The following is a 69,539-nucleotide window of genomic DNA, read 5'->3' on the forward strand; positions in this document are numbered from 1 at the left end:
ACTTCACCTGTGCAAAAAATAAGAATGAACATCTAAGAATAAGAATGTTTACAAAACATCAAACAACTATAAGCAAGAATTGAAAGTAAATGAAATGTACATAAATAGTATGACTAACACTAACAGTATGTGTTGATGGAGTGACTAAAATGATCTCACTAGCTAGGATTTTTTTGGTGTACAGTATACTTCATTTGCGAATGGATTCACCAGACGACCTGTGAGAATGACATATGTTTTAAAAAACTTGATATACGTAAACAATATTCATATTTTTATTTTATTACCATCAACTGTGTTAAGTTTCATATATATATATATATATATATATTTGGGACACCTAGGTGCCTGGGCACCTTATTCGGATCCAACCCATTAAGGTTTTTGTCGCTTGCAAATACTTAGTAGTACTTTCCAAACAGTTTTCTTTCCATTTCTACGTGCATGCATTAGTACCCTCCACGCCCATTGATTGGAAATTAGTTTCCAAAAACAATGCATGCTACTGATTCCGTCATAACAAATTTTTCCATTATACAATTATACTATTGTCTCTTTAAAAGTAGTCTCAACATTTGTACTCGGATACTATCTTCCAAATAATTTATTCAAAAGTCTAAATACCTATGAAAACTGTCCAACGAGTCTTGTACACGCACCAGGATTATCATACCTAATGATAATATACGCAAACTCTGTTACTACCTTCCTATTTTAACACTTCTACTCACCATACATACCCATTTATCTAATGGAAATATGTACGTATTACAACTATATACTTAGCACATTCGTGTGATAATAGTTGGGGGTATTATACCTACTGATAGATGTTGGTAATATACCTAATAAAATTATACACATACTCGAGTTATTATATGTAACAGGAATATAAAACATTCCAAGTGTATTTTATACCTAATGGAATATACACAATTGCTATTTTGTACCGAAGAATAATATACATAAATCCGGTTACTAAATTCCTATTTTAACTTCTGCTCACCATACATACCCATTTATTAAATTTTAAAAATATACCTAATGTTGTAAAAAACCTTTGTATTTTAACTTCTCGTGAACATACATACTCGGCCGTCCATCTATAGACTCACACTTTACTATACGAACTGATATATACGGTCGTCCATCTATCCTCCATCTACCACGTACTAATAAAAATGTCAACACGAGTGTGAGGAAAAAATATACCTAAGTAGTACATTTACGCCTAAAAATCTTGACATTAAATCTTGATTCTCTCTCCAATTAACATGCATGCATGACCCTCCATCTGTTTAGGATACCAAATAAATGATAGTATCAATTATCTTTTCCAAATCAATGCTAATTGGTTAACCCATTAATTAGACTTTCCATAGCAGAACCTCCACGCAACAAAATTGTCAGGTAACTAGCATACGTCGGTACCCTACTTTCCAACGAAAGTATGCATGCATACTATATTTTTGGAATGTACCTCATTGACGTATGTGGGTATGAAGATGCAACGAAATTGTGGAATATTTCTTATGACCGATAAAGATATATATGGAAAATCTAAACTAGTTTCTTAACGGGTCAAACCCAATAATGAATCTGCCATCTAAAATCCAATAGTGACATGTGATCCGATGGCATCTAGGCAAGGTGTCTGGCACCTAGGTGCCCCAAACGGCTGTCCTACCAACTTCTTTAAATTAGATCAAGCAGAAGAGGGAAAAACTCCTACCAACTGATCGTATATGAGCAATTCAAGAGAAATTGGCGGGATTCTTTGTTGAGCATGTCATACCATCAGACGGAGAATATCATCAAGATTTCCTTACCAATTTTGGTGGATAGATATTAGCTAGTTAGGGATCGCAACATATGTTATATATTGTATATATGCATGATCGTGTACTATATGTAGTAACGTCGAGTTGTTCGATCAAGCACGAAGAAAGAGAGGTCACTTCTCTTTATATATGTTCATGATCACGATGTTGTGTCATTATTGGTTCCTTCATTTGCTTACTAGCTAGCGTCGAGTTCTCTCTATATGTAGTAGCTACCGTCGACCAAGCACGGAGAAAGAGATGCCACTTCTCTCTATATGTAATAGCTAGCTAACACAATATGAAACCCCTAAAACCCTCCAAACACCCCCTTTAAAAAAACAAAAACCCTAGTGCCTGCGAGCTGCTGACGCGCCTTTTAGTTCCGGTCGGTGTTATCAACCGGGACTAAAGGTCCTCCTGCCTGAACGCCCCACAGTGACCACGTGGAGCTCCTTTTGATCCCGCATCGTAAGCCAATAGGGACTAAAAGTGATCGGCATTAGTCCCGACCGTTTTGTCCCGGTTGCCGAACTGGAACTAAAGCCCCCCTAGAGCCGGGACTGATGTCCTGTTTTCTACTAGTGTATTTATGAAAGAAGGGAGTAAATTTTTTACGTATTTGCTAAAACTGATCATTGGATCAAAAAACAAGTAGTGATTCATGCGGTGTCCAAGCAAGGTTGCCCTCGGCCCGTTTTGCCTTCTTTTTTTTTTTTGTTTCCGTGGTGTTGGCCAGTTGCGGCTATCACGTCTTCCTGTCAAAGATCGAGGAAAGATAAGTAGCGATGTTGTCTAGTAGGTAGTTTTCTTCAGGGTACCGATGCTGCCGCGTCTATGTGTATCCGTCCATGTTGGTCATTTGTACTTTGTTTTTTTCTCAGCGTTTTTTTTACTATTGTCTTATTTTTTATATTTTTTGTTCTCTAGTTTCAGCTTTTAAATAAATTTATTTTATTTTTATTGTTCCTAGTTTTTATTTAATTTTATGCAGTGATTTTTTCCTTTTGTGTCGGTGAAACGAAAGCCTTTCCTTCGGTAGAAATGCTAGTGAGGGTCGCAATTGCATATTTTTATTTAATTTGTTGGTGTCTTTTTTTACCTTCTTATATCAATGTCATCAATATACAAAGTCGGGTCGCAACTGTATGTTTTTAAATGTGGCCGCAACGATAATTATTCAAAGTCGGGTCGCAACTGCAAGTATTCGAAGTCGAGTCGCAACTGCAAGTATTCAAAGTCGAGTCGCAACTGCAAGTATTCAAGGTCGAGTCGCAACTGCAAGTATTCAAGGTCAAGTCGCAATTGCAAGTATTTAAAGTCGGGTCGCAACTGCAAGTATTCAAAGTAAGGTCGCAACTGCAAGTATTTAAAGTTGGGTCGCAATTGCAAGCATTCAAAGTCGGGTCGCAACTATAGGTATTTCATAGTCGGGTCGCAATTGCAAGTATTCAAAGTAAGGTCGCAACTGCAAGTATTTAAAGTTGGACCGCAATTGCAAGTATTCAAAGTCGGGTCGCAACTATAGGTATTCCATAGTCGGGTCACAATTACAAGTATGCAAAGTCGGGTGGCAACTGCAAGTATTCACAGTAGGGTCGCAAATGCAAGTATTCAATACAAATTTTCAACTAGGGTCACAATAGAAAATTTTCAAAGTTTTGGGGTGCAACTGCAAGTTTTAAGTGGGTCACTAAATTTTTTCAAGTTGGGGTCACCAAGTTGTAAATGGGCTCGCAACTACAAATTTTGAAATGATGTCTCAATTGCATGTTTCACAACCGTTCTCATTTAAAAAAAAATATTGGCTAAATTTTGCTAAAGTATAGTTACTGCTCACTGTCCAGTAGGGTTGATTTTTCCTTTTCAGTGTGTTTTCTTTTTTCAGCCCAAAGTCACGTGATGAAAACCCCATCTAAACAGTTGTTTTATTTTATTTGTGCGTAGCACATAACTAATGAAAACATATTTTCTCTCTCAAAAAAAAAACTAATAAAAATCTGCCTCAACACAGGAACAAAAATAGACGCCACGGAAAGAAGTACCGACCAATCCAGCAATCATCCATATACATACAAACTACAAATATCCAATCAACAACCAGTTCATAGAAATAAAAAAGGCGCAAGCCCATAGACAAACTGAAAACAATCTACAACAACAATACATGATGTTGGCTGATGTCAGTGAATGAGATCATAGTTATGTCTCAGCTAGATGAGTTCTAGCTAATCTCAATTTTGATTTTTTAAGGAAAAGAGGATTCGTGCCTCCGATTTCATTACCGGACGAAACCAACAGGTGAGAAGAGAAGAAACTACCCTCCATATCTACGCGATGGACCAGGACAAGTGCTCTTATATTATGATGAGTAGTGTAGGACGGAGGAAGATTGTTGGTCAGCTTGTGTTGTCGGTGGTCAACTGGGAGGATGTGCGGCTTTTGTTACAGATGTATATGGCCACTATTGCGGCGTAGAGCGCAATGTAGGCTAGCACGGGGAGGAGGATGACTATGACGTTCCTGGACGACTCCCACTTCCTGGTACTCCCTGCCGCGTAGGCCACCAGGAGGCCGAGCATGTCCAGCAAGATGGCCGTGTGCACCGGCCACAGCGGCCACCTGCGGTTGCTCGTCTGGGACGGCAGGAAACGCCGCAGCCACTCCACGTTGCTCAGCGTGAACGGGAGCAGCATGACGATGGCGACCACGGACGCCATGAACGAGGTGGAGTTGCTGTAGAGGAAGATGTCGTGCCGCCGCTTGTTGATGTCGTGCATGATGGGGTTGCCGGCGGCGCCACCCTCTTCCCACAGCCCGCCCGGCGGTCTCAGGCCGCTCTGGTATGTCACGCTCGCCACCAGGACCCCTAGCAGCATCAGGTACTCCAGCTCCTCGTCCTTCTCCTGGTCGGCGCCGTCGAGCCCGCGTGTCCGCCGCCGTCTTATCCTGCCTGCTGCTTCGTCACGTTGGTGGCTTCTCCTGTAGTTGCGGATGTACCAGAAGATGGCTACCTGCAGGGGTATGGACGCCGAGACCACGATCGCCAGCGTCAGCACGTAGATGGAGGTCTTGAGATGGCGGGAGCTGCCGGCGGCGTAGGCGCCCATGAGCGCGAACATGCCCACCGCCATGCACACGTGCAGCGCGTAGCACCGTATCCCCGGCCTGTATAGCTTGCGGTTCACCAGCAGCAGGATGAGAGCCACCGACGCCATGAAGCTCGCCGCGTTGCAGTAGAAGAAGGCCTTGTAGCGGCGCGGGTAGTTGTCGAGGAGGACCGGGTAGCCCGCGCGGTGGCCGAGATCGCCGTCGTCCGCTTGCCAGAAGCCGCCCGGCGGCGTCAGCCCGGCTTGGTAGGTTAGCGCCGCGGCCAGGATGGCGATTAGCAGCAGCACCTGACGCTTGTCATCCAGCTGCTCCTTGCTTCGCCCTCCTCCTTCTCCTCCTAATACTACGACTACTACCGGAGAAGCAGCAGCGGTAGGAGTAGCAGGAGGAGGACTGGCAGACGTAGCCGCCGGAGTAGCAGCAGGATCAGGAGCTACCGTACCGTCCGTACCGGCAGCAGGAGGAGGAGCAGGTTCAGCAGCAGCGACGTTCTCCTTCTCTCCTCCTAAGGCGATGTGGACGACGACGTAGGAGAGGACAAGGCAAGCCACGGCGACGACATAGATGGACGTGCTCGCATCCCTGCTGCTGCCGGCGGCATAGGCGATGACGAGGCCGATCAAGTCCAGCACCATGGCGGCCACCAACGTGCGGCGCTTGAGCAGGAACTTGCTCTGGACCATCATCACCACCACCAGAGACGTCACGAATGCCGCCGAGTTGCTGTAGAAGAAGACCTGGTACCGAGCAGGATGTGTCGTCCGGAGCACCGGGTGGCCGATCTTATGCCCGTTCAGCTCATCTTTCCAGAGGCCGCCTGGTGGATCCAGTCCGGCTTGGTACGTGATGCTCACCGCGAAGCTCGCGAGTACCATCACGAAAAATCGAGTGTTTTTCAGGTCTGGATCCGCGAGTGCGCCGGCACCTGCATATGCATATATGATGAATGGGCCAATCATCCAATCATTCAATCAAGTAGTAGTACTATCATGTTAACCTACTATTCCGAATTATGCGTAGTTGATTAAGCAAAAGATGTGGTTAAACCAGCTGGGTGTACTAGACCCCCATATCTACGAAATTTCCTAAAAAGTATCTCCCAAGTAAGAAAACTTATGGACTTCAAACTTCTCTAGTCAACAATAACATTAGAGTTACAATGTGTGAAAAATAAACCAAAGTTTTCTGGTCTTACACAGGGTCGAATCAGACTGACCGGCACCTCTCATATCCATCTCAAATATAAGGACGATATGAGGGCTCGCGGACGCGTACCTTTTCTTTTCCTTTATTCATTTTTTTTTCTTTTTTTCTTCTCCACCGATCACATGCAAGTGACTGGACATATGAAAAAAAATATGAGAGATGCAGCTGCACGGGCGAAAAAGTAGGGATACAAAACGGACACGCCCGGTCGTGTCCTTGGGCTTTTGAGGAGCCGGATTTGCAAGTTCCGGCTATAGATGCTCTAAGCATATAACACAATAATTTTCGGTTAAGCTATATTATTTGAAGTATTTATGGTTCATAAGAAAACTTGGAATTTTTTTGACATGTTTTGGTTCTAAAGTTTTGTTGATCTGTGAAGTTTGAAGTCCATGTTTTTTTGGGGAGCAATACAGAGTTATAGTTCCTAGCATATGGATGTCAATGCATCTTGGATGCTCCGAATAATTCAGATAAATGTGCAGTACACACAAGTTTAGGAAATACACTTTAAGAATCGTGTTTTTTTCTATATAAATGTAAATGTGCAGTACACACAAGTTTACAAAATATATACACTTTGAGAATTGTTTTTTTTTCTCGGCACTAGCATATACTCCTATACAAATGTAAATGTGCAGTACACACAAGTTTAGAAAATACACTTTGAGAATTGCAAGCAATGATACTATGCATCGTCAAGATAGTATTATACACTAATATCATATGTATGATAGTAATAGTATACTATTTTTTCATCGCGACCAGCCTAAGTGAATAGAATAATGATTTTTTCTAATCTAATTAACATTGTCTCCATGCCCGCATGATCCTGACATCGCACCAACTGATACATAAGATAACCACAAGTGACTTAGATTTAACAAACTATATTTATCTAAAAGTCAGAGAGTGATTATGGTTTGCTATTTCTCACTAAACCATCCAATCAAGGTATCAACATCTTGTCTACACCTGTTGCACAAATCATAATGTTTGGATTAATGCTTTTCTATTGCTTGTGACTTGCAAATCCCTCCATCTAAAAGATGCTGCATATAGATATAGATTCCTCCAAGTCAAACTTTGTACCTTTTTATTTAATTTACAGAAAGGGGAAAAAATCAGTAACTACAACGTCAAATAAATACAGTGTGAAAATATTTTTCATGGAGCATGTATGGTGTTTATTTTATACTGTAAATGTTGATATTTTTCTCCATGAGATTTTCAAATTTCTACTATACCGTAATACAGTAGTTATTAGGATTTGCAGCAAAGAAATAGGAAAACTGGGAGTTGCAATTTCCAAGGGAGGATTCCATTTTGACACGAGAGATTAGGCGTTCAGCAAAAGAAGAGAAAGCAACAAGTTAAGATGTAGAGCAAGCATACCTCCGGGACTCAATCTCTGCAACCATTCGGAGAAACTATCACACATGTTCTTGATTGGCCAATAGAAGACATAGTTGAGAGCCAGCTGCAGGACTACGCAGAGAGGAACCGCAGCGGCCAGGGAGAGCACCTTGATGGTATTGTCAGTCTCCCTGCAGCTCCCAGCAGCATAGGCCCCCATGAGGCCCAGGAGCGCCACCGCGATGAAGCCGTAGACCGCCACGAACCGCGCCGAGATTGTCCTGCTCAAGTTCTTGTCCAGGAGCAGCAGGATGATGAGCAAGGAGGCGACGAACGCCGTCGTGTTGCAGACGAAGAATGCCCGGTACCTCCGGAGCGCACTATCTTCCATGATGGGGTCGCCGGCGAGGTGAAGAAGGCGGCCATCCTTCTGCTGCATGGTGCTGGTCCAGAAGCCGCCGGGCGGGTTCAGCCCGGCGGCGTAGGAGATGGTGACTGCGAAGGTCGCCAGCAGCATCAGCACCTCGATCTTCTCCTTCTCTTGGTACCCTCTGTTTGTGTTTCTCGGGGTGTGGTTGTCGCGGCGGAGGGGCAAACAGAGGTAGCAGACGAAAGCGTACGTGATGTAGGCCAAGACGGGGCAAGCGAGCGCCACGGCCCAGATGGTGGCGAAGGTGTCATGGCAGGTCCCGGCTGCGTAGGAACCCATGAGGCCAAGAAGGTCGAGCACCATGACCACCCGCAGCACCACCGACCAGGCCGGGCTGTCCCTGCGCAGCATGACGAGGATGAGGCAGACCACGACGGACGAGGCGAGCGCCGTGCCGTTGCAGTAGTAGAAGGCGAGGTATCGGCGGTAATGGATGTCCCGGAGGATCGGATCGCCGGCGAGAGGCCCATTCCCGTCCTTGTGCTGCGTCTGCCAGGCTCCACCGGGCAGGTTGAGCCCGGTGACGTACGTCACCGTCGCCACCAGGGTGGTCAGCAGCAGAAGCTGCTCCTTGAGCTCGTAAAGTTTTGAATCTGAAATCGAGTCTATGTTGGGCGTAGCCATTTGATTTGCTTGTGGCGGCCGGGGTGGATATGGGATGTCCATGATCTTGATAGATGTGAGCTCCTTGCATTGCATATCGACCATTGGGTTTTATACATGTATAAATGTCAACTTTGGTAGTACAAATTAGTTGCTGTTAGCTAGTTTGCTTGTGTGACCAGACCACAAGACTTGGCCATTTTATACTCCCAATGTCTTTTTCCTAGTTGGGACACATGATCCGACGACGACGACCTCACTGGTGTTGCAGTTTCTTCACAAATCACGTTCATCTTCCTAGCTATCTCGCGTGCTTCACTGTATTTACACAATGGATGTGTTTGGTTCGACAAATTTTACCCGTCATCCGATTACAACACGTAATCTGATTTCGTTACATGTGTTTGGTTAGCTCGGTCCGGTAACCCATACCATCGTAACTGTTTACAGCCCAATTCAAATAATATTCCGCCCAACCCCTCAGGTAAACAAGTCGTGTTACCGGACCAACCATGGCTTCAACACTGCGTCCATCATCGTTCATGTTTAGGCGGCAATGGCAAGGACCATGTGCCGCTTCTGGCCCTGGGCCGGCGGGGCAGAGAAGATGTAGGAGCATCCGATGTGCGCAGGCGGACCGAGAGAAGTGGCTGGCCGCGAGGCCGGTGCAGCAGTCGGCGATGTAACTGACGATGGCGGAGCGGCCGGAGGTGCCTCGCAGTCCCAGATTCGTGAGCGGCCGCCGGAGGAAGCTAGCCTTGTTGTAGGTCCGGTGGGGGCGTCCGTCGGCGTTCGATGGCGCCCACGAGAGACGACCCCACCACACCCCCAAGGTCTGCTCTCTTTCATTTACTGCCGCCGCCGGCCAAAGCAAACTAGGCACTCGATTTCTCTACGGCCATCAACCAAACAAAACATAGAATTATCTGTTACATCCATGATCACAGGGTGATTTGATTCCACTTACCATTTACGGTTGCCGCTCTCTAAAACAAACACCTCCAATGATGATTATACTTCTTTAAAATTGACTAGAAGATTGGCGGACGTGTACCTGTCCTTTAGAATTATTGCTCAAGGTTGGCTTGTTGGAGTAGGCAACTGATGAAATGGAAGTTGGCAGGTCGCATGCATTTGCTGGAAATGATAAATCTATGAGCTGGTCTGTAGTCTTTTAAAGTTATGATGACAAGAGCATCGCCAACAAACCTTTACTAAGTCTGTTCAATAGGATAAAAAGGGCAAAGTAATGACTTCTCAAACAAGAGTTGACGCTGACATTTTTGTTTTCCACACGAAGCATGATGTCTCTGGGTTATCAAAGATAACGGAACATGTTAGTCATAAACTAAGCTGCTGAAAGGGCAAGGTTTTGTCTTATGAAGGACGGTTAATACTGAATAATTCAGTTCTCATGAGTACGTATGTCGATGTTCCTTCTCGCCTTTTTTAAGATACCTGTAGGGGTACCTAAAAGGTTGGACTTTTATCGATCTCGTTTTTTCTGACAGAGCGATGAAGTAAAGAGGAAATACAGACTTACTAGATGGGATATTATCTGTAGGCCTAAAGGTCAGGGAGGTCTGGGGATAGAGAATTTAGAGGTGAAGAACAGATGTCTGCTCAGTAAATGGTTGTTCACACTATCTCTAGAGACCGAAGACATGTGGGTACAAATTTTGCGGAATAAGTTTTATTTAGAAAAGGAGGCATCGCCCCGGCCTCTGCATCGAGTGATGCATGCAACCTTTTATTAAACATGAAACCAGTCTGAAACAAGTACAATGTAGTCCCAAAAAAGGAAAAAAGAGTTACAAGGCGACCATAACACCAGCACCGATGCTATCAATAGGCCTAGATGACTATCCACCTATCCTATCAGTATGCCGCCATCCATATCGGTTGAAGATACCCTGAGCTACCATCTTCCATCGGACACACACAGTAACCAAAGGCTCCCTGGTTTCCACATGAGTGAGTAAGGACCACATGCGGATCAAGGCGGTAGCCCTGAAGATGACCTGCAAAAAGTTAATATAATGTTGTCTGTTAAAAACTAGATCATTTCTGCAGTTCCATGTAGCCCACAGAAGAGCACAGGTTCCAACTCGAATAAGTTTAGCGTAAATAACATTAACCCCGTCCAGCCACGTCCCAAATAACATGTTAATGCTAGTAGGCGGAGCAATGTTAAAAGTAATATGGATCGAGCGCCATAGGACAATCCAGAAAGAGGTGCTTAATATTTTCATAAGTCTGACAAAAGCTGCATCTTCGATTTCCTTTCCAATTTCGCTTGGCCAAGTTATCTTTAGTTAAAACAACTCCTTTGTGAACAAACCACATGAAGATTTTTATCTTAAGGGGAACTTTGACCCTCCATACATGCATGGATTTTGGAATAGGTGAAGAATCAATAAGGTGCTCATACATTGATTTCACTGAGAATGTACCATTGATGGTCAACCTCCAATGAATACTATCAGGGTAGTCGGAGAGGCTAATATCCACCAGCCTTCTGACTAGATGCAGCCATCTAACCCATCTATTACCAATCAAAGCTCTACGGAACTGAATATTTAGAGAAATCTCACGTAACACTGCCGCAACGGACATCTGTCTGCGTTGAGCAATATTGTAAAGTTGCGGATACTGAAGAGCCAAGGGCTTGTCTCCTAGCCAAGTATCCTTCCAGAATCTAGTTGATTCACCATTACCTATGATAAATCTAGTCATGTTAAAGAAAGCAGTCTTTGACCTCATGAGACCCTTCCAAAAAGGTGAATCACCCGGTCTCGCGGTGACCTGAGCTAAGCTCTTGCGGAATAAGTACCTAAAGTCTAAGACCTTGGCTCATGTCACTGTCAGACCCAATGATTCACCTTTTTGAAAAGGTCTGATGAAATTAAGTTAAAGCAGTTTTTTTTCATAGAGCCAGATTTATCATTGGAAATGATGGGTCGACGAGATTTTGGAAGGATATGTGGTTGGGGAGACGTCACTAGCAACACAATATCCTTCTCCTAATAATATTGTGCAACGTAAGGACGCATATGTTGTCACAGTATTACAGTCTAATCATGTAAATATACAGTTCCGACGAGCTTTGGTTGGTCATCGCTGGGAAGCATGGCTACACCTAGTTAGAAGGCTCATGGAAGCTCGCCTATCAGATGAGGCCGATAGATTTCATTGGAAGCTAACTATGAATGGCGTATTTTCAGTGAAATTGGTGTATTTAAACCTTATTGAAGCTGGACCATCAAATCAATTCATATTTGGAAAGTCAAAGTATCCTTAAGAATCAAAGTCTTCATGTGATTTATGCACAAGAAGGTGATTCTTACTAAGGTTAATTTGGCTAAGCGTATTTAGGAGGGTAGTAAACGATGTAGCTTATGTGACCATGATGAGACTATTACACCTCTTTCTCTAATGTCCATTAGCAAAACTTCTATGGGGATCCGTTCATATAGCCTTTAATATCATACCTCTAAATAGTATTGACACGTTGTTTGAGACGTGGCTAAATGTAGTTGAGCCAAATAACACGAGGCATATTCGTATAGGAGTATGTGCTTTACTGTGGGCTATATAGAATTGCGAGAATGACATGGTTTTTAACAGACAAACACGTGTTAACTTTTTGCAGGTCATTTACAGGGCAACTTCGTTGATCCATACATGATCATTACTCACTCTTGCGGAAACCAGGGAGCATTTGGTTACTTGATCTTTCCAATGGGAGATGGTAACTCGGGGTATCTAAAACCAGTTTGGATGACGGTTCAGTGATTAGATAGGTGGTTAGGCATCTAGTCCTATTTTCGCCAGTTGTGGCTCCTTTTGGATTTGATTTTCGATAATTTTGTGGCTTTCAGTGAGCCCCTTTGAAACAACAGACTGTTTTACTGTTTTTATTAATAAAGGGGTTGTATGCATCTTACTGATGCAAAGGCCGAAGGTATGCCTCCTTTTAAAAAAAAAGCCAACATGAAATCAATATCATGTTCGTCAAAAACCGAGATCATTGACAAACTCATGTACTTATGAAATAGTCGGCTTTCCGTGTTGCATTATTGGAGTAGGAAATTAATGAGATGCATGCTGGCAAGTCTCCTGGGCTGGGGAATTTTATCAAGTGACAGGTAACAACAAATCACACAATTAATTGAGAACCTACGAGGTCTTGTCTCTGCTTCCCCGACCGAGCTCTTCCGTGTCGCCCCAGCCCGCGACGGGAAGGGAACCCTAACCGCTGTCAGGCAGCATCTCCCTCCCACCCCTCACTTCCCCCGTCGTCGTCGCCGCCGCCGCCGCCACAAGGCGCTCCGAGCGAAGCTCGGCCGGCGCCGGCGCCGGCGGGACTTCTCGCCTCGCATGTGGAGGCTGGTGCGGACCAGCTTCGACGGGCCTGGGCGCCGCGTTTTGGTGGGTCGCGACGGTGCTCCTTTAGGAGGCGGCGTCTGGTGGTCTCAATGGTGCCGCGGGCTGCCTGGAGGTGAGGCATGCTGGCGGCGGTCGTGGCGGCGGCTTGAGCTCGGTTCATATCTGGCGAACGGCTGCGGCTAGCGACACGAGCCGTGGGCGACATGGGCTGGTGGTGGGACAGCAGGGGTATGATGGTGGAGCAAGCCGGGGGTCAGGGACAGCGGCCGCGGCGATCCAGCCAGACCTGACATCATGGTGGCGCGGGTGGGGCACCGGCCTAGCATGGCTGGTGCTCCGGTTGTGGGCGGCGGAGGCGCGTGAAGGTCCGGCTCGGACGCTGCCATCCCAGTGGCGTGGCGGCTACACGGTGGCTCGGTGACTTTGTCTGTGGCGACGGTTGGCTTACTCCGGCATCGGCTCGTCTGCACGCGGACCATATCGATGCTATCTTCACCCTCTCGTCATGTGTGTGCTACATGCACCGAAGTGCTGGACCTCTCCCAGCTACGGTCCATCCCTCGTCTCGCATCCGGAGTAGCAGGAATGAGCTCATCTCGCGCCCGGTGCTGTAGGACCGAGCTCCTCTTGCGCCCGATGCATTAGGACCGAGCTCATCTCTCACACGGTGCTTTAGGACCGAGCTCGTCTCGCGAGCGGTGCGGCAAGTTAGGTCAATGGAGGCCAGTTTTGGCCGACCTTTGGGTCTCAGCGCTAGGGGTCCAGGCTCCTTTCCCTCGTCTCTTTGGTTGGGGTAGCGGCGTGTCTCGGGTGTGGTGATGTCAGGGTCCTGGATGTCGAGGCGGCGCCCTGGGGGTGGTAGCGCGGTGCTCATGGGCCGAGCCCGTGGTCGGTGTTGCCCGGTGACCATGGTCGTGTGGACGGCGTGGTAGCCAGGACGTGGCGTTCAGTGGTAGTGAGTATTGACCGGGGTGAAAACATGTTCTATCTTCGGACGGACCAGCGGCGGCGAAGCTCATTCCCTTCTTGAAGGCGTCGTCGCAGCTCTAATTGCCCATTGTGGTGCTCGAGGGGAAACTTTGATCCTCGGATCGGGCGGTGGCGGCGCTCCGGTGTTGTAACCTTCCTGAAGGCGTCGCCTTAGAGCCCATAGTTCATCGTATGCGGCTTCATCTCTTCGCCGTGGCGTGTTCACGGTTGAGTTCCCCCGTTGCTCTTCTAGTGCTAAGTGTGGTGTTGGTGCGCTCAACACCTTTGTATCTTGTCTTGGGTGTGTGCATGTGTTGTGGTGGCGTGTGTTTGTACCGATACGTTGATGGTGGTTGCTTCATATATAAAACGGGATGAAAGACTTTTTCGGTAATTGAGAACCTACATATGATTGGATTGGATGTTTAGGAGGTGCTTGCTTTATATATGAAGCTTCAATTACCATATACTTACTTGAGTGAAGTTTAACTAATTATTATGTGACTACATGTGCGTGCGTGTGTGTCTACATAGTATTCCTTTGACATTATTATTTTAGGTATATTGTAGACCACTATCATTCCCATTCATATTATAAATGATTAGAGACCTTCTTCATTATTTGGTGTGTTGGGAAGTTTTATTCTGACTCGCAGGTAAATTCCGTGTTTTGGCTCTGGACAAGTTCCTATTTGTCGAAGAAGTGTACAATGCTCGGCAAAGTTTTTGCCGAGGGTTTTCCGCCATTTGTTGAGTGTTCCTCACATTCGCCATATATATGAATATATGAACACTGGTAGAAAACATGACTTTGATTTTTGCCACAACAGAGCAACAGTCTCGATCAACTTTTGAACTGGGACTAATGTTTGCATCAGTCCCGATTCGAGCGATCAGGACGCCGGTCGAGCCTCACCGGTCACTAGTCACGGTTTGTCTGGGACCTTTTGTCCCGGTTTCAGCCACGAACCGGGACTAAAGGACCTGGCTCCTGGCGCAACCCCTTTAGTCCCGGTTTGTGTCTGGAACCGGGACTAAAGGTCAGTCTTCAGTCATGGTTCTAGCCTCTAACCGAAACAAAAAGAATGCCTATATATATGCTCGTCCCTGCTCGCTCATTCCTTTGTTTTTTGGCCGACGAGCGTGTGGGAGGTGTGTGCTACTCCGTTCTCACCTTGTATGCACATGAGGTGTTCGATGAAATGTCCGAGCCACACTTAAGCTTTCTCTCCTCTCCAAGCTCGACCTCCAAACTCCATTTCCCCCAAAATTTGTCTAGGTTTGACGGTGCACCAATTATCCAAATGTTTTAAAAAAGTTAGCAACTTCATCCTCATCTCTCACTACTAGTTTAGCTCATTTCAAATGCTCTAGAAGTAGTGTGGTTTGTCGCTTTTAGTGGAGGAGTGTATGTGTGAGTTTATTTGATTTAGATGCACAATCTGAGCTCAAATTATTTTTTTTGTTTACACATGTATAGGGTGTCGTCCTGTCCCGTGCCCGTCGTCCTCATCCCCATCGATCGCCCATGCCGATCTCGTCGCCGGCACCACCGTGATGAGCGTCTTGTTCTTAATTATCTTCTTTTAAGAAAAAATCTGACTTGTATGATCTCGTCACGGCACCACCATGATTTTGATCGCATTTGTTGTTGAATTTAAATGTTTTACATAGTTGTATGTTAGGGCCTGTTTGGTTCATGACTAACTTTGCCACAACTAACCTTAGGCAAAGTGTGGCTGCCATAAAAAGTGTGGCTAACAAAATGGACACCACAAGTGTGGCAAGATTTGACAAAAAATTAAGTGTATGACATGTGGACCATATAACTAGAAAAGTGTGGCAAGCCATAAGTGTGGCAATGAACCAAACACATGTCTAAGGTATTGTGGCATGACTAAGGTTAGGCGTGGCAACCTTAGGCTGGGAACCAAACAACCCCTTAGTTTCAATGTATGTTTTAACTAGATGGTTAGAGAGTTGTATGTTGTTTTATGAGAACTATATGTATGAACTTTATATATTTATTTTTTCAGTAATAATATTTAATCACTACTGTACTTTGGTTTTAATATGATGATGAACTTGTATTCATTTGGTCACTTCTCTATCCATGATGTTCTGTAGCGGTTTTTTATGTACTTAATTATGTAATGCACGTACATGAACTGTCAATGGATATACCTTGACCGCCGCACCTTCGACTACATTGACGACCTTTCTCGAAGTGGCTGATCCAAACAAACAGAATGGTTTATGTATTCTCCATGTACTGTTTGTGGGAATATAAAGAATTACTCTTCCTCGAAACCCCTTCACTTGCCTCTGCTTGAGAAGGGTTTCATGTCACACTATAATGTTTGGACCAAGCATGGAGAAAGAGGGGTTATGATGGAAGACAGTGAAGAAGAAGAGGATGATGACAACTATCTGGATCCTATGTTCCCTGAATACGATGATACTGCAACGGGGGAAGCTGAAGATCAAGAGGCACCAGTTGTGCCCGTTGATGATGAGCTTTGTCGGATCATTGTTGATGCACAGAGAGAATGAGTAAGTTTTTTGTGACCCTTGAGGAAGTGTAGTGCTTGTGTTTCCATTGTATGCACCCCTCGATAATTTTAAGACCTCTCATTATATATAGTTGCGTCATCCTGACATCAGTTACAACCTCGTTTATTAAATAATTGTAAAATTTTATTAAATAATAAGAATTTAAATAGTTGTGGAATTTGTTTCAGTTACAACCCCGACGGCGACGTACGGCCCGCATCCTCGTCGTCGACTCGGTGGCAACAACCTGTTTGAGAGGCGCCATGTCCAGGACTGGGCTCGGCGGGCTAGCACTGGGGGATGTTACCTTCCGGGACGCGCATCTTGGTGAGGAACCGGGTTCGCGTCGTCGACCTAGTTAAATGTCTAAGAAAACTTATATTTAGGAACGGATGGAGTAGAATGATGAGATTTGATGACATGGCACGATATGAATGTGATAATGGTCTTGCGAGCGTAATCTCCTTTTGAAAATCATCCAAACCATGTACTATGTAGAGTATGAAAACAACCAAAATGGTTAGATTTCATAACTTGTCAAAAAAGAAAATGTAGTGTCTTGCATCGACGTCAAAAATGTCAAAATTCTCATAACCCAAGTGTCTAAATGCCCTCATGGTCAACCAAACACAAGAAAGATTGGTCAATTGCCATACTCACTAGCATGACCCACCCACTCTCGCGTATTACGTACACAAATATATTGTGAACATAGTACAAATGTAGATGCTCACATACATGTAAATACACGTATCCCTATGAAGATACTGAGGCAGCACAACATTTTAAGATTGACAAAGTCATCACAGACGCATCTTATAGTCGACGAGAACGTCCCTTCTACTTAACCAAAATCGCTAAAAAGGCTGAAATGGATCTAGAAAAATACGATCACTAGTGCTAAGTCTTGAACATAAAAACCTAATGGACTAGTTGCACCACAAGAAAGCTGACCATCTCAGCTACCTACAATTTTCCCTACAGAAACATTATTGAGGACCCAAAAAGAACACTTGCTATAGCACAAAGAATTGATCACAACTGTACAAATTCGATGAAGCTCTGGGATTAGCTGGTGAACATGACCGACAAGTCTCACATACAAAAGGAGAATGTTGAGACACGAAAACTCAATGACAATATCACAAGAAATTTAATAATTCGTGACATCCCAAAGTAGGGTACTCAATGACTAACTCAAAAGCCGGCGTGCTCTTTACTGGACTAGTAACAGTGCACGTGCAACGCACGTGTAATCGAATGAATTTCCTCATTCATTAGGTTGTCAACCAGTTAATATGGGATGAAAACAATGAATATCTAGCATACACAAGTAATGAGCTACCCTAGAAATTAGAAACTTAAGCCTAATGAAAATAAACCTAAAAAGATGCATTGTATTAACATGAGGGACCCCTACGAAGGCCAGAACGGTCAGTATAGCAGGAAAATTTTGAGTTTTTTGAAGCAGCATGGGGGAACCTTGGGGCCTCATGAGGATCACTGATTCCATTATAGTGGGTGTCGAGAACGATGGAGATGGGGGGCAACAAAGATGTAAGATATCTGAAACCGTTGTGGAGAAGTATTGGGACTGGGAAGTATTGAGATGGGGGGCGACAACGATTCTATATTGCAATGTTAACAGGTTAAGAAGAAGACAAAAACCGTTGTGGAGAAGTATTGGGACTGGGAACTTACGAATGAAACACAACCTATTTGGGTGAGAACTTTGAGACTGTTTATTGTGCTGCTTGTCTTGTTGATAATTTATAAGTATGTTTTTTCACTTCCAGTTTTTCTTCCGAGAGAGCCTGAAATTATTTGTGTTGTTGCCAGCTTCGGACTCCTAAGGAGGTATCAACTGAGGAGTACAATGAATTTTACAAGAAGACCTTCAATGAGTATTTGGATCCCTTGGCCTCCTCACACTTCACTACACAGGTACTCCCTCTGTTCCTAAATATAAGTCTTTAAAGAGGTTTCATTAGTGGACTACATACGAATGTATATAGACATACTTTAGAGTATAGATTCACTTATTTTGCTTCGTATGTAGACTCCTAGTGAAATGTCTTAAAAGACTTATATTTAGGAACGGAGGGAGTACATCTCTTTGCATTCGATTGGTTCCCTTTCTGTTGCTTTTTATTGATTCAACAGTCGTCACCGTTATCACATCATGGTTGGTGTATCACATAATATCTGCAGTTGCTTTTGCCTAAATAATATTCAGTCTAATTTTGTATCATGGAACTACGAAAATTTAGCTACCCACATAGTTGTTTTTTGAAATTATAGTAGCACTGCTATTTTTGTAACATAGTCTTGCGGGAGGCAATAATAAACTCTTATGTGAAAATGGTAATTCAATTGGTAATGTGATGGATAAGGATCTTCACAACTCACATTCAAGTAAACTGTGCTTGATCAAATTTGATACAGGGTGAAGTAGAATTCAGGTCAATTCTGTATGTGCCTGCTACAAAGAAAGAGGACATAACTGATAGGAAGACTAAAAATATCAGGCTTTATGTCAAGCGCGTGTTCATATCAGACGACTTCGATGGAGAACTTGTATGCCTCATACTTGCTGTCTCATCATGGTCCTTTGTAAAACTTTTAAGCTGTCAATCTAATAGCTGAGATTTGTGATTCACCAGTTCCCAAGATACCTGAGCTTTGTGAAGGGTGTTGTTGACTGCTGCTGATCGCCGTCGGATGCTCGCCGCGTGTGCAGCCTGTATTTTCTGCAGGAAGAGAAGTGTATTTCTGGTAAATGTTCTGATGCACATGTGGTTGGAAACATGGAAAATTGTAGGCTAGATTGATGAATGAACAAACAGAAGGTAATAAGAACAAACCTGCAGGTGGCTCTTGACCTCATCATTCATGAGCCCATCCACCTTCATCATCTCCCTGATTTGCTTAGGAGTGGCGACTGCATTCATCAACAGCAAAGCAAAATTTCAGCACACCAACCACGAAGGAGGAAGAACATATATTGCTCAAAGCATTCCAACAATAAATGTGATTAACGAACTGCCCAACACCCACCTTGCGGGCCCCCGAGGTGCTGGAGCGCGGCGACGAACCGGCGGTGCAGCTCCGGCGACCAGCATCGCCTGGCCTTCCGCTGCCCCGTCTGTTGCTGGCTTTGAGCTCTGGCGTCCGTGACAGCGCTGCTGTCGGCACTCGGGGCGGCCATGTAGGGGGCGTCGATTGCTGGAGATGAGAGGGACAGTTCCGGGAGTGCCATGGCCGCCGCCTCTGGCCTCTCCGATGATTTTACTAAGTTTGGCAAGCCATTCAGTGGCATGAACGCATTGGCCACCTGATGCAATTGAGATTGACGACAGAAGTTAGAAACAAGAAACCGGTTGACAGATATGGTATCTGAAATTGACTTCTTCCGAGTATGAGCCAAGGAGATTAGGATTTTTCCTTATGAGATGGGATGCAAAATCTGGAGGATAAACTGACATCTTCTTTTTAGAAGAAAAAAATGACACATCAAAACCGCCCCCAAAAAAGTATGATCTGAAGATAGCAAGACAAAGCCATCTTGGAATATCAGTGATGCAAAAAATACCTAAAATGAAAACTGCAGATGAGCTGAAAGAGCTACTTATCCTTCTTCTTTTTTCTACTCCCTCCGATCCAAAATAAGTGTCGTGGCTATAGTTTAAGTTTGAACTAAAACTGAATGAAATCATCGGAGATAAATCATGATAAACTAACCTTGTAACTGGGAAGCAACAGTTCCATTTAGCATGTAAGGGTATACAAGGATTCTCTCATTATCTTCAGAGCAGAACCCAATTAGATTAATGAGGTTGCGATGAACAACCAAGCTCATGACTTCAACTTCTGTATGGAATTGAACTTCACCAGAAGAAGCAAATTCCTTCAACATTTTCACAGCAGCAATGGTGCCACCATGCAAAATGCCCTTGTATACTACTCCAAATCCTCCATGCCCCAAGATGTTATTTGGGTGGAAGTCGATGGTACCTTGTTTGATATCCTTTAGCGTGTACATCTTCAGATGACCATGACATACTTCTAAGTTCATTTTGTCTGGAAAACATTTACCCCTTACCATAAGCAGCGATCAGGTATACAGAGTGCTACAATGGAACGTAATAAATGAATGCCCACTGTAGCCGATGCCCAAGAAAGTTGATTAATGGAAACTACCACATAACTTCAAGTGGAATGTTATCAACAGAGCAGTAAATCTACTGATTGTACAAACGAAAATTTGATGCTTTTAAAATTTAAAACAAAAGTCAACTAAGTTTACGAAGTAAAGCAAACTTACAACATGATGAGAACTAAAGCTTAGGAAGTAAAGCAAACTTACAACAGGATGAGAATAAATTATGGAAAGAGCACGAGCTTGGGCACGATCATCACCTTCTATCTTTGGAAAAGGAAGAGAATCTGTCTCCTAATTTTAAAAGCAAAACAATGACGTTACAGGCTTACAACATAACCCTACTGATAAGTCTGAGTAGACCAGGTTTTACCTTCAGTAACAGAAGTTTACGCAGAATCACATTCACCATGTTCCCAGCACCGGGCCATATGAGCCACGACCGAGACGCTGGGCAACTCGGGAGGTTTTCGGCCACCGGGGATGACGGCGGGGGACGGAGACGGAGTCGGCATCTCCAGAGCCCGCGTTTTGGTGCGCCCCGACCTGCGACAGAGGCAGATGAGGAGGAACAGGAGAAGCACGACGCCCACGACGGAGGCTATGACGATCCCGGCAATGGCGTCGTCGGAGAGCTTGTTCCCCTTCTTGTCAGTTTGTTCGTCGTTTCCGCCATTGGGGACGTTCGTCGCCGGTGTTGTCGATGAGGGCGTCGTCCCCGTGGGAGCCGGAGAAGGAGGAGGGGCCTCGCCAGGGCAAGGGCCGACATCCCGAGGAACGCCGCGCGTGGCCTGGAGCGGAGCGAGGCGGGGATGGATCCGTTGAGGCGGTTGAAGGAGACGTTGAACTCGCGCAGCTGCGGCAGCGGGAGGTCGGGAATCTCCCCGGCGAAGCGGTTCTCCTCGAGGAGCAGGGTCCTGAGGCGGGTGAGGTTGGCGAGGGCCGGCGGGATGGCGCCCGAAAGGCCGTTCCCGCCGAACGAGAGGTGGAGGAGGCCGGGCTGCGTGAGGAGCGGCGCCGGGAAGTTCCCCGGGAGTCGGTTCCCGTTGAGGAAGACGCTGCGGAGCGCGACGAGGGACGCGAGGTCAGACGGGAGGGCCCCCGAGAGCGCGTTGTAGCGGAGGCGGAGGCGGAGGCGGAGGCGACGGCGATGGTGCAGGACAGGGCGGGTGGCTGCCGTTAATTCTGGCTAAATTTCAGTAGTTGATTGGCTCGGTTTTTTTTGCGGGGAGGTGCAACAGCTGGATCTATTTATGTTTGTTCGTTGTAGGAGGAGGTGGAGCACGGTCAACCTTTGGTTAATTTGGTAATTGACACCGTCGTGGTGCATGGATGATGGAAGGCCGTTAGATTGCAATTTGATGACTAATTGTGTGGTGGTGATTGGTGTTTGTTTTTTGTGGGTGCAATAGCTGTGTGTACTTAGAGAAGTTTTCGTTTGATGTTTTATTAGTAGTATAGATTGGTCCACTAGCGCTGAAAAGTGAAGCGCACCAACATACTGTAGCAAATCGGTACCATACCAAGCATTTGTTTTTTCCTTTGGCGGTTTAAAAAGACACAAAAATACTTTTCTTAAAGCATGAAAAATACAAAATACAAAATCAAATTAAAAATTCTATCAAAAAATAATTAGAACACTTTTTATAATGAAAACATTTTTTGAAAATTACAATATTTTTAGAAAAAACTTGATTTTTTAAAAGCATGATCTTGTTTGGAAATTTCAAAGGTTATTGAACATTTCTTTAAATTTAGATTTTTTATAAAAAAATATGATTTTTTAAAAAGCTGCAAACATTTTTTTATATTTAATAGAAAGTAGAGAACATAAAAGTCGAAAATCCAATAAAGAAACAAAAACACCAAACAACGAAATAGACTAGACCAAAACCTTCTGGAATGTTTTCAAAACCGGTAAAACCGGACAGAAAACTACCAGTACGTACTACATGTGCTACCAGTTACCTATTCCGTACGCTGTCGCTTGGCGCATTCTCATTCGTTGTCATGTGTCGCGTTTTGAGGGCTTTCTTTGAATTTTTGTTTTTTTCACACGCATTTTCGTCTTTTTTTTATGTTTTTCACCAGTCTTTCTTAGCTTTTTATGAAGAAAATTACAATAAATAAATATTTTCTGTGAAAAAACGCGTTTCTTTTTTCGAGAGGCACGGACGTGTCTTTAAAAAAACATGTTTCCTTTTTTTTCCTTTGCGAAAGGCATGATTTTGCTTTCGCGAGAGGCATGGCCGTGCCTCTCGGAAACGGGAAGAAAACGTGTTTTTTGTTTTTTCCTCGCGAGAGGCACAGTTTTACTTCCCCGGGAGGCATGCTTTTGTCTTTTTGAAAGGCACCCGAAAAGGAAAAAATGTGTTCTTTTTTCGCGAGATGCGCGATTTTGCTTCCATGAGAGGCACGATTTTCCCTTCGTGAAAGGCACGGTCATGCCTCTCGGAAAGGAAAAAGACGAAAAAAATACATTTTCTGTTCTTTTTTCCTATCGCGAGAGGCATTTTTTTTGGTCCTTTTTTTATGAAAAAAAGTTTGTCAAAACCTATCAACATGGTATCTAGTTTTGAAGATCTCGGCACAAGAAATCCAATAGTGTAAACGGTTCAAGATTTGGCCGCAAGGTTTAGAAGATAAAATGTTTTGAAAATACGAATCTACAAATAAAGGAAAAACTCTCAAATTATGACAAGTGGCACGCATGCAGTGCCCTATTTGCCGCAACATGAGAGATGTGAGTGATCTTTAAAAGGAGTACTTCTTAATTGATGATTTCACATAATGTGTCAATTAAGACTCATCCAAAAGTAAACCTACAAGTGTCGTCATTGACACTTTTTTTGAGGGGTTGTCGCCATTGAACCTTCGCAAGATCTATATCTCGCTTATAGAGAGGCTATGTTCCGTCTCAGTGAGGACTTTCTTGTGTACATATGGTACCGGGGCGGCCTATTTGTTGAGCACGCATCCATCCGCTGTGAATTTTTTTCTGTTTTTTTTTCTTTTCTTTTGGTTCTTTGTTTCTTCTCCGGTTTTCGCGGTGTCTTCACTTCTTTTCTTCTGTTTTCTATTTCTCTAAGTTTTTTCATTGGTATTTCCTTCCTTTTTTTCATTATTTTCATTGATTTTTCTTACTTTCTTCGTCATAGTTTAGAAGGCATACACGTGTATCTAGATCATCAATTTAACTTATACTATAAAATATATTATTTAACATTTAAATTATATCATTAGAAAATATAACATCTAAAGTTTTTGATGATATATTTTTTGTTATACATGTCTTTTATTAAGTTGATCAAATTAACGACTTAGATATATATGTACCGGACTTGTAAAGTGAGACGGAGAGAGTATCAAAGTTCCACGCCTAATGAGGGATGCAAGCCCAGCAGGGGGCACCCTCACCAGTGATTTTATTTTTTTGAGAAAGTGTTGCTTTTTTCTAGGCATGACCAGGGATTACTACGAACCCACACAGCCTGACAGAAAAAAGAAGACGAACGAGCCCAGCCCAAGAGGAATGCGAATTAGGCCCATCCCGCAACCAGATGCCAGTCATCGTCGAGTCCAAATCAGGAGGAGGAAGAACCCTAGCTACCCTCGTCGCATCCCCTCTCTCTCTCTCGCCGTCGCCGCCGCCTCCTCCCCCCTCCGGCCCCCGTCCGCGAGGCAGCCTCACCCCCTCCGCGCTCCAGTATTTCTTGCCGGGAGCAGCGACGGTAGCCGCCGCCGCCCCAATCGAGCGGGAGAGAGGGGATCAGGGCAGCGGGAGGAGGAGGAAGAAGGGCGAGGTCCTCGAGCGGGGCACTGCAGAGGGCGACGAGCAGCAGGATGGTTTCGCTGTCGACGTGGTTCCGCTACGCCGCCCACAAGTTCGAGTACTCCATCTCCCTCTCCTGGAAGGTAACCCTCTCCCCCGCCTACCTACCCCCTCCTGGTTCTTCCAATCCCTCGAGCTCATAGCCGATTCATCCAATCCTAGACCCAAATCCCGTGCAAGAAATGCCTCGCTCTGAGTCACTAGCGCGTCCCACTGTGTGTCTCGTCTTGCGCACCGTGACCGGATCATGTAGTGTTAGATGTAGAGCGGTCTTTATCTGTGATTGTTTCTTCTCATGGGTTTACATTTTGACTTCTGTTCATTTCAATGCAGAAGTACACCGTTGGGCAGATCAACAGCACTGAGATGACCGATGCCATCTGGAAGAGCTTCTTCCAGGGCAAGCTCACCTTCCCGCAGTGGATCAAAGGGGGCGAAGCCATGGCCCCTGTCGTTGCTCCCACCGGAGGAACCGTCCTCGTCAGAAAGCTCGCTACTTTATCCCCAAAGTAATTTCCTTTCTGCCAATCTATACCATGCAATTGCCTAGAAACACTCCATGTTTTTACTTAACATTTATATTTTTGTTCAGTGAACTTCTGTAAGCTAATTCTACTCAAATGGTTTAAATGACATAGATCAAAATCTATGTATTATCAGTGTTTGGATGCTTAACGTTCCTTAAAAAAGGTTCTTTTTACCTTTTAGCCTTGTTAAATCCTCTATTCTGCACTGTATGGTAAGAAGTGTATGCTGCCCTGAATTAAAATTAAGACTTCTCTAGTATGGCATTCAACATCAATCTAAAGAGCTAGCTAACGCTAGTCCATATAATTTGCTGCTGGATGCTCCTCAAACAAATCAAGAACTATCCAGAGCAATAACTTTAGCTTGCTGTTGGTGGACACGTTAACCTCTTTTTAACAACCAAAAGCAGAAATAATTTACTACAGTTAGCAAGGATACTCATATCTTAACAAATTACTGGAAAAAATACACATGCATGTTCAGTGAACGTTTTGCCGATATATAAAATGTGCTTTCAATGATGTAATGCAACCAGGTGTAGAACTCTCTCTGAATTTTGTTTTTGCAGCTAGGTAACAATATTGCTATGTTTATATTAATAGTAAAAAAATACGATGACAGTAACATTCACAACAATGCATCATATGGGGAGGAAAACCGGCAAGCATGACGTCATGAGTATTTGCAGTTTATCATGTAATGAAAAATGGGATCGTTAATGTTAATTGATATGGTGTTATTATGATATTAAATGTGCAGTTGAGATATATTTTTAGCTATTCAACTTAGTTTTTGAGCTGTTAGATTTGGGCTCATTCGGTTTATAGGATTCTTTGGAGGATTCCTTTAGGTTTCTTCCTATGAGATTGTTTCCCTATGCATGGCATTCATGTCATAGGGATGGAGGTACTAGATTCCTTGGGGTTGTGTCCATATTGGCCTGATTCCCAAGGAATCTTAGCATTAGGTATGACCTCATGGAAAATTCCTAAGGAATGGAGTGGAGGGCATCACCATCCTTTACTTTTCTTTTTCCCTTGATTTGGGAATGAGCCCTTGGATTGGATGGCTGAGATGATTTGCATGAATCCTTAACTCGAAACTTTTATGTTGGTACAGATATTGCAGTTTTACAAAATGACAAAGTGGTTCTTACTGTGGTACTAATTATTTTGCTACATAGAAACCTCTTAAAAGGAAGGCCCAGGCGAGATTAAACAAATAATGATGTGAATTAGGATATCTGAGCACAACTCTACAACGTAATTTTGAAATTTAGATAAAATTATCTGTGGAAATCTCTTTTTACATATTTATAGTGGTGGTAACCTGTGGTAAATTTTTCATAAATAAACCAGTGTTCACAAATAGTTAATTGTAGTGTAGTTTATTTTTTGCCTTGCTGTTCACTGCCGCAACACATGTGGTGAATTTATTCAGTGTGTTAAGTTTGATGTACATAGCTCGTTCATTGGCAACAAAAACAATTTGAATTAGGAATAGGATATGATATAGGTTTGCCTTGGACCATGTATGTACATCAATTGGCCCCATTTCTACACAGTCCTAATTTTTATAAACATGTAAAATATCTGAATGACTGATAGAATAGTTGAACTCCAATATATACTGCAATCCTGTAGAGAACTGATAACTGGTCTGCCTACTTATCTACTCTCATAACAACGTTTCATGGTAGTAATGGTAACAACAATTCTAATCAACCTTGTAACTCTGGTGTTGTAAAGGGACAAGACATCAACTTTGTGGGAACTGCACTTAAAGGTTCTTACTGGCAATATTCATCGGCTATTTTTTCTAATGTGATACCTTCACTTTTCTTGTTATTCAGATGTATCATAATTCTCTGATCATTTGTTTTTATGATTGTCGCATTTAGATGTTGTATGAGCAGATAATTTTGGATACTATCTTTTGTAATTGGTCTTGTCTTTTGTTTGTTTAGAAAATGTGATAGTTTCTAATTGTGTTAATAAGTTTATGAAGTACATGCAAATTTGTATCATGATGTGACATTTGTTGAGCTGACTAAAACATGATCTTTCCTTTTAAACAACCGATTGATCTGAAGAGTAGCACTATCATGTATTCCTGTAAAGTTTGGCATTTTCCATTGCTTAAACCCTTACTGTAATACAAAGAATGAACTAAACCCTAAACCCTTAAATAAGGAATTGTTTCATATATATATATATGGTTTGATATTAGAAGCCTTCAACGATATCTCGATATATTGGTGTTGTTTATGCATCAAATTGTCTCAACAGAGAACTCTTTGTTGGGGACATCGTCTTGTTGAAGGACCCAGAGAAATCCGATGATTTAATTGTCCGGCGACTGGCTGCCGTGCAAGGCTATGAGATGGTCTCTACTGATGAGAAGGATGAGCCCTTTGTACTTGACAAGGACGAATGCTGGGTCATGGCAGATAACCAAGAACTAAAGGCAAAGGTATGATACATCAATAAGTAATAGTAAATACCTATATTCACTTGTTTCAACCAGAATATATTTATATTTTAGTTATGTATAAGCATGAGATAAGTGGACATCCTCATTGTAGATACATAAACTGTAGGGCATGACTGAGTGAATGAGTATGCTGGAATTCAGTAGGGATAACCAATCGTAAAGGCAATGATGTGGTACACCAATTAGAAATAGTAAGTAATTATGTTGGCTTGCTTTGACAAGATTCTGTTTATATTTAGTTATGGAAACGTGAGATAGGGAGATATCCTCAGCATAGATACATAATGTGTAGATCATGACCAAGTGAATGAGTATATATTGGAGAATTCAGTAGAGGTCTTTTCACAAGTTTGTGATTATTTTCATGGCAGGAAGCTAGGGACAGCCGCTTATTTGGGCCTGTCCCTATGACTGATATTGTTGGCAGAGTCATATACTCTTTAAGAACTGCCGTCGATCATGGTCCAGTGGACAACAGGTAGGAGGATCCTTACTCCCGTTGTTAAATTCAGCAGGCCAAATCATTTCTTATACATGTGCTTTATTAGACATGAGCTGAAATGTTTGTTGCTACTTTGTTTGCCATAGCCGTGTAGCCATGTTCCAGGATTCACCTGTTTTGGCGGTAGAGCTCGACGTGGAAGAGATGGTGAAGAACAATAAAATGTAGATAATGGCGTCCTGTGGTGTATCATTTCTCTTGTGCGGATTTTTTAAGTTTGTCGCTTCGAGTAGAAACTGCACGTGGATGATTGTTACTCGATGTTCGCTTGTGATGTGGTGAAGCCAATAATATTTCATCATAAGGAATAAGCATACATGTTTGCCAAAATTTGATCATCCCCGTATCTGGGTTATTCTTGTGCCATTTGCATTTGATGTGTCTGTGCCTATGTTGCTATTACTGCTTATCACAGTTTTACGTGACATCTTATGATTAAGTTAGATATGTTGTACATATCGACCAATCTCATCACAGGCCTGATGTCACTTTTTAAAAGAAAACAACAACATTAAACCCAGGGATCCAGATCTTGGTAACTATTCTGCGCCGTCGTCACACTTCAAACATGTACTTCCTCCGTTCATAAGTCCTTTTATAGGGAGGAAGTAATATGATTGAAGATTTTACCTTAAAAAAGATAAAGCTGCAGAGAGAAATACCAGATCGGACAAAGAATCTCGGAGTGCATCAAGTTTTCGGGGGGTCAAACCTCAACGTCATGTTGCAGTCTCAATCTAACTATCATTCTTGGCTATATTAATGAATATAATATTTGAGAACTGATTGCAGAAGAACAATTCTATTCTTTCTCTGATGATGTTCACAATATATCTCTTTCTTTAAGAGACACATCGTTTCTCAGGGCCATGAGTGGAAGGACGCGGAACCGCCTGTCCTTTACAACATGAAGGTTAATCACATATGTAATTTTTACACTAAAGTTAATTCCTAACAGGTACTGTACTTCTTTTTGTGACGAATTAGTGAAAATACTTAACTTATCAAATCTACATTGAGATCATTAATGAAGATACTGGAAAATGCTCTTCTGCATCCGAGCTCAAATGAGCTCGGGTGAACAGTAAATTCAAAAGATATTTTTAAAATGATCAAAAAAATCTGAAATCTTTTTACAGCAAACTTTGGCAAATATTTTAAGAGCTCGCAAAATTTCAGTACGAAATCACATTTGTTGAAGTCGTGACAGAAAAAACAAAATTGGTGCTCCAAAATGATTTCGAAAGTAGCATTTTCAAAGTTTTGATTTTGTTTTTTCTTACCATGACCTCCACAAATGTGATTTCACGATGAAACTTTGCGAGCATTTAAAAAATTTGTCAAAGTTTGCCCCAAAAAAATCAGATTTTTTTGAATATTTTTACAATTTTTTTTGAATTTACTGTTCGCCCAAGCTCATTTGAGCTCAGATGCAAAAATATCAGGTACGAAGATAATTAGCTTCTACTCCCTCCGTTTCTAAATATAAGTCTTTTTTGAGATTTCACTATAAACTATATATGGATGTAAACATTTCGGTCCATATATGATCCGAAGTGAAATCTCTGAAAAGACCTATATTTAAAAACGGAAGGAGTAAAATGGATAAAACATGTATTGAAAATCATATAAAAACAAAAAACAACACTTGTAATAGCATCAAAGAAATCTAGCCACATCTCAAATGTGCGGGTCATCAGCTGACGTACGCATCCAGCTTTCTAGTACATATGATTCCCATCCCGGTTACATCCCAAAAATGCTAGACGTACACATAGACTGGCTTATACTCCTTCCAAACTTTTTAAACATGCCCTCCCTCCCTGAATTCAACGGGGGTGGGCCCATGTCTCTACTAATGACTAATTAGAAACTACAATGACACCTTATAATCCCCTCATCCCATAACCCTCCTGTACGTGTAGCAAAGGTGGATACATCCCGGCTCGATTTGTATCCCTTGAATACATGTATGGTATTTATTTGTGGTTTTTGGACTATAAAGGCTATGGCGAGGACAGTGTCACCGGCGCCACGGAAGTGTTGTCCAGTTTCAGCTCCTCCGATCGCAGGGAATCCATGGTGTGGGTGATGGATGGACGGCCGGCTGCTCAGGTCCTGATGCACACACAAGAGCCCGACAAGTAGCACACGCTCCATTTGTTGTCGCCCGGTACTAGACCCGCCGCCTATCAACCTGCCATCTGCGGCCTCGAGGATCACATCATCGTGGCGTACAATCCATGACGACAAAGGATCACATCAATCTTGTCAATCCGAAGTCACCTAACTTGGCACCGTTTGAAGACCCAAGCAACACGTTGCTGGACTTGATATATATCACCGTGCACGATACACTGTTGGTCTTGCTCGCAATCTACATGGAGGTATTGCAGTGCGGAGCCTAGGTCGAAGATGATCTCGTACCTGATTGTCAAAGCATGTACGTAACCATGCGTTATCTTATGTATGCACCAAGAGAAAATCTTAGTTGAATGAAGCAATATGTAATTGTAAATGTTGTCGAGATGGAGTTAGAATGCATGCATGCCTCTTGGACCATGGTAACCAGCTCTTGCCCCCCGTGTAGGTGTTGATCGAGGCTACCTCGTGGCACAAGCTCATACACAAGGAAGAGACGCACGCGTGTGCCCGCCGTCCCGCCACCAACATATATAAACTCAACCAGGTTCCTCTGGCAATCGTAGCACCAGCCTATCAATTCGACAAGGCCGGTTCCGGTGCCTCGGCCGACTCGCCATCTTGAGCTCATCCTCGAACGCCTTCCTCCCCTTGCCGGATGATGTTTGCTTGAATCTTTTTATCGCCGCCGGTCTACTTGTACTTACCAGTTGGCCCTTGTAAACACAGGCAAAACCTCCTTGCCCGAGCTTGTTTTCCTCTGCGAATTCGTTGGTTGCAAGGCCCCTGGCAAGAGCTTTGTAACGCTTCTTTCTCGCGAACAGCTGCCATCGACGGACGCCAACAAAGATGCACACAATTGCAATGACTCCAATAACTGGTCCGGTTATTATCTCTACTGGCAGCAGGGTCTTCGGTGTAGGAGGGCGACTCCCGGGGCTCTCCCGCGGCGGATCCAAGGTGGATTCAAATGACCAGGAAACTATTTGGTGTAGCTCGACCGCCACGCCGGTGGCACCGGAGAAGCCGATGGCCACTAGATTAGGCAAGAACTGTCTGAGGTCAATAGTCGTGTTGACGCGGTACGTCGTGTCGCCGATCTGGAGAAGAGCTGCAAGGATTTTTGTGTCATTACCGTATGTGATGTTGCAAGTCATTGGGAGGCCGGACGTTAGGTCCCTGCCGGGCACGATGGCGTTGGTGTAGGCCCGTGAGACGATGGAGTTGATGTCAATGCCCATGTGGCTGCCGCTGGCGTCGAAGCCATCATTCAAGTAGGTGTCAAACTCATCGGCCACGACCCGGTCATCGCCGGTCGCAACCGTGCCGACGCTCTTGTCGAAGAGGCCGAGGTTCCCGCCGCCCATCTCGCGCTCGGACCTAGGAATGCTGGCTGGAGGGTAATGCCCGAGGAAGAACGCCAAGCCATCGCCGGTGTTTGCTTTGTTCGCCTTGATTTGGAAGGTGAAGGAGGTGGTGAAACGGGCGAGCTCACCGGTGACGGCATCCCATAGCGGCACGGGCGTCGCTAGGAACGCTCGGCCTACACTGTTCCCGATGCTTGGGGTCAACTGGATCATCCGAGAGTGAGCTTCGTAGTAGGCGTCACCCTGGAAGCTGAGGTCCCGGGCGTCGTAATCAGGATGGGAGAAGTTGGAGGTGAAAGAAATGGAGGAGGTAGCAAGAGACCATATGGAGGAGGAGCAGCAGAGGAGCATGAACAAGTTGTGCACTCCTGTTTGGTAAGAAAAGCTCACGGCAGCAGCCATTTGGAATTGGAATTGGAATTGGAAGCTCGTCAACAAGCTCACCCTATATACCCTACCTTGTAATCTTGACGTTGAAATGGCCCCTAGCAATGTCCGTCAAACGGAGATTAACAAGCCAAATGACAACACTATTATAGGCGAGGAAAACTATGTGCTATTTATCTTCGAAGTTTCCACCAGACCAAGTCTCTGAGGCATATATGACAAGTATTCAAAGACATCCATGCACTCGACAGTCTTCAGTTCTTGCTAGCTTCTTCAGTGTGCTCAGTGGCGGAGGCACCGCCCAGCCACCCTGGGCAGTTGCCCGGGCTCCGTCTTTCAGGACAGTTGTGATGGATCAGTATTATGAGAGCCAATTACCGTTGGATGGCTTTGCTTACCCGGGCAAAAAAAATGGGCCACAGCAGCCCACCCCAATGCAGCAGGCAGTAGCCCAGTCAGCAGCGAGGCCGATAGCCTGATATACAGAATACACGCGTCTGGGAATCCCTCGCTGGCTCACTCGGATCGATCGTGAACTCCTCCGTCGTTTCGTTTGCTCACAGGCGGCTGGCGACGAGTCGACGCAGGGCCCGGTGGGCGACGACGGCGAGCGGACGTGAGGGTGAGGCGCCCGGCGGCCTGGGCAGTGTACTCGTTCAGTCATCCCTTCTCAGTTCTCACGTCTTCGATTGTTTTGCTTCGGTTTGGTAAGAAACTAAGTAACTAATCTCCATTAAAATTAGGGTTAGCCGGCTAGGGAACTAAGTAACTAATCTCCGTCAGAATTTGTTCGTGCAGAATTAATTGGAAGGAGAGCTCTTGCGCCAGCAAACTGGATCACGCTCTTGCCCCAGCTAACTAATCTCCGTCAGAATTTGTTCTTGCAGAATTAATTGGAAGGAGAACTCTTGCCCCAGCTAACTGGATCACGCTCTTGCCTCAGCTAACTAATCTCCATCAGAATTAATTGGTCCTCGTATGATTTTCTCACCATCTCATCTCACGTACATGTATTCAATCTGTATTAGTACTTCTAGTTCTCACGTACATGTATTCAATCTGTATTAGTACAATCTGTATTAAGTCTAAAAGTACTTGGTTGTGAATCTTATTAGTACTTCTAGTTGCTTACTTAGAATGCATTATTTCTTTGATGCAAGTAGTTCCGTACTATGAATTTGCACTTGTTGTAATCATTTCTTATTTACTTGTTTAACAACTAATTTCAAACTTTATCATTAAATTTCAGAAATGAGGAGGTTCTTAGTTAATAGAGCAAGCACTGAAAATGGGAATGGCGTGCAACCGGAAATAGAAGTGGAGGCACCACCAACTCCTAACATTGCCATTGGATTTAATCCAAATGATATTAAGCGCGATCCAGGAAAGAGAAAACAAATTTGTGAGTATCCTCCAAATATTCTGACCATCTCTATTCTTGCAAAGCTGAATATGTATCTTTTGTTGTTATGTCTCAACTTTATTTGGATATTGATATATTAGCTTACTTCAAAATTAAATTTTGTGTGATTATTATGCACTTAGTCTTAACTTGCCCAAGCTCCATAAAATTTCTGGCTCCGTCACTGAGTGTGCTTCTTGTCTGCGACATCGCTAGGCATATCGAGCCCGGTCGGTATCTTCCCAGCGAAGTTGTATGTAGAGGTATCCGATCCAAGGTTACTGCAGCGAGCGTAACAAAGCAAATCCACATCACAAAAAGGTAAAGCGTCAACTGTCAACGTGACCGCCGAGGAAAAACAAGAACTGACCTTCTGTCGACCAGCACCATCGACCGGAGCTCACAGTTGGCAAAGCTGTACATAACCAAGTACTAGTCAGATTACTGAGATTGCAAGACAAAAGAAGTTCTCTGAACAAGTAACTCTATCAGGTAAAATTATCCCAAGACAAAGAATACAAAATATTTTTCCTTTTTATCGGAAAGAAAAACTAGCCAAGTTTGCTTATACTGTCTATGGTTTCAAGTTCCAACGGTTACATCTGGCAATTATAATGTGCTCCCTTCAGTTGATTGCTCAGTTGCAAGGGGAATACATTACTTACCTCTTGCCCAGTTCCTCTGCTACGGTTGGATGACACTCTTTGCCATACATGTTTAGGGTGTGATACAAGAAACCGCAATGGCTGACAATAGCTATCTCTTTCTCTTCTCTGGTCCATAACCTGCAAGCACATCCGACGAATAGTTTAATTTAATCTAGCTACCAAAAATAAAGTTACTACTGGTCAACCCAACGGGTCACCTAATTTGAGGTTTGTCTTTCTCAATACATGCTACACATAAATCTCCAGCATCTAGAACTTCCTAACGTCAAATCTAAATATCTTATGCAGCTCACAATCCTTCACCACCAGTTCCAATTTGTCCCTAAATCACGCAACATATTTTGAGTTGTTGACCGAGATGAAGTAACATATATGGACAGCTTCTGCCTTCCAGTGCGTACATGAAAGTGGGCCAAATAACTGGTTAGCCAATGCTGCGGCAAACGAAATGGTTGCTTTGTTGATGTTTCAGGATTTTGGGTTCTCCAATGACCAATACCAAAGGGCGCTCATACATGGCAAAAAAACTCCTCGAAAGCTGCCAACGGTATTATGCATGAGGAAGATGAGTATGACCATGCGGATCTTATTTGGCGCAGCCGCTGTCCAAACAAGCTGAAGATCTTTGCTTGGCTCTTGTTTAGAGGCCGGGCTAAACACCAGGGACAACCTCTTTCATAAGCACATTCCAGTCGCCACAGCTTCTCCACAATGTAATGCCACTTCAGAGGGCACACAGCATTTGTTCATTGCTTGCCCAGGGGTTGCATCCATATGGCTGCCCTTAGGCATTGTGCTCCCTGCTTGGTTCCAAGATCTTTGGGCTACCTTGACGCAGGCTGACATTTGAAAATTGCATTTGGCCAGAGATTCTTCTACCGATTCTATGGACTCTTGACCGTCTTTAGGAATAAAAATCATAGCAAATCGAACACTGTTCGAAGTATTTGTAGTGACTTTGAACTTTGGACTCATCTGTTTAAAGAACCGAGTGATAAGATGGCCACCCCCAGTCACAACCATCCCACCTCACAGATCCCCGTGGCCTTGTAATTTCTCTCTAACACCAAGACCCTTGGGTCACTTTGAGTAAAGGTGGGGACCCTCCCCCCGGCGGTGATTCCTCGAAAAAAAAGTGAGGAAAATAACATGATTCTTTAGGAACATGGGACTCCTGTCAGGTGGGGAGAGTGGTGAATAAATTGCTTGTTTGGGTGACGCAGAAAAATAACCAAAAGTGATATAGGGCGCACACATGAATATTATCAAGGTACTTGTGTTTCATGTTCATAAAAGCAGAGCATCAGGCTTATATTTCCAAGACATTGATGAAAAGAAACTAATCAATCTTATCAAGGAAAATTACCAGTCAAACAGATTCATGCCCCTGGCAGCAACAGACTCATTTGCTTCTATGACATCGGGTCCCCAAAGAACATCTTCATCATTCTCTATCTGTAAAGATTGTGAGCACACGTATATTAAAAAACACCATCTGAGACACTGTGTCATGAAGTGTTCTTGTGAATTAGCAACAGTAGGTACTTACCAAGGAAAAATCAATGGCAGGAAAGAGAGTACGGTATCTTGTTATGCTGCTCCTCTTGACAGAGGTAAGAACACCCTGCATTTTAAAATCAAATATTGCGAATGTTTGTCAACAGAGCATTGCTGATATGGGAGAAGCAGACACAAACAGAGGCTCCTGTTCCATTGTGCATATTATTGAACCCGGCTCCCAGTTTGACGCGTATGGGAAAAAAAAGAGACACGAAGAGGCACTCAAGATTCTCAAAAGAGAGTATTTGACTTAGAATTTAAAATAAAGGTGAACAAGTTATTCTAGAAACAGCGAAAATAACCCATGTAGTTAAATATTTAACACAAACCAACATAAATGAGGCACTAAATGGCGAGACATTTTTATTTATTTTGTAACAAATGATAGGGAAATACCAACTGCTCCCTGCAGGCCTCAACTGCAAGGAATGGTGGGCAGTTCAAACTTGAAATCGGCTGGCGTCCACTGTTTTCTGCACCTTCTACCATTAATGGGGGTGCACTTACTCCATCAGTACAGTTCCCACCACCAAAGACCCCCACTGCAGTTTGCATAGTCCTGTGAGATTGGTTCAAGTGAACATAAAAGGCTTAGAAGAAATTCAGAACACTGAAAATGTACAAGAAGGCCAGAAGGTCAAGGAAAACTATACCTCATTAGAGGGGAAACAATAACCAACTCAATCTTTTTTGCTAGTCCACATTTCGTCACATGCTCTCGCAGGCAATCAACCTACAAATGCATTTTAATTAACATCCATGGAACTTGAAAATGCCGCATGAAAAAAAAAAGTTGAGTGATATTTCGATCAACATTATATGTCAGGGCCAGAACGGAACTCAACTAATTACACAACTGCAGACAAAAGAATTTGAAATGAACATGACCAAAAAATTGGCTCGCAGCCTTCACGGAATCAACTAAAGGCATCGCATTGTCATCCAAAACAAGGTGGTGTCATTGTGTTTTGATACAACCAGGGTTAGCATTTATATCTGTAGTCGGAGGTTGATACTAACACATCAGAGACGCATTTTTGCCTTAAATATCTGACTAGATGCACCACCGTAGTTGGTCATAGAACTGATAATGCAAGAGAAGTGGTCGGAAATGCATGGGGGGTAATGTGAAGAAAACAAGAAATCTGATTACTTGGCTCCATCCGAGAGGGGTGAGTTGAGCATCAAGCAGCTCAGGTAAAGTGTAGTCTACAACATCCTTCTTTTCTTCCACATTGTGAACACCCTGGGCATGCCTCACCTGCACACATTGGTTACACGGAAACAGAATGAACATTGTCTCGCAGGTTTGTCACCGATAAGTGATGCTACATCATTGGGTAAAAGGCACACTCGAAGAGCATCTCAAAGTGTAGTACCAGGTATAAGTTTTTGCATCGGTGCGCGGGATACAAAGCTGCGGCGGCGCTGGCCTCCATTTCTGCCCAACATAAACGAACAATTATGTTACTATGATCCCAATATCCAAGCACATTTGGAAGATCAAAGTGCCGCTGAGAATAAAGATTTTCATGTGGTTTGTCCACAAAGAAGTTATTCTCACTAAGGACAACTTAGCTAAACGCAACTGGAAAGGCAACCAAACTTGCAATTTTTGTCAAAACAAAGAAACTATTAAGCACCTCTTTCTCGATTGTCCTATGGCTCAGATTCTATGGCGTTCGATTCACATTGCTTTCAGAATCAGCCCTCCCAACAGTATTAACACGTTATTTGGGACGTGGGTTGAGGGTGTTGATTGTAATTTGATAAAGCTTATTTGTGTGGGAACCTGTGCATTGTTGTAGGCTTTATGGAACAGCAGGAATGATTTAGCTTTTAACAGATGCAACTCGATTAATTTTTTGCAAGTTATCTTCAGGGCTACTGTCTTGATCCGCACGTGGTTATTACTCACTCCTGCGAAGACCAGGGAGCCTTTGGTTACTGGGTGTGCCCGTTGGGAGATGGTAGCTCAGGATATCTTCAACCGGTTTGGATGACGACACATTAGTAGGATAGGTGGATAGTCATCTAGGTCTACTTTCGCTACCGGTTGGGCGCGGATGGCGCTTTGTATCTTTTATTTGTCTTCTCAGATTGATGTACTTGGTTGAGGACTCATTTATTAATAAATAGGCTGCATGCATCGCTCGATGCAGAGGTCGGGGCGATGCCTCCTTTTCTAAAAAAATCATCCATCGGCGAACTAGACCGACGGGTAGAGATAATGTAATCAGACATGCTTTACAGAATGACATGTATATATATGTAATAGCACGTTGAGATGGAACATTTTCACGTGGTAGGAATGTTGATGATCCAGTGTTATAGCAGTATTAGCTAGACTAAACGCGGTGATTCCCATCGGACCGAGAGAAGCACTGAGCTGCCGAGACCGAAAGCATATTAACGGGCGCGGCGGAGCAATTTCGTACTGTATGTGGGATCAGGAGATCATCAAACTATGTAATGAACTTGCAAACACGAACATGGGTTCAGGACTAAAAGTCAACCTCCCATCCCATGCCTAATCCGCTTCCTCTGATATTGCCAAACACGCGCAGGGTCGAGATCTGGCGCTGCGGCGGAATGGTGGAGGAGAAGGTCAGAGGAGTACCTGAGGAGGAAGAGGAAGAGCTACACGAAGTGCGGCGGCGGCGGCGGTGATGGTGGAGGAGGCCGTCAGCCGTGTCCTCTTCCGCTGACTGGTTTTTTCCTGGGCAAAGACGGAGGCCGAGCACGCGCGCCGCCCCGTTGCCATCGTCTCTCCTCCGCTTGTATATTTCTGGCAGCCGCCGGACTTCCCCAATTGGTCGAATATAATAGTAGTAGGGTAAACCCAATCAGATCATTCATTGCCTCTTTATTAGCACTACTTTCTTCATCATGGTTTTAAAGACGCGGTTTCACTTACATGCATTTCCAGAATAAAAGAGGATTAAGATGTGTGGCATTTTACTCTTTAGTTAATTAAAAGTGTACTACTAGTAGACTGCATGCATTCATCGTTTTATGGTTATGTGAGTTACTGTGCATATCTTCTTAAATAATTAGGCACTATGTGGTTATTGTATGAGCACTTGCAAAAAAATAAAATAGAATCAACTAAGATGCACCTTGGCCCCAGAGATCACTCATGCGGATCTTCTAAACCGTGACAGAGAGAGTACTAAAAGGAAAACGAATCTTTAAACATCTGAGTTTTTTTAACACGCGCAAGGAACGCGCATACACTCATCCTATGAACATATACATGCATACATTATCCCTATGAGCACCTACGAGCTACTGAGTCGACATATCATCTTGAGATTTACGAAGTCACTATCATCGACGGGAATGTCTCCTCCCACTGAACACACATCGTCGGAAATCCTGAAATAAATCCAAAAATAAATGCGAGCAACATGACTTGAATCCCGATGGGTTAGAGATACCATAGTCCCTCTAACAATCCAATCACACGTTGATTTGCCTTTTCTTTAACTTTCATCGGGGGAACCTGGATATATTGCTTTAAAGGGAGGGGGAAAACCTCCAATCCCGAGTGACAGATTTACACAAGGAGATGAGACGAGAGATGAGCCAGCCAGCCAAAAGGTAAACCGTTAGGTAGATCGAAGCACACCGAGCCAAACATCAATGTGCGTGCGGTCCACAACTTTCATCTTAGCCTGCCAGAGCACCGCGTCGTCACGGTAGGCTTTTAGCGTGGCAGCCAGAGACGGCGTGCCGTCCAGGAACACCACAACGTTCCACCGTTTCAGAGCCTCCAACAGCAAAGGAGCACGAAGGCATCCGGAGAGGCACCACCAACCGCGCGCGCAACATTGAAAAGGTGAAGGGTACTAAGCGAGGCGCCCCTCGGCGACACGTCGAGGCACCTCCAAAACTGCACCACGAAGGGACAACGAAAGATGAGGTGATCGGCGGTCTCCAGAACCGCTTCACAACACGGGCACCCAGCCTGCTCCGTCGTCAGGTTGGTCTTGTGGAGGAGTACATCACACGTGTGAATGTGCGACAAGGTCAGCAGCCACCCGAAGAACTTGACACACGAGGGTGCCCGGTTCGATCACAGGAAGGTGGCAGTCTCGGTCCCCACGCCGCCGAGGTGGTGCAGGGCATACACCGCCCTAGCCGAGACCCGCCCCTGGGGCCCCGAGCAAAGGGGGGCAAGTCGAGAGTCCTGAGACTCGCTTCCAGGGCAACTCTCCACGAGCAGCTGGACATCGGTGCATTCCCGAGCGGCCAGCGGAGTGAGCCGCGGCACAAGCAGGATGCGCACCCCTTCCCGACGGGCCTTCCACACCGTAATCTCCGGACAGGTCGCGATGGAGAACAAGGCGAGGAAAACAAGGCGAGGAAGCCACCCGAAATCCTTTGCCTTTTTTAATATTATTTTTCTCTATATTACAATCAATCATATGCATGTGATCATAATAAATCTCGAGGAGAGTGACCTGCTTTTCTGTCCCAACAAGCAAGTAGAGGGACCACGTGTTCCGTATCTTTTTTGGAAGTCCGACAAAGATTTATTATAAGAAAATACATATGTGGATTAAAAATCAAGCACAACTCTTCAGTGCAATTTCGAAATTCATCCATGGATCTATTTTTTACATATTTATAGACGTGGTAACTTGTGTGTGTGTGTATACATACGTGTTTCCTCCTCTTTTGGAGGTAACATAGAAAAAATCTCCTTGAGAACAAACATAGTAAAAAATCCTTCATTTCAGGGAAGGAGAGTGTCCGTCACTTTTGCAGCTGTCTTTTGAAATCAACATGCGGTTCACAATTAAGCTAAATGGTTCACTTTTTACAAACAAAAACCTCCTGCAGTTTTTAAAAATCAACCTGCAGTCCAGTTTAAGTGAGTCCAAAAAAATATTTTCTATTTGCAACAACAAAAAATACTAATATTTGGATTAATCAACCTGCATTCTATATCAAATGCTTTACAAAAATATTAGTACCGTTGCAACCCTATCTCCAATTTTAACATGGTATATATGAAATTTGATCAGAAAATGCCTAGAATTAGAATCTGAATATGATGTTATTTTACATGTTAAACATTCTTAAAATACTGCTTAGGTTTCAACGTACCGTGCTCTTTCTCAAGTGTATGCGTATAAGTCCTTATTCCCATGAATTTGGGTATGCGTTCAGACAACAAATCAGATAAACATAACCAATCGTGACGATCATACACCTGAGCAATAAACGGCAAGTCCTATCCATGTCGCTCATCTATTCTCAGTTCATTGTCAGCCAGAACCGGGGTTTGGTAAAGAATCAAAGACATCCATGTGCTCGACAGTCTTCAGTTCTTGCTAGCTTCTTCAGCCTGCTTCTTGTCTGCCACATCGCTAGGCATATCAAGCCCGGTCGGTATCTTCCCCGCGAAGTTGTATGTAGAGGTATCCGATCCAAGGTTACTGCAGCGAGCGTTGCAAAGCAAATCCACGTTATAAAAAAGCAAAGAGTCAACTGTCAACATGAACGCCGAGGAAAAACAAGAACTGACCTTCTGTCGACCAACACCATCGACCGGAGCTCACAGTTGGCAAAGCTGTATATAACCAAGTACTAGTTAGATTACTGAGATTGCAAGACAAAAAGAAGTTCTCTGAACTCAGGTCATGTTATCCCAAGACAAAGAATACAGAATATTTTTTCCTTTTTCCGGAAAGAAAAATTAGTCAGGTTTGCTTATACTGTCTATGGTTTCAAGTTCCAACAGTTACATCTGGCAATTATAATTTGCTCTCTTGAGTTGATTGCTCAGTTGCAAGGGGAATACATTACTTACCTCTTGCCCAGTTCCTCTGCTACGGTTGGATGACACTCTTTACCATACATGTTTAGGGTGTGATACAAGAAACCGCAATGGCTGACAATAGCTATCTCTTTCTCTTCTCTTGTCCATAACCTGCAAGCACATCCGACGAATAGTTTAATTTAATCTAGCCACCAAAAATAAAGTTACTACTCGTCAACCCAACGGGTCACCTAATTTGAGGTTTGTCTTTCTCAATACATGCTACACATAAATCTCCAGCATCTTAGAACTTTGCTAACGTCAAATCTAAATATCTAATGCAGCTCACAATCCTTCACCACCAGTTCCAATTTGTCTCTAAATCACGCAACAAATGTTGACGGATATAAAGTAACATATATGGTCAGCTTCTGCCAACGGTATTATTATGCATGAGGAAGATGAGTGTGATCATGCAGATCTTATTTGGCACAGCCGCTGTGCAAACAAGCTGAAGATCTTTGCTTGGCTCTTGTTTAGAGGTCGGCTAAACACCAGGGACAACCTCTTTCATAAGCACATTGCAGCCGCGACAGCTTGCCCACGATGTAATGCCACTTCAGAGGGCACACAACATTTGTTCATCGCTTGCCCAAGGGTTGCATCCATATGGCTGCACCTAGGCATTGTGCCCCCTACTTCGTTCGACGCCGGCTGACCTTTGAAACTTGCATTTGGACAGAGATTCTTCTACCGATTCTGTTCGAAGTATTTGTAGCGACTTTGAACTTTGGACTCATCGGTTTAAAGAACCGAGTGATAAGATGTCCACCAAGTCGCATCTATCCCACCTCCCAGATCTCCGTGGCATTGTAACTTCTCTCTAACACCAAGACACGTGGCTCTGCTTGTAACTTCTCTCTAACAAGTAACAACTATACCCTCTCTCCGGCGGTGATTCCTCAAAAAAAAAGTGAGGCAAATAACATGACTCTTTAGGAACATGGGACTACTGTCAGGTGGGGAGAGTGGTGAATAAATTGCTTGTTTGGGTGACACAGAAAAATAACCAAAAGTGATACGTGGGCAAGCTTGGCGGCTGCAATGTGCTTACGAATATTATCAAGGTATTTGTGTTTCATGTTCATAGAAGCAGAGCATCAGGCTCATATTATCAAGGTACTTGTGTTTCATGTTCATAGAATCAGAGCATCGGGCTTATATTAGAAAGGTACTTGTGTTTCATGTTCATAAAAGCAGAGCATCTCAAGCTTATATTATCAACGTACTTGTGTTTCATGTTCATAAAAGCAGAGCATCAGGCTTATATTTCCAAGATATTAATGAAAAGAAACTAATCAATCTTATAAAGGAAAATTACCAGTCAAAGAAATTCATGCCCCTGGCAGCAACAGATTCATTTGGTTCTATGACATCGGGTCCCCAAAGAACATCTTCATCATTCTCTATCTGAAAAGATTGTGAGAACACGTATATTAAAAGCACCATCTGAGACACTGTGTCATGAACTGTTCTTGTGAATTAGCAACAATAGGTACTTACCAAGGAAAAATCAATGGCAGGAAAGAGAGTACGGTATCTTGTTATGCTGCTCCTCTTGTCAGAGGTAAGAACACTCTGTATTTATAGTCAAATACAAAATCAAATATTGAGAATATTTGTCAACAGGGCATTACTGATACGGAAGAAGCAGACATAAACAGAGGTTTTCTGTTCCGTTATGCATATAATGGAACCCGGCTCCCAGTTTGGGACACGTATGGAAAAAAAAGACACAATGAGGCATGCAAAATTCTCAAATGAGAGTATTCGACTTAGAAGTTGAAATAAAGGTGAACAAGTTATTCTAGCAACTGCGAAAACAGCCTATTCTAGTTAATATTTAACACAAACCAACATAAATGAGGCACTAAATGGCGAGACATTTTTATTTATTTTGTAACAAATGATAGGGGAAATACCAACTGCTCCCTGCAGGCCTCAAGTGCAAGAAACGGTGGGCAGTTCAAACTTGAAATAGGCTGACGCCCACTGTTTTCTGCACCTTCTACCATCAGTAATGGTGATGTACTTTCTCCATCAGTACAGCTTCCACCGCCAAAGACCCCCACTGCAGTCTGCAGAGTCCTGTCAGATTAATTCAAGTGAACAACAAAAAGCTTAGAAGAAGATCCAGAACACTGAAATCATGTACAAGAAGGCCAGAAGGTCAAGGAAAACTATACCTCATTAGAGGGGAAACAATAACCAACTCAATCTTTTTTGCTAGTCCACATTTCGTCACATGCTCTCGCAGGCAATCAACCTACAAACACATGTAAATCAGCATCCATGGAACTTGAAAATGCCACATGAAAAAAAGAGTTGAGTGGTATCTATATCAACATTATATGTCAGGGCCTGAAAGGAACTCAACTAATTACACAACTGCAGACAAAAGACTTCGAAATGAACATGCCCAAAAAATTTGGCTCGCAGCCTTAACGGAATCAACTAAAGGCATTGCATTGTCATCCAAAACAAGGTGGTGTCATTGTGTTTTGATACAACCAGGGTTAGGGTTGATATCTCTAGTCAGAGGTTGATGCTAACACAGGGGACTTAATTTTTTTAAGGCCGCAACAAGAACGATGTGAACTACTAACAACCTAAGATTTTGCATATGAAATGGCTGCTACACTGAGGATTTCATTAGCAAGGAAGAAATATTCTCTAGGATTTCAGCCATGAAAGCTTGACAGAATAACCATAACAAAAGTACTACTGGACATTGCCATAATACCGCTAACTGCCACAAATGCATTTGACAGAAGATGTCATCATCCAAACAAAGGTTGAACATCATCAGTGAGGATCGGTTACTATGTGAGGTGAATGAATTGAGTAGCCAACGCTTGAATTACAGAAATGAACTTCCATCACTAAAGCATCATGACATCTGCCACGTTTACACATTTCGATATAAACAATCTTAATGCTTGATACTATTGTACCATGGATGACTTGATACATATAAGCATCATGACAACATCAAAGACGCGTTTTCGCCTTAAACATTCGACTAAAAGCACCACCTTAGCTGACCATAGAACCGATAATGCCAAGAGCTAGCAGTGGTTGGAAATGCACGGGGATAATGTGAAGAAAACAAGGGATCTGATTACTTGGCTCCAGCCCAGAGGGGTGAGTTGGGCATCAAGCAGCGCAGGTAAAGTGTAGTCTACAACATCCTTCTCTTCTTCCGCGTTGTGAAGACCCTGGGCATGCCTCACCTGCACACATTGTATACATTGGTTAACACCGAAACAGGTTGAAACATTGCTCACGCTCGCCTTGCGGGCCTGTCGCCGATGCGGTGATTGATGCTACATCCTTGGGTAAAAGGTAGACTCAGAGTGTGGTACCAGGTACACGGTTTTGCATCGGTGCGCGGGATACAGGGCTGCGACGGCGCTGGCCTCCGCCATTCCTGCCGGACATAAACGGATGGTTATATTATCATTATCATATCCGTGGACGAACTGGACCGACGGGTAAAGACCAAAGACAGACAATGTAATCAGACGGTTGCAGCCCATGTTAGTATAGTTAGCTGCAGCCTGCAGGTGGGATGAAGGAAACTTGCTCTCGGATTCCCGCTGGTAACTCTCGCCGCGCACCGGACATGGGTTTAGGACTAGTAGAAATCAACCTCCCATGCATGCCTAATCCCGTAGCAAACTTGCTCTAGTGTTGCCAAACACGCGGCGGTCGAGATCTGGCGCTGCGGCGGGATGGTGGAGGGGAAGGTCAGAGGAGGTGGGGGGTGGGAGCCGTACCTGAGGAGGAGGAGCTACACGAAGTGCGGCGGCGGCGGCGGTGGTGGTGGTGGAGGAGGCCGTCAGCCGTGTCCTCTTCGGCTGCTTGATTTTTTCCTGGGCAAAGCCGGAGGAAGAGCTCGCGCGCCGCCCCGTCGCCATCGTCTCTCCTCCGCTTGGATATTTCTGGCAATTGGTCGAATATAATAGGATGAAACCCAATCAGATCCTTCGACGCCTCTTCTCTTCATTAATACTAGCACTACCGAAAAGAAAATGCCTCTTCATTAAAATAGAAGCAAGTAGAGGGCCTACATGTGAGAACAGATTTGAAAATAAAATAATAATAATATAATAATAGTAATAATCTATACTTTACTATAAAGAAAGGGAAAAGGTTACATCCCGCCGGCTGATCCGGTTGATCCATCCGCCGCCCGCTCATCCGTTAGATCGCTTGTCCGTTAGATCTCGCCCCGATCACGAGCCATTTCCCGAAACTCGCTCGTTGTTTCAGAAACTGGAGCGTTGTTTCAGGAACGTGGGCTGAAGCCGGAGCACTCCAGGTTCCTCGTCGTGGCTCCTCTGCTACCGGGGACGAGCCTGTCGAAGTCTGGCGAACCGCCGCCGCCGTCGGTCCTCGCCAGCTCGCCGGATCCCCACCTCGCCGACGAGATCCAGCCCCTCGCCGGATCGCCGGATCCCCATCTCGCGCGGCGAACGAGGAGGTGTGCGGTGCGGACGCCGGCGAGCTCCCGCCGCCGGGGAGCTTCTCTGCCTCGCTGGAGATGCGTCCCTGCTCGCGCGCCCGTCTCTTCGTTGAGCATGGATCCCGGCTGCAACGTGACTTTCGTTGCAAAAATTCCTGAAACTCAACCGTTGTTGCAAAAAATTCTTCCGTAAAAATACCTATGTTACAGAAAGACGAAGAAAAAAAATCTGCAACAAGCAACTATTTTCTGAAACTCGACCGTTGTTTCAGGAATTAACGGATCCAAAGTTTATTTCTTGCAACAAAGCGAAAGTTTCCGCAACTCGAGCGTCGTTTCAGGAAATAACTACTGACCATGCTGTGGAGATGCGGGGCGTTATATCGGCATCCGACGGCTAGCTAGGTGACAGATAATTTTTAAAAATCATTCGGCGGACGCATAGCGTTCCCATAAAAAATATGTATTCTTAGTCCGTCATGTTATTTTATAGAAAAACCTTTGATGTTTCTGACATTAAAACCGTAGTACATATTGAATGTTTTTTAAAGTACTCATATCTTCTAAACCGTAATTTTAAATTTAACATGTGTTTATATGAAATTTGATTAGAAAAATATGTAGAATCTGAATATGATGTTATTTAAAAAAAGACTATCTAGGATACAATCTTAATAAATAATGCATTATTCGTCTTTTTTCATACCGGTATTGATCCGGATTGGGGATGAACATCTCAACAAAATCGGGATTGAGATAAAATTGAAGGTCATTTGCCCGTTTCTTTGTACGTGTTAAATATACATGCAAGCCGTGTTGAAATAGAAAACATGTGAAATCTTGAACTGTACTTTTGTAGGGTAAGACCATCTTTATTTGTGCCGTAACTATAAATTTTGAGATTATAGATCATTTTTTATAAATTAAGAGCGTGTGGTACTCTTTTCTTCCGTTACAACGCACGGGACCTTTTGCTAGTAAATAAAATACATGTATTAATTAAAAACCCGAGCACAACTCTTGAATGCAATTTTGACATTCATGCAAAGATCATTCTTTTACATGTTTATATATGTGGTAACGTGCCTGGGTGCGTGCGTGCTGCATGTTTGTGTGTTCTTTTTTAAAATAATAACGTAGTGAAAATCATTTTTTTTTAAGGAAGGACGAAAGAAAGAAATGAAAATGGTGTTTTGCCTCCGCATGAGTAATAAATAAAATATTTTCTAAAAAGTCCGAATCTTTTTGTAGATGCTTGTGTTAGTGTCACAAAAATCCATGAAATTTTTCGTGCAAACGAAGCAGCGGTGTTTCAGAGGTGAAAAAAGAAACAAGTTTAGTTTGTTATTTTTTGCCAAAATGTTTAACTTTCTTGCCTATAAATTTATATGTAGCATTTGGGTGTGACAGAATATATATAATTTTTGTTGAACTTTTTTATATTTTAAAAACTATACCAGGAGCACCAATGGATTTCCGGAGAGCCCGTCACTTTTTTGTAGAAAGTCTCCTGTTGTTTTTTAAATCAAAATGTGGTCCAGGTTTAAGTTTTTTTTTTTACAGGCGGTCCAGGTTTAAGCTAAACGGTTCACCTTTGACAGAAAATCTCTTGTAGTTACCTGTAATAAACCGGTGGTCCAGTTTTAAGTGAGTTCAGAAAACTGTTTTGCTATTTGCAACAACAAAAACTAATATGTAGGTTAATCAACCCACAGTTCAATTTTAAGTGAGCCTAGAAAAATATTTTGTTATTTTGCAACAATAAAAATACTAATACTCCCTTCGTCCCAAAATAACTGTCTTAACTTTGTACTAGCTTTAGTACAAAATTGTACTAAGCTTAAGACACTTATTTTAGGACGGAGGGAGTATTTGGGTTAATCAACCCACAGTTTATATCAAATGCTTTTAAAAGATATTCATATCTTTGGAACCCTAACTCCAATTTCATGTGTTATATATTGAATTTGATTAGAAAAGGCTTAGAATCTGAATATGATCGTTATTTTACCTGTTAACCATTTTTAAAATGCTATTTAGGGTTCAACGTATTGTTCTCGTTCTCAAAACAAAAAGAGGGGTATACGCATAAGTCCTTATTCCCATGAATTTGGGTATGCGTTCAAACAACAAATCATCAGATAAAACATAACCAATCGTGACGATCATACACCTGAGCAACAGACGGCAAGTCCTATCCATGTCGCTCATCTATTCTCAGTTCATTGTCAGCCAGAACCGGGGTTTGGTAAAGAATCAAAGACATCCGTGTGCTCGACAGTCTTCAGTTCTTGCTAGCTTCTTCAGCGTGCTTCTCGTCCGCGACATCGCTGGGCATATCGAGCCCGGCCGGTATCTTCCCAGCGAAGTTGTATGTAGAGCTATCCGATCCCAGGTTACTGCAGTGAGCGTTGCAAAGCAAATCCACGTTATAAAAATGCAAAGCGTCAACTGTCGTCAACGTAACCACTGAGGAAAAACAAGAAGAACTGACCTTCTGTCGACCAACACCATCGACCGGAGCTCACAGTTGGCGAAGCTGTATACAACCAGGTCAAAGTTAGCAAGATGCTCTTGTTATGATGGTTTGAACATTTCTAGGGTCTAGCACAAGAATCATTCTAGTGAGAGTGCAAGACAAAAGAAGTTTTAGGGAGATTAACTCTATCAGGTCTTGTTATCCCAAGATGAAGAATACAAAACATTTTTTTTCTTTTCACGAAAGAAAGACTAGTCCAATTTGCTTATACTTTCTATGGTTTCAAGTTCAAATAGCCACATCTGGCAAATACTGTGCTCTCCCAGCAACCTAAGTTCGCAGAATACGGTGAGTTGATTGCTCAGCTGCAAGGGGAATAAATCACTTACTGCTTGCCCAGTTCCTCTGCTATGGTCGGATGACACTCTTTACCGTACATGTTTAGGGTATGATACAAGAAACCACTATGGCTGACAATGGCTATCTCTTTCTCTTTTCTTGTCCATAACCTGCGAACACATCCAAGGAATAGTTAATTTAATCCAGCTACCAAAAATAAAGTTACTGGTCGACAACAGGTCATCCAATCTGAGGTTTGTCTTCCTCAATACGTGCTACTCATTTCTGATGTCAAATAAGTCACTCAGTGGTAACTCACTGGTCTATGAGAAACAAACAATCAGAGGAAGCATTGTGTGGGACAGAGGGTATGATCCAATGCAGTGCATAATGCTTCATCACCAGTTCCAGTTTGTCTTTAAATCATGCAACAGGTGTTGACCCAGATAAAGTAATATATATAGTCAGCTTCTGCCTTCCAGTTCATACATGAAAGGGAGGCAAATAACATGATTCACTAGTCAGGTCAGGTGTGGTCAATAAATTGCTTGTTTGGGTGAATAAAATATTCTGAATGATACCAAAAAAAAAAAAAAGTGATATAGGGCATGAAGATGAATATTATCAAGGTACTTGTGTTTCATGTTCGTAAAACCAGAGCATCAGGCTTACATTTTCAAAACATTAACCTTAGAAAGAAAAATTACCAGTCAAAGAACTTCATGCCCCTGAGAGCAACAGACTCATTTGTTTCTCTGACATCAGGTTCCCAGAGAACATCTTCATCATTCTCTATCTGTAAAGAGCACCAGCACACATATATTAAAACCACCATCGAGACACTGTCTCATGAAATGTTCTTGTGTATTAGCAATAGTAGGTACTTGCCAAGGAAAAATCAATGGCAGGAAAGAGAGTACGGTATTTTGTTATGCTGCTCCTCTTGTCACAGGGATGAACACCCTGCAGTAGATAATCAAATACAAAATGAAGTATTAAGACTATTTGTCAACAGAGCACTATTGATATGGAACAAGCAGAGCTAAACAAATGCAATTTCTCAAATGAGGGTATTCGACTTAGAAGCCAAAACGAAGATGAACAAGTTATTCTAGTTAATATGTAGTACAAACCAATGTAAATAAGGCCCTAAATGATGAGGATTTTTTATTTACTTTGCAACGAACAATAGGGAATTCTTGTAAAAAAGATGATAGGGAAATACCAAATGTTCCCTGCAGGCCTCAACTGCAAGAAATGGTGGGCAGTTCAAACTTGAAATCGGCTGACGTCCACTGTTTCCAGCACCCTCTACCATTAATGGTGATGCACTTGCTCCATCAGTATAGTTCCCACCACCAAAGACCCCCACTGCAGTTTGCAAAGTCCTGTGGGATTAGTTCAAATGAAATACTGTCAGGCTCATTTAGTATTAGTAGTTACATACTACGGCAATGCACTGTCAGATTATATCATGCCTTACCACAGGACTCCTGATAGATAAACAGATTGAGTAGCTATTGACACCAGATGAATGACTAAGGGTGTAAAAGATGCTCAAACTGAATTTTGTTGGTAGTAGAATTTATGCACATGGATCATGTAAGGCATGTAGCAAGAATTGCAGATAAGAAGGATATCTGTTCATGTTAACAAAACCAATTTAATGTCTGTTCGACCTTCACGAAAGACAAGATTCTATGCAACCCCATAATTTTACTAACCATGAAGCCACTGCTGAACAGTTCTGACTCTAACCCCAAACGAGCCTGCCTAGTTGAGTGCTCCTCTGACTGAAGTCATGTTTTGCTATGCAGTATCAATAAGTAAATGTGCATAATAAAAACTATAATTCCAAAGTAAAGATAAACTCGTGGCCCAAGTAATAACTGATACATAGAGATGCTTAACTGGCATAATTTACAGGCCTTTCAAATAACATGTTTTTTTTTTCTAAAGACAATTAACATGTTCAGTCCAGGAAAATATGGTTAGAAGATCAACCTAGTCTAGGTTTAAGCAATGCTATAATTAATACTAGTAGCTGAAAGCCTGACATCAGATGATATTCTCGAGAGAACGTTAATGCAATACCAACTATGGGAGAACACCATCGCTCGAACATAAAAACTTAAGATAAGATTCAGAACACTGAAACTACATACAAAAAGATCAAGGTCAAGAAAAACTATACCTCAGTAGAGGGGAAACAACAACCAACTCAATCTTTTTTGCCAGTCCAGATTTTGTCACATGCTCTCGCAGGGTATCAACCTACAAATGTGTGTAAATCAACCATGGAACTTGAATGCAACATGAAAAATTGGTTGAGTGATATTTCGATCAACATTATGTGTCAAGGCCAGAAAGGAACTCACCTTACACAACTGCAGTCAAAAGACTTAGAATGAACATGGCAAAATTTCAGCTTGCAACCATAAAGGAATCAACTAAAGGGATCTCAATGTCATCCAAAACAAGGTGGTGTCATTGTGTTTTGATGCCCCTAGGGCTAGGGTTAATATACTTAGTCAGATGTTGATGCTAACACAGGACTTCATTTTTCTAAGGCGGCAGTAAGAACCAGGTGAACTACTAACGACCCAAGATTTTGCATATAAAATGGCTGCTATGCTCCTGTGAGGATTCCATTAGTAAGGAAAAAGTATTCTCCGGGATTCAGCCATGAAAGCATGACAGAATAACCATAGACAGAAGTACTAAACATTGCCATAATACTGCTAATATCATCATCCAAATAAAGATTGAAGATCATCAATGAGGATCTGTTAGTATGTGAGGTGAATGAATTGAGTATCGAACACTTGAATTACAGAAATGAACTTCCACCACTAAAGTATCATGACTGATGTCATATTTACACATTTTTTTATATAAAGAATCTTAATGCTTGATAATATTGTGCCATGGATGGCTTCGTGCCATGAGCACAACACCTTTGTTGGCCATAGAACTGATGATGCCAAGAGCTGAAATTGAAATGCATGGGGATAACGAAAAGGAAACAAGTAATCTTACTTGGCTCCAGCCCAAAGGGGTAAGTTGAGCATCAAGCAGTGCATGTGACTTGTATGCTGCAAAATCCTTCTCGCCTTCCACGTTGTGAATACCCTGGGCATGCCTGACCTGCACACATTGGTTACAGCGAATCATGTTGAAGCATTTTTCGCACTTCTCTTACATTACAGGTTTGTCACCGACAGTTGATGAAGTGTGGTACCAGGTATATGGTTTTGCATCGGTGCGCAGGGTACAGAGCTGTGCCAGCGCTGGCCTCCATTTCTGCCCAAAAGAAACACATTACTACTACTGTATATTATTACTATCCACTGACAATTAAGATAGATAAACACAACGTGAACAGACAGTTGCAGCAGCAACATGGAGTTAGCTAAAATCGCAACTTCCCGGCTGCACCTCGTGCTTTACAGAACGGCACGTATGTTGATTCGTTACAGAACGGCGCGTGTGTTGATTCGTTACAGAACGGCGCGTATGTTGATTCGTCGAAACGGAACATTTTCACGTGGTAGGAATGTTCATGTATTGGTGCGTGCCCAAAGAATCACATCACATGGTAGTAAAAAAAAGGCGTTGATTCTCCTCTGGTCAGACAGCATGTGCACCGAACTGGCAGTGAGTAGATGAGCTAAACACAGTGATTCCCATCGGCCTGAGAAAGCGGAGCAATTTCATGTGGGATCAAGCTACGTAATAAACTTGCGAAAGCAAAACTGCTCTGGGCAAACAAACAAAAAACCATTAAGCTGCTTCAACTACTCTGTTTTGTTTCCTTCTTCTGTGTGACGAAGGAGATCATTTTCGGCGGTGCAATGCGGCAGATATATATATAAAACTTATGTTGCACTACTATCGGATTAGTGCAAGTTGAGAAGGCGGCGAAGTATTAAGCGTCGGTAAGCAAAGGAGAGGAGATGCAAGCAAGGCTTGCCGACAAAATCCCCCTTAAATAAATAAGAAATGGATAAATAAATAAATACTAAGCGTATGGAAAGTGTGGAGAAGGAGGAGCATAAATAAGCGCATATTCGGAAGCATGTGCGTGGCGGAGGCGGATCTGGCGCTGCGTCGGAACGGCGGAGCAAAAGCGGAAGCGCCGGGAAGGAGAGGGGCGAGCGAGTAGTTGAAGGGGCCGAGGCATTTGGATTTCAGAGGCCGGCGGGGGCGGCAACCGACGGAGCTCTGCGATTAATCGAAGGGGAGAAGGCAGCCGATGCTTCTTTCCGGTGAGGGAGAGGGCGCCATTCGGTTCAATTAATTAACGAGGGGAAGAAGAAGAAGGGGGGTTGGAAGGAGGAGGGTTGGAGCGCGGCCGTACCTGGGGAGGAGGAGCAGCGGCAGCCGCTGAAGGAAGCGCGGCGACGGCGGAGGTAAACGCGTCGGACGGCGACGGAGGGGGGCGGGGGCGGGGGCGAGATAGGGAGGCAGAGGCGGAGGGCCGGGGCGGTGGTGGTGGGACTAAAAGAAGGATTGGGCAGCATCGCTTCTTTTATTTAATTTAATCTATTCAATTCAATTCGGTAGCTGCACGAGCGTTGAGCCAGTTGCGAATCGGATCTTGTGCTCCATGTCCATGGGTTGCATAGACCCACCGTCTACGGAGGGCAACAGCACTTTGGTGGCCTCCCTTTCTTTCTCGTCGCTTTCTCCTCCCTTTCTGCCGACCTGCTCTCGGGGTCCATCCCCATCTACCGCCCCTTGTTTCCTTTTCCTTCTCCTATTATATACCAACAAACGCGCGGCGCAGAAATTTTTTATTGATATGAGTAGTCTAACATCCCTATTAAACAGGCTATCACACCGCCGGCGAGACCGATGATTGGACTTGGTGCTCCGCCGACGGCGGAACCGGAGGTCGCCCCCGTGCAAGGGTTTGCAACGGCGGGGGAGGGTCGTGGGCATATGGAGGGGTTGGGGGTGGAAATTTCATCGAAGGAGGCACGGGCGGGGCGGCGGCGGACGCGACCGGAGCAATCAGTTGCGGTTGGTGGTTCGTGCGTGTGAGTTTTTCTTGTCTAGCGCACTGGAGATGGGCGCACCAAATAAGCCGCGCGTGATACCGTTTTTCCAACGCGTTGGCGCTCTTTACTGCACGCGGAATTATAGTGCCGCTGCTGAAGCGCTACATTCACGTGCGCACGGTGCTCTATGACCGGTTTTTCCAGCACGCGTCTTATTTAGCACCCCCATCGGAGATGCTCTTAGGGAAACTACGAAGCAGCGACCCAAATTGTTTTGTTTTTTCGTACTGTTTTTGTCCATCTGAGTCGGTCAAACGGAAGTGGACCAAGATGAACAAAAAGAACACAGAAAACGTATTTTTTTTTATCCGTTACCAGCCTAATTATGTCAAAAAAATAAGTCTGAACAAACACAAAACGAATAAAAAATAAGAACGAATATGTGCGTTGGGCACTGTTTTATACTTTTACCGCCCGCGCGCGCGCGCGCGTGTGTGTGACGCGGGTATGCAACTTGAAAAAACAATGTTAGGTTGGACAGTAGAGTAAACGCCCGCAGGCCGAGAGTGCGAGGACGACAGGCATCACTGCAATGGCATCTTGCCGAATATCCAAATTTTCATGCTCCATGCCCTCCATGGCTCCATCCCACCGATTATTTCCATTTTCTTCCCGGTGGATATCCAAAATTCCAATGAATATCCATTCACATCATTTGAACGGGATCCATCCACATCAAGGCATTGATTCCAGTGACCTGCTGTCAACCAATCCGTCTGCTCCAAGTTCTAGCGGCAGCATGGCTGGCTCGGAAAAAAGATGTTCATTAAAACTTCCTCCTTTTCGGTTTATAGATTCATTTAAAAAAAATAGAATTTTATTATATTAGGTTCATTTTAAGTCTAATTGAGTTAAAGTGCTTTGAGTCCCACGTCATATTTAAATTATACAGTTTAGAGAAAGAAAATGAGTGCTTATGCATGCATTGTTTTCTACATCCATCATGTAAGTCCAATGAAAAGAAGGATGCTATATTTATTGCCTCGGAAATTATGAGAAATATTTCATTGACTAGTTAAAACTAATGGCATCCACTTAGAATTCACCTTGGTTGATAAGATTTTAGATTTGAGTTCTATAACTCGAAAAGGAGGGAGTAATACTCACAAGCCAGTCAAAGGATTGATTAATGAGCGAGACTCGAGAAAGACGCACAAGTGCACTGGACTTTTCGAGCGAAAAAACAAATAAAATGATTGATACACAGTACGATCGAAGTGGTTCACATAAAAAAGCACAGCCAACTAAGATCGCACTATTAAAGAACATAGATGGAAATATGCAAAATGAGAAAGAAAGAAAGAAAATAGAGAATGAGAAAGCAGGTGACCTTGGATGGGATTCTATCGTCCAATCAGAAGTTGAACAAGAAATTCGGATCGCGGGAAATAAACAGAAACACAAGAGTTGAGGCTGGTGGGTCTAAGATCTACTGGGAACAGTAGAAGATTCTTCTTCCAGAAATAAGAAGGAGATCACACATAATACGTACTGACCGCACTTAGCAGATCACACTACTGCTTGTTGACACTATCTATCACGCTAACCAGAAAACCTGCAAATTCAAAGAAAAATAAGAGAATACATTATGTGTCACATCGTAGATCAAACGAAAATATGGGCCCTGTTTCAAGAATTTAAGGCCATCAACCCTGATGATGCAAGATTGAAAGGGAGGAATGATCTTAAAGATATACTCCCTTTATTCCTAAATATAATTATTTTTTTAGAGATTTCATTAGGAGACTATTCCCTCCATTCCTAAATATAAGTCTTTGTGGAGATTTTACTAGGAGACTACATACGAAGCAAAAATGAATGAATCTACACTTTAAAATATGTCTATATACATCCGTATGTAGTCTCCTAGTGAAACTTCTAAAAAGATTTATATTTAGAAACAGAGGGAGTTCATACGGAGCAAAATGAGTGAATCTATACTCTAAAGTATGTCTATATACATCCGTATGTAGTCTTTTAGTGAAACCTCTAAAAAGACTTATATTTAGGAACGGGGGAGTAGAAGATTCTTCTTTAGAATATAAAGAGCTTTTACAACTAGCTAGTAAAATAAGTAGTTCTTATGAAATGGAGGGAATATGTATTTCAGAAGATAGTTATGTGCATCCTTGAATGCAGAGGCCAGGGGAATTTAACCTTCTTTTTTGAAGAAAAAAAAGTCAGAAGAATTTGGCGACCCGTTCATATGATCGGAATGGCTTTCATACGGGATAAAATCGTATAGATTTGAATGGAGGAAATTCCTATTATTTCCTTCAATCCAAAGGGGCTCTAAGCTGCACAGAAAATTGTGAAAAGGGAACAGGAGTCGGAAACTATAGAGTAAAAGGCGCTGACGGTCTGAGAACTTGTCCTACGGGTGCACTTAAGTCGCACTACTTCCAAACCGTAAAAACCCATCACAGAACTTGCATTGCGGTGCATTTAAGTCACAAAGACGAGTTGAACCGGTCGGATGCCCGATTTTCTCTGTTTTGCGGTCATGCACAGCACACGTGACACCTCCAGGGTTTGGTATTTTTGTAGAAAAGTCCATACTTATTTAGTTGCAGAGCCGTATTGCGAAACCGCTAGATGATGATGATCGCCGACCAGCATGGCCGGTTAGGAGACGATGGAGAGTGGCAGCGCCGCCGTGGCTAGCAGGAGCACCTCTTCCTATTTTTCCGCACGTCCACCGAGTAACCGAAGGGCGCACTGCATGTCACTGCGCCCGTTGTTAGTCGCCTTGAACATAGTCGTGCGTCCAGCTCTTCTGCAGCTACGAACAGTTGTCGCTGCCCTGCAGCTACACGTTGTTGCTCTGCCATGCTGCTCCAGCCTCCAGCAACCGAGCTCTGGGCACCACTGCCATGATACACGCGAGCTCGGCCACCTCGATCTCGAGAACCAGGTACGCGAGAACTAGGCACTGCTACAGACGACAGCATGCCTCACCGGGTGTCTCGAACACACCCTCACCCCATTGCATGTTTGCTACTTACATATTCCATACTGAACTCAGGTTAGAGGCTTCAGCTTTTTATCGAGCACCTTGTGTACTCACACACATCCTTGCTGCTCTTGTCGCCGGACGACTGCAATGCCGGTCCAGCTCCACCTGTTCGTCGTGGAGCTAGTCGCCGCCAGCCACGAGGATAACCTCTCACTCGTCGCCATCTCCCCCAGTACACCAAAGCCTTGGTGCTCCACCCGCGTCCGCCCGCCATGCTCGCCACGCTCTATGGCAGCACGCGTGTCCTCTCCATCGTCCCCAACGAGGCCGCCTACACCTTTACGCTTAAGTCGGCCACATCCCATTCGCACCTGCCGCCGCCTACCTCATCGTCCAAGTCGCCGACACTGACCCAACCACTACACGCATCCTCCTCGACCACCACAACAACCCACCACCCTAGGCAGGACTGCACGCGGCTCTGCCAAGACGAGGTTGGTTGCCCGCGCGGCACTGCGTCTGCCTCTCTTCTCTAGGGACTCCATCGTCGGATTCACCATCGTCGGTGATGGTTGACTTGCCACCGACGAGCTCGACGCGTCAGCAGCGCCGCCTGTCTCCTCTCCCATCGGCAAAGAAAGTGGACAGACAGAGAACAGAGGAGAGGGGGCTATGCAACATTAGCTGAGGATCCAGGGGGCTTTGTGCAAGAAAATGATGCAGTCCAGAGGCGCGCATGACCACAAATCAGAGAAAACCAGGCACCCGACCGGTTCAACTCGTCTTTGTGACTTAAATGCACCGCAACGCAAGTTCTGTGACGGATTTTTCCAGTTTGCAAGTAGTGCGACTTAAGTGCACCCGTAGGACAAGTTCTCAGACCGCCAGCGCCTTTTACTCGAAACTATATAATGTCCTGAATAAAAAAGAAGGGACATGTATTATCCTCATTCCCATGAATTTGGGTATGTGCTCATACAACAAATCAAATAATGAACATAACGAATTGTTCTAATCATACTCCAGAGTGACAGATGGTAAACCCTATCCATAAGGTCTCGCTTAACTTCGCTTCAATATCAATCATGCAACTGAAACTTGACCATTGTGAGGTCAAGGGTCTCAGTTCTTGCTAGATCCTTCAAAAGAAATGTGATTAAAGGGAGAAGTTCCCTCGCTTGACTCTGCGTTGTTAGGTAGAAATGAGGCGAGTGGGCGAGCTCATGTGCGTGTGCTCTAGACAACCAACCGCTCCTCGGTTCCCATTGCTAGCTTCCTCAATGTGCTTCTTGTCTTCGACATCACTAGGCAGATCAAGTCCCGTCGATATCTTCCCAGGGAAATCATATGTAGGGGTATCTGATCCAAGCTTACTGCAACGTTGCAAAGCAAATCCACATTATAAAAGGCCATCAATTGCAGCGTAATCATTGAAGCAAAACAAGAACTGACCTTCTGTCGACCAGCACCATCGACCGGAGCTCGCAGTTTGCAAAGCTGGATATAACCAAGGCAGAATTAGCAACATGCTCTTGTGATGATAAAATTAACCATGGTCTCAATATTTTATGGCCCTTGCAGAATGTTGTGGGTTGATTGGTAGACAATTACCACAGAAAAGAAAAACTTACCGCTTGCGCATATCCTCTGCTATGGTTGGATGACACTCTTTACTGTACTTGTTCAAAGTGAAATCCAAGAAGCTACTATGGGTGACAATAGCTATCTCATTTTCTTCTCTTGTCCATAACCTGCAAGCACATTGAGAGATTAGTTTAATTTAATCCGGCTACCAAAATAAAATTACTGCTTGACTCAACATGTCATCTAAAATCTGAGGTTTGTCTTTCTCAATACATGCTACACATAAATTTTCTGCATCTAGGACTTTCTAATGTCAAATAGTCACTCAGTGATAACTCACTGGTAACAGATCATTAGGCCTGTATTTTCAAAGAAATTAATGAAAAGAAACCGATCAGTCTTAGAATGGAAAATTACCAGTCAAGGAACTTCATGCCCCTTGCAGCAACAACGTCAATTGCTTCTCTGACATCGGGTTCCCAAAGAACATCTTCATCATTCTCTATCTGTAAAAAGCGCGAGCATACATATATTTAAAAAACTATCGAGACACCGTCTCTGAAACTGAACTCGTGAACTAGCAACGCTAGGTACTTGCCAAGGAAAAATCAATGGCAGGAAAGAGAGCACGGTATTCTGTTACGCTGCTCCTCTTATCACAGGGATGAACACCCTGCATTTTAATAAAATAAATTAAAATGAGGCACAAAATGATGAGTACGTATTTGGTAACAAAATGATTGCTCTGTTTTATTTGTGTTCTTCAGGAAGGGGATTACCAGGCGCTCCCTGCAGGCCTCGACTGCAAGAAATGGTGGGCAGTTCAAACTTGAAATCGCCTGACGTCCACTGTGTCCAGCACCTTCTACCATTAGTAATGGTGATGCACTTACTCCATCAGTACAGTTCTCACCACCAAAGACCCCCACTGCAGTTTGCATAGTCCTGTGAGATTGATTCAAGTGAACATGAAAAGGTTAGAAGACGAAGATCCAGAACACTGAACATATGTACAAGAAGGTTAGAAAGTCAAGGAAAACTATACCTCATTAGAGGGGAAACAACAACCAGCTCAATCTTTTTCGCTAGTCCGCATTCTGTCACATGCTCTCGCAGGCAATCAACCTACAAACACATGTAAATCAGCATCCATGGAACTTGAAAATGCCACATGAAAAAGAAAACTTGAGCCATAACAACATTATTTTGTCAGGGCCAGAAAGGAGAAAAGGAAACAAGAAATCTTACTTGACTCCAGCCCAAAGGGGTGATGCGAGCATCGACCAGCGCAGGCGACTTGTAGGCGCTATGATCCTTGTCGCCTTCCACGTTATGGATACCCTGAGCATGCCTCACCTGCAGTACGTTGGTTAGAGTTAATCAGATGGAACTCTTTTTGCATCTTTGGTACGTACAGGTTTGATGCTGAAAACTGAGGTGGTGGTAGTACCAGGTATACGTTTTTGCAGCGGCGCTGAGGATACAGGGCAGTGCTAGAACTGGCCTCCATTTCTGCCCAACAAAAATCAAACAATCATTACCATGTTATATAATCCACCGAAGGGTTACACAGAAAACAACAGTGGGAAGAGACAGTTGCAGCGCCGATTCGTAACTTTCCCGACTGTACTTGATTCTTCACTACGGAAAGGCATATCGATTCGGCAAAAATGGAACATCCAAACGGCACGGTTTCAGGCAACCAAAGAACGTATGGCAATGACAGGTGTGGATGATGCTCCCTTGGCTAGAAAGAAACCATGTGCGCAGCACGCGTGTTGCTCTAGTATCACCAAGGGGCAGTAGTTGGAATTGGATGGAGAAACCAAAAGTTGTGATTTGCCAAGAGCACCAAATCGTACGGGTGGAGCAATTTTCTGTGGGATTAAACTACTCCCTCCAGCTCCAGATACAAAGTTGTACTAAAACTGGGACAGGTAATATGGGATAGAAGGAGGGAGTAGTAATAAGCTTGAAAACATGAACCTCCTCTCAATTCTCAAGGGGAGAAAAGAAAGCAGCCCCGTCCGGATGCAAACAAATGGAACTAGTACTCTGTTTTGACAATGCTACCTACGGTACTTTGCATCCAACCATACCCTGAAAGCTGTTCAAGACACTCTGTTTTTTTTGTCCCTTTTGGTGACGGAGAGGGCCATTTTCAGCGGCGCCATGTGGTCGAGAGTATTAAATATAAGTTTTTAAAAAAATACTACGTATTACTCTCTTCGGTCCTTTTTAGTCTGCATATAAGTTTTGTCGGAAGTCAAAGTATCTCTACTTTGACCAAACTTATAGAAAAAATTATCAACATTCACCATACCAAATCAATATTGTTAGATTCTTTACGAAATGTAGTTTCATAATGCATATATTTGGTATTGTAGATATTGATATTTTGTAATATAAATCAAACTTGACCGAAATCTAAAACGCGAAGTAAAAAGGACCGGAGGGAGTACGTAGGGATGTATATAGTATGTAGTAAAATTAATTCTTTTTAACTATAAGTATTTAGATAGAGCGAGTATTTAGGAAGGAAGAGAGTACTAGTATATCGGATTATTTGTACTACTAGTATATGATGAGAAGGTGGGCAGGAAGGTCAACATCGTCGGGGATCTAAGCGGTTGCCAACAACAAGAAGAAGATATGTTAGTAAAAACAAGGAATAAAAGAGATAGATAAACGAGGGACGAGAAGGGTGTGGGAAAGGCGGATTCCCTAAAGCTAAACCTAGAAGGATACGCGGCTGCGGCATCGCGTCCGGCGTCGCCTCGCTTTTATTTATTTACTCTACTCGCTCGGGTTTGCTGCAACGAGACAGACGTACTAGTAGTAAACTGGATCTAGTCCTGGATCGAGGTCAGCAAGCTTGATTGCTTTCTGCCGCGCCCTACGGCTTTGATGCTTCACGTTCTTGCCGGCCACGCGATACTGCTGCTTGAGGTTGAGGACGGTTGCCGTCAGTGTCATGGCATCCCCCTAAGATCGAATATCCATTTCTGTATGAACCTTAACAACTACTCTCTCTCTCTGTTCCTAAATATAAGACCTTTCAGAGATTACTATGGGATGTATATAGACATATTTTAAAGTATATATGTTCACTTATCCTGCTCCGTATGTAATTCATAGTATAATTACTAAAAAAAAATTATATTTAGCAAGGGAGAAAGTAATAGAGTCAAGAACATGATTGCATTAACCTTCTCTGAAGGAGGGGGTGCAAAAGTATTCTTGGAGCTTTCCGCAGATGCCGCCGGTTTCTGGAAAGAAGGAAAATCAAGGTTTTTCTGATTTCCGCATTGCTACAGAGGACACGCAAAAAACAGCCTATTTTGTTGGTGTGGCACGGAATCATCATCTGAACCGCCATCAAACAAACAAACAGTTGAAACTAGTACTCTAATCTGTTTTTACAATACATATATACCCTGCACCCAACAACACGCTGAAAACTTTTATACGTAGTTTCTAGTCTGTCTTTTCTTCGCCTTTTTTTTTTCTTGACGGAGGGGACCATTCCGGCGGCGCGGCGCGGCGGAGTACAATAATATCGGATTTTCATTAGCCTATGAATGCGATGAGAATAAGGTGGTGAAGAAAGAAGGTCAACATCGGCCGTTAATAAAAAGGAGAAAGGAAGCAACGAGAGGGCCAGAGGCGATCTAGCGCTGGGCAACAAGTGAGATCCCCTCCTTGTTAACTGATAAACGGATGGATGGATGGTGATAGGGAAGGGACGAGAATCGGAATCGGAAGCATCCATCCATCCATCCATCTATCTATCTATCTATGTATCCGCGCGGCGGAGGCGGAGGCAGATACAGATAGATAGATGTGCACGCCGAGGACAGGAGGATATCTGGCGCCGGCGGCATGGCATGGCATGGCATGGCATGCAGAGGCCCGTTTGGCAAGGGCTAAGAAGAAGGTTGGAGGGAGGAAGAGACTGGAGCGCAGGCGTACCTGAGGCAGGTGCAGCGGGAGGAGGAGCGGCGGAGAAGGAGGAGACGGCGGTGAAAGAAGTAGCGGGATGAGCGGCGTGGCCGCTCGCGTCGCGTGGCCTCTCGTATTTATCTACTCGCTCGCTCAGGCACGCGGCTGGCCGTGGCCTGTCCGTCCGTCTGGCCTGCTTGCGGTTCCAACTTGCTGTCCGTCGCTTTCGCTTTCTTCCTTTCGGCCGACCTCCGCTCCGTTGGCGCCGCGTCGCCTTGTATTGTACGGAAGACGAGGAATAATAGGCATGGGCAAAATCGATAGATTTGACCCTTAACCATAAAAAATTCGCAAACTAAACTACGTTTAAAAACTTCCCGCTTAGTTGGCGCCGCCCCCAAGGAAGTCCTCAAGCTTGGGCGGCGGCCCGGCCCCGACGATGGCGGACAGCTCGACGACCGCTCCCCGCTCCTCCTCCTGCATCTCGCCTGCACATGCACACACGCATACATACCTATCAACGTGACGACCAAGAAGGTGACTGAGCAAGAGAAGGAAGGGATCGAGGCGGAGTGTATGGTAGTAGTACTTAGTAGTAGTACTCATAGTGGTGAGCGAGGGAGAAGTTGAGCCACGTGTAGTAGTCGGACGGTGTTCTCTTCTATGTCGGAGGAGCATACCCGCGGCACCGGGGGGCGGGCCGGAGTAGTAGGACGCCGCAAAGGAGGGCTACCACGGGTACGAGACGCCGTAGCCCCCGACGCCACCGCCGTTCCACCCGTCGCCGAGGCAGAGGCCGAACAGCTGCTGCTGGCTCGCTGCCCACGCGGCCACGCCCTGCCCGCCATACTGACGCATCTGGGATCCGTACTGGTGGTCCAACTGCAGGTCGGTGAGCAGGGCCTGGACCGCGGCGGCATGAGCAGGAGCAGCCGCGGCCACAAATTAAAGTAGCAGTGTGCCGCATGCGGCTTAGGCGTCACACTGTCCGGGGGTGGGGTGGGGTCGGACACCAACGTTGTCGGAGATGTGGCACCTACGGTTAGGACGTCAAACAGTGTAATGTGACGTCTAAGTGTCGGACACCACACAAAAAGATGAGTAAAGTTTTTTCAAACTTAATTCCAGTTTATGAATTTTTTTTACATATGGGTTAAATTTGTCGACGTCGCCGTCATCCATTCCACCTCCTCGTTTCTTCCTTTGGATATTCCATTCCACCCAGTGTGCGTGCGTGCGTGTATGTTCGTTGAGTCAGCCAGTGAGTGAGCGCTTTCGCCGCTACGCAACTGCTTTCCCGGCGGCCGGCATCGGTGGCACTGGCCATCCATCCTGCCTGCCATATTTTCATGCGATGTACTCCCTTCGTTTTTAAATATAAGTCTTTTAAGCTATTTCACTAAGGAACTACATACAAAACAAAATAAGTGAATCTACATTCTAAAATATGTCTATATACATCCGTATTTAGTTCTCTAGTGCAATCTTTAAAAAGACTTATATTATGAAACGGAGGGAGTATATATCCCCACCATCACTTTTCCTATCCCGCAAATATTATGATACGGAGGGAATAGATCTTTTATGTTTTTCATCCTCTTTTTCCATCTCAGCTAGAGGAGCTACTTGGTTCCTGTATCTTTCTCTCTTTTCTCTATTTCTTTATTGGAATGGGCATCAATTCCACAGCAGAGAATCAAATCGAACCGAATCGCGGCCAACCAGCCAAGCTGTTGGTTCCTTCCAACGGACCAAAGCAACTTCATAGCCTCAATCCCACAAGCTTCCTTCCTTCCTTCTCACCTGTACGCTGCACTGCATTGCTCAACTTAATTTGTCGGTGGTATCATTTTCTTTTTATTTTGCAGAGCGGTGGTTTGATATTTGATCATGTCGTTGCTTATCTAGGACGTCCTTCATATACCCAGCAACATCAGGTGCTACGCGCGCGACAGTACACGCTACCGTGCTAACACACTGCATGCCAGCACATTCCATATAGCTAGCGTTCAATCATCATCATCTGAACTGACATGGAACAAACAAGCTGTTCCAATCACTCCTTCATTATCTTTTCTTATAGGAGTATTATATTTTCTGACGAACGGGACCATTTTAATCGGCGGCGCGACGCGGCTGCTTTCACCATCCATATTAAATTTGGGATCATTATGCGATGAGAATGAGGCCAAGCACGTCAACATCACATCTAACGCTTGCCAACAAGCTAGCTACTAGATCCCCGTATTGAATAAGTAAATAAATAAATCAATGGATGAATTGTTTCTTTTTCTTTGACAAAATGCCCATCATTGATAAAGAGGAGAGTGGCCGGTTAGGCACAGAAATACACAGCGGCTGATCGGTTATATATGTGCAAGAAGATGGAAATGACACTCTCCCCTAAGTCCCTAACCCCTGCGGCTAGGGTTTATCTCCTCTGAGGCGATCCCATCGCCCCAGAGTCTACCCCTAACGAAATCAATCAGATCGACGAGCACGCCGGCCTGCTGGCTCTTCCTACTCCGCAATGGCCTCCCCTTCGGATGCCAACTCCGTGGCTAGCGGTGGCGCGGTGACGGCGGCGTCCCACGACGTGGAGGACTTCTTCGACCAACTCGACCTCAGTGACGAGGAATTCAACGACGTGGAAATTGATGAGGAGGATCAAGGCATCCATAATAGTGTTCGGTGGTTAGCCCTAGCTAGGGTTCATACCGAGAAAAACTTCTCTCAGGCTGCCTTCTACAAGGACACGAGGGCTGCATGGAATCTAGCGCAAGAAGTGCGCTTCAGACCGGTTGGCCCCAACAGCTTCGTTTTCCAGGCGTCTTGCTTGGGTGATTGGGAGCGGATCATGCGTCGAGGACCATGGTTGTTCCGCCATATGGCGGTTTTGCTGCGCCCGTATGATGGATTTAGCAGGACAGAGGAAGTCAAGGTTGATTTCATGCCGATTTGACTACAAATCCACAAACTACTAGATCCCTTCCGCAAGGAAGGTATTGTCTCGAAGCTGCTGAAAGGAGCCGGAGACATCCTGGAGATGCGTCTTACTGGTAACACCCGCGGTGATTACGTGTGGGTAAGGGTGAATCATGATATCAAACTCCCCCTGACTAAATTCGTGAGTATCGTCGGGGCAAAGGAACGACAGATCTACCTTGTTCGCTATAAGAAATTGGCCCGCTTTTGTAAATTTTGTGGCCTTATTGGCCACGAACACAAGGAGTGTGGACTGCGGGTTCACGAGGAGAAGAAGCTCAAGTTCAGGGACTAGCTGTATGCGGACGGCCCTAGCATGCCGCGTTCCAGCCCTAACTTTGGCAGGGTGTTGGGTCCTCGTCAAAGTGGGAAACACGTCGCCCAACATCCCCGTTGCACCCAGATTCGTCTCATGGAGACCCAGAGACTGCGGATACGGCGTCGAGCCCTGTGAAGAACCAAGCCGTTGTGATGGATGTGGACAGGGACGCCAGGAAACACATGAACATGGACATTGTTGAGGCTCATCCACACGTTGTAGCCAATACACCTCAGGCTATCCTGGCGATCACCGATGGTAGCGGTAAAGACCAGGGGAAGGAGGACTCGCTATCGAGTAGCTCCTCATGCAATAAATAGTTGAAACTTGCTTCGTCAAACACACATGAGATATCGGCGGCCTCTTGAGGGGAGTACCGCCGGACGCAATGATAGCTGTGTCCTAGAACTGCCGGGGGGTGGGGAACCGCCGGACAGTTCGCGAGGTTTTGGCCCTCTCAAAAGCCCAAAACCCCAAGTTAGTCTTCTTGTGTGAGACTAGGCAGTGTTCTCAGAAGATGGAAAAGTGACGGTGGAGACTCGGTCTACAGGGCTTCCATGGTGTTTAGTTCCAATGGTAGGACTGGTGGTCTAGCTCTCTTTTGGGATGTATCATTTTCGATGACAATCCTGGATTCTTGCTCCCATTTTATCGATGCCCAGATTATGGATGGCGGGTCAGGCTCATCCTGGAGAGCCACCTTCGTCTATGGTGAGCCCCGTATGGAGAACAAGCCGCGTATGTGGGATCACCTATGTAGGCTCCACGCTAATTCCCATAAGCCGTGGATGGTCTGTGGTGATTTCAAGGAGGCGTTGTGGCAGCATGAACACCTGTCGAGGTCCGCTCGCTCTGAATCACAAATGGTTGCCTTTCGAGATTGTCTGGTATGTTGAGAATGGTAAGAAGAAGATGGTGTGGATGAGTTGAGACAAGCTAAGACTTCCCAAACCCATGGGTGGAATGGGGTTTCGTGACATGCGATCCTTCAACCAGGCCATGCTAGCTAAACAAGTCTGGCGCCTGCTAGAGATGTCGGACAGTATGTGCGCGCCTTCTGAAGGCGAGGTACTACCCCTCTGGGCAGCTTATCGACACAGTATTCGGCAGCAATGGCTCGGAGGTGTGGAAGGGCATCTTGCACGGTTTTTGCAGCTGGTCAAGAAAGGGGTTATATGGCGTATTGGCAATGGCAGGAACGTTCGCACTTGGAGGGATCCCTGGATCCCGCGTACGTCGTCATTCAGGCCTATCACCCTGAAAGGTATTTGCTGGTTCAACAGGGTTTCCGATTTTCTTGATGATAATGGTGCCTGGAGGGTTGGCCGCCTCAATGAGTTCTTCTGGGCCATGGATGTGGAGCATATTTTAAAGATCTGAACCTCCCCGCGCTTGAGGGACGATTTCATCTCTTGGCATCCTGAGAAGTCCGACATATTCACCGTGCAGAGTGCATACAAACTTACAACACAGGAGCACAATGACTCTTTCGCTGTTGGGTCGTCGAGCGGGAATCCTGACGGTAGACGCACCTCCTGGAACTTTATTTGGCAGTTAGCGGTCCCCCAAAAGATGAAGGTCACGGTCTGGCGCTGCGCTACCGGCACCCTGGCAACCCAGCAAACCAAGAATTTCAGACAGCTCGCTAAAAGCATCTCCAACAGAAGCGCAAAAAGGGGCGCGCGCGAGATGGAATGGCGCGCTCCAGAGGCGGCGGGAAAAAAGGGCGCGCGGTAACCGGTTGCGCGCTGCGCGAAAAGGCGGCAGCAAAGCCCAGCTCTGCCGCTCCCTCGCGCCGCCACCGCTCCACTCTCTCTCTCCCTCTGCCTCTCGCGCCACCACCGCTTCACTCTCTCTCCCTCTGCCTCTCGCGCCACCACCGCTCCAGCGCGCCGCCACCGCTCCAGCGCCCCGCCCCCGCCGCGCCACCATGCCGCCGCGCCGCCGTTCTGTGTCCGGCTACTGCGGCATCCGCGAGCGCCCCAACGGCGGGTTCTACGTCGAGATACGCTCCGGCGATCTCCGGCTTAGCCTCGGCACGTACAACACGGCGCACGAGGCCGCCCGCGCGTTCGACGCAGCGGCGTGGCGCCTAGGCAGGCCGCGCAGCAAAATGAACTTCCAGGACGTCTACACGCTCCAGCAGGCGTTCGACGTCGCCCCGCCGCCTCGTGTAAACTCCGCACAAGACCGTGCGGAGCACACTGCGTGGCAGCGCCGCCTCCTCGTCGCCCAGGAGGACGAGCTGGTCATGGCGGAGTGGCGCCGGCGCCACCCGGAGGATGTCGCCTACGAGCAGGGTTATTGGGCAAGGCGCCGCGAGGAGGACACGCGCCGGCGCCGCGAGGAGCGGTTGGACAGGCGTCGGCGGAAGGCATTGGCGAGTGCGCATGCCGACCTCGTCAATGCAGGCGGGAGCTCCTTCTTCACTGAAGAAGACGAACGTTGGTTCGACATCTGGCTGTCAACCTCTGACAACACCAACGACGATGATGATGGTGCAGATGATTGGAGCGACTGGGATTAGTTTTTATGTATCCGAACTATCTAGCACAGAATTATCTATCTATGTTTTCGAACTACCTATCAAGTTGCAATCTATGTAAAATAACTCTGTATGCTTTTTATTTGAATGCAATCTATTTGAAAAATGATTTGCGTGCGCTGCATTTTTGAACACTGATGGAGCGGCGCGCGCTGCATTATAGCGCGGCTGCTGGAGCCTGCGCCTAACCCCGCGCTAAACCAACCAAAGCGCGGACGGTAAACGCATTTTTTAGACGCGGCGCGAAGCACGGCTGTTAGAGATGCTCTAACAGGTCGTCTTGCATGCTATGTGGATTTGCTGAAGAAGACTCCTTCCATGCCCTTATCGTGTGTCCCAATGCCAGAAACTTATGGGTCAACATGAGGCGTCGTTGGCCTCTCCCTGGAGATGATTTCCTCGTCTGCGATGGATCGGAGTGGCTCATCACACTACTGGCTAGGTGCTCTACGCCAATACGGGACATGCTGATCATCCTGCTCTGGCGTATCTGGCAGAATCGGAATGATCTAACCCATCATGGCTACGGTGGAATACCTTGACAGCTACTACAACTCCATCCTCCTGGCTGGACGCTTCTCTACGGAGGAGATCTTGAAAGGGAAGATGTCTATGCAAACGAACGTGGAACCTCTACACTCTTTCCCTCCTACTACTGCCCCGGCGGCGGGCGTCTTGATGGGTCATATATACCTCAAAGATGACGGGTCAGCAGCGGCAGAGTATTATATTCTACCAGATTAATGGTGTAGGAGTAGGATTTGGCCAAGGACGTCAACATCGGCCCATGAAAAGCGTAACAAAGGGGATCTAGCGTTCGCTGGCCAACAAGAACAAGATCCTCTGATGGGGTTATAGTTCTAGGATAGGATCATATGTCTGCCTTATAAGTCCTATCCAAATAATACCCTTCATAAGGGATAAGACCCTTAGTCAGTTCCGACTGAATTAAGGACTTCCATCATTCAGTCGGTAACGAATCCTACACCATCCAGTCGAAGATTAGCATTCGGAGTGTATCAAACTAACCGACTGGATTCCACTCTGTGCATCGTAACCCCCCTAGAGGGAAACGGTCATACGTTTCCATGTGCCTTTATTAGCATTTAAGACATACGTTACCTGTAACGTAGGCATTTATTCGCCACTACTCCACCCATGTGCACCGAACCGTTGTGAAGGGCAGCGCACTCTATATAAGCCGCCCTTCCCCACTCGACAACAAGCTCCCAGAGCACTGAGACGTAGGGCTATTACCTCCACCGCAGAGGGGCCTGAACTCATACAACCTCGCCGTAGCTAAGGCTCTGTCCATCCTTTCATACCCTACACATCTACTTTGAGACTTATACCCACGACATCCTCTATTTAGGCAGCGTTCGGATTTCCTTCGCTCTGTGACTCCGTGGTGGAGCGGAGCGAAGTCCGGTTACAATTTCTGAAGCTGGTCAAAGGCAGCTCCGCTCGCTCCGCGGAGTGGAGAGTGACCGAACAGACATTTAGTAACAAGGAATAAAACATGTGATGATGGATCTTTCCTCTTCCTTTGTTC

General features: G+C 44.6%; 6 protein-coding genes and 1 pseudogene across 7 annotated transcripts; 1 reads left to right on the forward strand and 6 right to left on the reverse strand.

Annotated features, from left to right (window-relative positions):
* Nucleotides 1–4,036: 4,036 nt before the first annotated feature.
* On the reverse strand, nt 4,037–8,669 carry LOC123429161. The gene is made up of 2 exons (XM_045113222.1): nt 7,533–8,669; nt 4,037–5,856 (listed from the first exon to the last, which is right to left on the reverse strand). Exons 1-2 carry the CDS (start codon nt 8,629–8,631, stop codon nt 4,220–4,222), a joined length of 2,736 nt encoding a protein of 911 aa, XP_044969157.1. The 5' UTR covers nt 8,632–8,669; the 3' UTR covers nt 4,037–4,219.
* A 15,516-nt stretch (nt 8,670–24,185) lies between these two features.
* On the forward strand, nt 24,186–28,323 carry LOC123424432. The gene is made up of 5 exons (XM_045108046.1): nt 24,186–24,511; nt 24,762–24,937; nt 27,245–27,428; nt 27,821–27,927; nt 28,038–28,323. The coding sequence occupies exons 1-5, from the start codon at nt 24,440–24,442 to the stop codon at nt 28,117–28,119; spliced, it is 621 nt and encodes a 206-aa protein (XP_044963981.1). The 5' UTR covers nt 24,186–24,439; the 3' UTR covers nt 28,120–28,323.
* Nucleotides 28,324–29,897: 1,574 nt separating this feature from the next.
* LOC123424433 lies at nt 29,898–31,862 on the reverse strand (annotated as a pseudogene).
* A 64-nt stretch (nt 31,863–31,926) lies between these two features.
* Nucleotides 31,927–45,124, reverse strand: LOC123424436 (phosphoglycerate mutase-like protein 1). Of its 2 annotated transcripts, XM_045108049.1 has the most exons (11): nt 45,087–45,124; nt 36,857–36,918; nt 36,631–36,738; nt 36,131–36,210; nt 35,874–36,036; nt 35,467–35,541; nt 35,284–35,372; nt 33,915–34,034; nt 33,620–33,664; nt 33,445–33,530; nt 31,927–32,130 (listed from the first exon to the last, which is right to left on the reverse strand). In XM_045108049.1, exons 2-11 carry the CDS (start codon nt 36,914–36,916, stop codon nt 32,102–32,104), a joined length of 855 nt encoding a protein of 284 aa, XP_044963984.1. In that variant the 5' UTR covers nt 36,917–36,918; nt 45,087–45,124; the 3' UTR covers nt 31,927–32,101. The 2 variants fall into 2 exon arrangements, with proteins under 2 accessions (XP_044963984.1, XP_044963985.1); XM_045108050.1 differs by lacking the exon at nt 31,927–32,130 and having other exon boundaries at nt 33,137–33,530.
* On the reverse strand, nt 40,609–45,104 carry LOC123424435 (phosphoglycerate mutase-like protein 1). The gene is made up of 10 exons (XM_045108048.1): nt 45,087–45,104; nt 44,673–44,737; nt 44,433–44,540; nt 43,494–43,573; nt 43,230–43,395; nt 42,811–42,885; nt 42,629–42,717; nt 41,299–41,418; nt 41,014–41,058; nt 40,609–40,924 (listed from the first exon to the last, which is right to left on the reverse strand). Exons 2-10 carry the CDS (start codon nt 44,733–44,735, stop codon nt 40,810–40,812), a joined length of 861 nt encoding a protein of 286 aa, XP_044963983.1. The 5' UTR covers nt 44,736–44,737; nt 45,087–45,104; the 3' UTR covers nt 40,609–40,809.
* Nucleotides 45,125–47,856: 2,732 nt separating the features above from the next.
* On the reverse strand, nt 47,857–53,059 carry LOC123424434 (phosphoglycerate mutase-like protein 1). Its single transcript, XM_045108047.1, has 10 exons — nt 52,954–53,059; nt 51,835–51,896; nt 51,633–51,740; nt 50,788–50,867; nt 49,819–49,981; nt 49,482–49,556; nt 49,301–49,389; nt 48,644–48,763; nt 48,270–48,314; nt 47,857–48,174 (listed from the first exon to the last, which is right to left on the reverse strand). Exons 2-10 carry the CDS (start codon nt 51,892–51,894, stop codon nt 48,060–48,062), a joined length of 855 nt encoding a protein of 284 aa, XP_044963982.1. The 5' UTR covers nt 51,895–51,896; nt 52,954–53,059; the 3' UTR covers nt 47,857–48,059.
* Nucleotides 53,060–57,531: 4,472 nt separating this feature from the next.
* LOC123424437 (phosphoglycerate mutase-like protein 1) lies at nt 57,532–62,269 on the reverse strand. The gene is made up of 10 exons (XM_045108051.1): nt 62,169–62,269; nt 59,647–59,708; nt 59,445–59,552; nt 59,242–59,321; nt 58,976–59,141; nt 58,795–58,869; nt 58,614–58,702; nt 58,244–58,363; nt 58,065–58,109; nt 57,532–57,985 (listed from the first exon to the last, which is right to left on the reverse strand). The coding sequence occupies exons 2-10, from the start codon at nt 59,704–59,706 to the stop codon at nt 57,805–57,807; spliced, it is 924 nt and encodes a 307-aa protein (XP_044963986.1). The 5' UTR covers nt 59,707–59,708; nt 62,169–62,269; the 3' UTR covers nt 57,532–57,804.
* Between the last annotated feature and the right edge of the window lie 7,270 nt (nt 62,270–69,539).

This window comes from Hordeum vulgare, chromosome 2H, assembly GCF_904849725.1.
Source record: "Hordeum vulgare subsp. vulgare chromosome 2H, MorexV3_pseudomolecules_assembly, whole genome shotgun sequence".
NCBI classification, from domain to species: Eukaryota; Viridiplantae; Streptophyta; class Magnoliopsida; order Poales; family Poaceae; genus Hordeum; species Hordeum vulgare.

What these genes read in the sequence shown, in the direction of transcription:
- LOC123429161 (XM_045113222.1), bottom strand. Translation starts at nt 8,631, where the DNA reads ATGGTCGATATGCAATGCAAGGAGCTCACATCTATCAAGATCATGGAC. An exon ending in GCAGAGATTGAGTCCCGGAG is followed by an intron (nt 5,857 to 7,532) that starts GTATGCTTGCTC and finishes ATGCATATGCAG; the next exon opens with GTGCCGGCGCACTCGCGGAT.
- LOC123424435 (XM_045108048.1), bottom strand. Translation starts at nt 44,735, where the DNA reads ATGGCGGAGGCCAGCGCCGTCGCAGCCCTGTATCCCGCGCACCGATGC. An exon ending in ATTGTTTCCCCTCTAATGAG is followed by an intron (nt 43,396 to 43,493) that starts GTATAGTTTTCC and finishes TTAATCTGACAG; the next exon opens with GACTCTGCAGACTGCAGTGG. An exon ending in ATGGTGTTGGTCGACAGAAG is followed by an intron (nt 40,925 to 41,013) that starts GTCAGTTCTTGT and finishes CGCTCGCTGCAG; the next exon opens with TAACCTTGGATCGGATACCT.
- LOC123424432 (XM_045108046.1), top strand. Translation starts at nt 24,440, where the DNA reads ATGGTTTCGCTGTCGACGTGGTTCCGCTACGCCGCCCACAAGTTCGAG. An exon ending in ACCAAGAACTAAAGGCAAAG is followed by an intron (nt 27,429 to 27,820) that starts GTATGATACATC and finishes TTTTCATGGCAG; the next exon opens with GAAGCTAGGGACAGCCGCTT. An exon ending in CATGGTCCAGTGGACAACAG is followed by an intron (nt 27,928 to 28,037) that starts GTAGGAGGATCC and finishes TGTTTGCCATAG; the next exon opens with CCGTGTAGCCATGTTCCAGG.
- LOC123424436 (XM_045108049.1), bottom strand. Translation starts at nt 36,916, where the DNA reads ATGGAGGCCAGCGCCGCCGCAGCTTTGTATCCCGCGCACCGATGCAAA. An exon ending in GATGCAAAAACTTATACCTG is followed by an intron (nt 36,739 to 36,856) that starts GTACTACACTTT and finishes CAATGTGTGCAG; the next exon opens with GTGAGGCATGCCCAGGGTGT. An exon ending in TAGCGATGTCGCAGACAAGA is followed by an intron (nt 32,131 to 33,444) that starts AGCACACTCAGT and finishes CCTCCGCCACTG; the next exon opens with AGCACACTGAAGAAGCTAGC.
- LOC123424434 (XM_045108047.1), bottom strand. Translation starts at nt 51,894, where the DNA reads ATGGAGGCCAGCGCTGGCACAGCTCTGTACCCTGCGCACCGATGCAAA. An exon ending in CCCCTTTGGGCTGGAGCCAA is followed by an intron (nt 50,868 to 51,632) that starts GTAAGATTACTT and finishes ACACATTTGTAG; the next exon opens with GTTGATACCCTGCGAGAGCA. An exon ending in AGGCCTGCAGGGAACATTTG is followed by an intron (nt 49,557 to 49,818) that starts GTATTTCCCTAT and finishes TATCTACTGCAG; the next exon opens with GGTGTTCATCCCTGTGACAA.
- LOC123424437 (XM_045108051.1), bottom strand. Translation starts at nt 59,706, where the DNA reads ATGGAGGCCAGTTCTAGCACTGCCCTGTATCCTCAGCGCCGCTGCAAA. An exon ending in GCTGCAAAAACGTATACCTG is followed by an intron (nt 59,553 to 59,646) that starts GTACTACCACCA and finishes AACGTACTGCAG; the next exon opens with GTGAGGCATGCTCAGGGTAT. An exon ending in GCAGAGGATATGCGCAAGCG is followed by an intron (nt 58,110 to 58,243) that starts GTAAGTTTTTCT and finishes GGTTATATCCAG; the next exon opens with CTTTGCAAACTGCGAGCTCC.